The sequence below is a fragment of the Siphateles boraxobius genome, unplaced genomic scaffold (assembly GCF_051911475.1).
Source record: "Siphateles boraxobius isolate OS27281-9 unplaced genomic scaffold, OSU_SipBor_1 8, whole genome shotgun sequence".
Lineage (NCBI taxonomy): Eukaryota > Metazoa > Chordata > Actinopteri > Cypriniformes > Leuciscidae > Siphateles > Siphateles boraxobius.
In genome coordinates this window covers 8021936-8082883 of record NW_027509208.1, presented here as the reverse complement: position 1 = coordinate 8082883, position 60948 = coordinate 8021936, and the positions used below count along the sequence as shown (strand labels likewise).

General features: G+C 38.2%; 6 protein-coding genes across 12 annotated transcripts in view; 4 read left to right on the top strand and 2 right to left on the bottom strand.

Annotated features, from left to right (window-relative positions):
- Positions 1-643: 643 nt before the first annotated feature.
- Positions 644-18657, top strand: mthfd1a (methylenetetrahydrofolate dehydrogenase (NADP+ dependent) 1a, methenyltetrahydrofolate cyclohydrolase, formyltetrahydrofolate synthetase). Of its 7 annotated transcripts, none has more exons than XM_077221178.1 (27): positions 644-915; positions 1020-1133; positions 2145-2229; positions 3221-3280; positions 3360-3413; positions 3697-3833; positions 4356-4456; positions 5544-5680; positions 7701-7812; positions 7911-8038; positions 9299-9396; positions 9510-9683; positions 9898-10034; positions 10613-10659; positions 10746-10853; positions 10939-11013; positions 11115-11207; positions 11462-11596; positions 11672-11740; positions 11889-12000; positions 12715-12854; positions 13008-13049; positions 13290-13390; positions 13637-13814; positions 14344-14451; positions 15245-15397; positions 16570-16883. In XM_077221178.1, exons 2-27 carry the CDS (start codon positions 1033-1035, stop codon positions 16639-16641), a joined length of 2757 nt encoding a protein of 918 aa, XP_077077293.1. In that variant the 5' UTR covers positions 644-915; positions 1020-1032; the 3' UTR covers positions 16642-16883. The 7 variants fall into 7 exon arrangements, with proteins under 7 accessions (XP_077077293.1, XP_077077291.1, XP_077077292.1 ...); XM_077221176.1 differs by lacking the exon at positions 16570-16883 and adding an exon at positions 18233-18657 and having other exon boundaries at positions 647-915; XM_077221177.1 differs by lacking the exon at positions 16570-16883 and adding an exon at positions 18233-18657 and having other exon boundaries at positions 647-915; positions 1017-1133.
- A 548-nt stretch (positions 18658-19205) lies between these two features.
- Positions 19206-21482, top strand: LOC143728756 (uncharacterized). Its single transcript, XM_077219592.1, has 2 exons — positions 19206-19394; positions 19950-21482. The coding sequence occupies exon 2, from the start codon at positions 20067-20069 to the stop codon at positions 21480-21482; it is 1416 nt and encodes a 471-aa protein (XP_077075707.1). The 5' UTR covers positions 19206-19394; positions 19950-20066.
- Positions 21483-22781: 1299 nt separating this feature from the next.
- On the bottom strand, positions 22782-27870 carry zbtb25 (zinc finger and BTB domain containing 25). The gene is made up of 3 exons (XM_077219593.1): positions 27794-27870; positions 26305-26483; positions 22782-26014 (listed from the first exon to the last, which is right to left on the bottom strand). The coding sequence occupies exons 2-3, from the start codon at positions 26475-26477 to the stop codon at positions 24886-24888; spliced, it is 1302 nt and encodes a 433-aa protein (XP_077075708.1). The 5' UTR covers positions 26478-26483; positions 27794-27870; the 3' UTR covers positions 22782-24885.
- An 875-nt stretch (positions 27871-28745) lies between these two features.
- On the top strand, positions 28746-34428 carry zbtb1 (zinc finger and BTB domain containing 1). The gene is made up of 2 exons (XM_077221105.1): positions 28746-28988; positions 30259-34428. The coding sequence occupies exon 2, from the start codon at positions 30263-30265 to the stop codon at positions 32294-32296; it is 2034 nt and encodes a 677-aa protein (XP_077077220.1). The 5' UTR covers positions 28746-28988; positions 30259-30262; the 3' UTR covers positions 32297-34428.
- An 18275-nt stretch (positions 34429-52703) lies between these two features.
- On the bottom strand, positions 52704-55830 carry LOC143728704 (uncharacterized). The gene is made up of 2 exons (XM_077219550.1): positions 55689-55830; positions 52704-55513 (listed from the first exon to the last, which is right to left on the bottom strand). Exon 2 carries the CDS (start codon positions 55458-55460, stop codon positions 54642-54644), a length of 819 nt encoding a protein of 272 aa, XP_077075665.1. The 5' UTR covers positions 55461-55513; positions 55689-55830; the 3' UTR covers positions 52704-54641.
- A 5021-nt stretch (positions 55831-60851) lies between these two features.
- vrtn (vertebrae development associated) overlaps positions 60852-60948 on the top strand; it is a 4576-nt gene continuing 4479 nt past the window's right edge. The window contains exon 1 of the mRNA XM_077219551.1: positions 60852-60948. This exon is cut by the window's right edge and continues 90 nt beyond it. The gene's annotated coding sequence lies outside the window, so the exon portion shown is untranslated.

Sequence of the window (60948 nt, the reverse complement as noted above, 5' to 3'; positions counted from 1 at the left end):
ATGCTCATGGTTGAGTTTAAAATCTAAAAACAAAAAATAAGTGATTGTGGTCACAGAGCGAGCGTCTCAACGTTGTTATGCAACCGTTTCTCAGCAGTAGGCGCTAAAGTTAACAACAAACCAAGAAACGTTTCATGATTTTCTCAAGTTTTCTGTTGTTATTTTCGAACAACGTATGTGACATATGTGACATAATATGCATATGTTTTAAATCAATTTATTTTTTTCTTTGGTTGTGCCATAAATACATTTTATGCTACCCTTGAAATCCGTAGCACTTCAAACTTACTTAAGTAGCCTAAGTGAAAGTTTAAGACACACCTCATCTATATAATTTTCAGTATCGTGGCAGAAATGCCTTAAAACAAACAAATACGTAGCCTATACGAGTTTGCAGGCAGCACAAAAACACAAAAAGAAAGTGTTTAGACTTCTCTGCCCTCGACTCCTCCAAGACACGGTATGATTGACAGCTGTTTTGAAGCTTACGGAACCGTGAGAAGGGGGGACTTTCGCAGGCAAGAAAGAAGAGGAGGGGACAGAGCTCAGAGTCCCAAGAATGCTCCTCTCCCAGCTCAAAGGATCCCTGATTGGCTGCCTGGCTCTTTGCAATGAAACATCCCACTTCCTTTACAGCCCAGCAGTTGTATTTTAACCTCTTTGGCCCAGTGTAAGCTTTTCCCGCACACCATGTGATTTTTTGTTTGTTTGAGCTTGTCTAAGCTTTGCAGCCTTGACAGGGCTCCTTTATCAGCTTACTTCCCCACTCATACTGGAATAGTGTGGAATGCCGCAGCTGGACCCCGTGATAACACTCTGGTTTGGGAGCTGCGCACTGCACAGTTTCCCGTGACAGCAGAGGAGAAGCGCGCAGAAGTGGGTGTGCTGTGCAGGCTCCGTTTTCACACAGGACAGGTGTTGGTATCTGTAGAATATAACGATGCAGCTTGAGTTTTAGGTGCTTTTTTTCTCTTTATAGTGTTTTCCTACTAACCTTGCCTCTGTGTTTTGCTCAGTAGCAGCTGCCTGGATATGTTTGCCCTCACTGCCTCTGTGCTCCGGCGAGGAGCTTTGAGGTACCGTGACAGCCAATGCACCATGGCAACCATTGTGTCCGGAAACAAGACCTCGCAGTAAGTTTGAGTGTTTAAGGGGCCCTTCAGGTAGATCAGGGGTCTTTAATCATTTTCAGGCCAAAGTCCCCCTTTTTTGGATATAGAAAAGTTACATATTATATCAAATTGAATTGAATTTTAAGGCTGCCATATGCTCATAAAATAATACTGCATATTACATAGATTAATATTAAGTAATATATAGTAATTAATGTATTTATTTATTGTTATTTAGATATGCAAATATATATTGCATTTTAAGCCAGGCCATACGCTCATATATATATATATATATATACATATATATATATATATATATATATATATATACATATATATATAATTTTAAGCCAGGCCTTACGCTTATAAAATAATAATTGAATTATTACATGCAGATATTAATATTAAGTAATATAATAATTAATATATTTATTTATTGTTATTTATAGATGTATAGACATACAGTATTGCATTTTAAGCCTGGCCATACGCTCATAATATAATAATTGAATTACTTCATGCAGTTATTAATAATAAATAATATAAGAATAATATATTAATGTATTGTTATTTATAGATATACACAATCATTCAAAAATGTTGGGTCAGTAAGATTTATTTTGCAAGATTTAATGCATGGATGCATTAAATTGTTGAAATGTGATAAAACATTATTTCACAAAAATGTTGTTCTTTTGAAATTTATATTCACTAAAGTATCCTAAAAAAAATTAGGCCTATCACAGTTTTTACAACATTATTAAGCATCACAAAATGTATAATAATAAGAAATGTTTCTTGAGCTTCAAATCAGCACATTAGAATGATTTCTGAAGGATCATGAGACACAGAAGACTGGAGTAATGATGATGAAAATTTCCATCACAGGAATAAATGACATTTTAAAAATATAAAACAATATTAAAAATTATATTATTTGATCAATAATTTGATCAAACAATAAATGAAAAAATCCCCCCTTTAAGACCCTGGAGGTAGATCAAATGCCATTATTCTCTGTATGTTCAGACAGGTGAAGGAGCGACTGAAGAAGGAGTTAGCAGAGATGAAGACTCAGTTCCCAGGCTTCAGGCCCGGCCTGGTTGTGCTGCAGGTCATTCTGGATCTCTTGCTCATTATTTTGGTCCATATAATACACTTTGTGCTGATAGCTAGCTTTATGATTTCATCTCTCTTGATATTCTGACTCATCTTTCTTCTTTTTCTCTCACTCTACTCCAGATGGTCATTTGGTAATGTGCCATTTTCTTCTCTCTCACGGTTGTGGGTGTTTTGTTAAAATAGATAATCTCTCTATGGCTTCATGGTCATGCGTTGATAAATGCAAAAGTGTGCAACGTGAAATAAAGGTGTGTTAGTTTAAGGTCTTTGGGATAAGATAACATTGATATGGTGTGTGACTCATGTCTTGATTCATAATAACCTCACTGCTTGTTATGTGTTGTTTTGTTGTTCTTTTAAATATTTACGGTCTGTTTTGATAAATGCATTTGACCATTACATACAAATAACTATATTTAAAACAATAAATAAATAAAATGCATTTCATATCAGTATCAAGATGTAATGTACATGATACATATTTGTGTTTAAATATTCATATACAGTAATTTCACAAATATTCAATGTAATAAATGAAAAACGACATGCAAAATAGTTATACTTTATTTGAACATTTGTTCATTATATTTATATATTCTATTTATACTATATTTATACTATTATAGAATATTAAGCATAATCTATAAAAAAACTTTTTCTCAGAAATATCAAAATATTCAGATAATACAGCATTATTTAGCAACATTTTTAGCCTACCAGTATTGTGTGAGATCATAGATATATTAGACATATTAGATCAGTGTGTTTGCTAATTCTGTTTTTCAGGACGTCAACATGTTAAAAAATAAATAAATAAATAAATTATACACACACACACACACACACACACACACACACACACACACACACACACACACACACACACACACACACACACACACACACATATATATATATATATATATACAGAATATATATTACTATCCTCTTTACACTCTCATGTGGCCTATGGTGTGTTCTAGGTCGGTGACAGAGATGATTCAAACCTCTACATCAGCATGAAGCTCAAGGCAGCAGCTGAGGTTCAGTAAGCTGATTTAATAAACACAGATCATTTTTAACATAAACCTCTCGCTGACACTGTCTCTCTCCCTTACATAGATTGGAATCAATGCGAACCACATTAGGCTTCCCGAAACAGCCACAGAAGATGAAGTAAGAGAAACAGGCCTCAAACAATAACAAATGTGTGATTCACCTCATTTTCTTTCCTTTTTCCTTTCATATATACATGCGCCATTGCTCACAATTCATTATAATGAAAATTAGAGCTGTGGGAAATCGACTGTCCATATTAACTTTGAGCCATGCAGTTCAATCTCATCTTGTTTTGGTCAATCAACAGCATTCTGAACTATTAATAAAATGCAGCACACAGCAAATTAAACCTTGTTTTGTGAGAAGAAGTTTGAAGGCTGATCTCACTGATTTCCTTAAGGTCCTTCAGAGCATAGTTGCCGTGAATGAGAACCCTGCGGTTCATGGTCTCATCGTACAACTACCTCTTGACTCCATCGACCCAATAAACACAGAGAAAGTGACCAATGCTGTGGCCCCAGAGAAAGATGTTGATGGGTAGGTGAAGTCTTTTTTTTTTTCTTCAAGAAAGATACGGTGCAGACTGCAGAGTTGATCTATTAATCCACTGCAATAGTTTCCAGGTCTGATCACTTTGCTCTCGTATCTGTATTTATTTTCGCCCAAAGTCAGAGAGCGAATGTCCTCTTTGTAGATATCTGTGAATATTGGCCTTTTTCTTCTGATTTCAGCTGAGTTATCTCTGAGTAAAATTTGAGGGGCAGCTGAGTCTAAAATCTGCACAAATAAGCAATATCCACCTGCAGGATCTTTACACATCCTCATAGTTTCATCATCTGTGTTCAGTTGTGTTACCGTATGTGATTTATAATGGGTTCATCACAGTGTTTATTGTGATTACTGACAGGAGAACTGATCTATATTGAACTTTTTAAATATTCATGCCTGGTCGATATACATTTTTAGGAAAACTTCCTTAATGCATGGTATATTTAAAAAACAAACCCTCCACAGATGATTGTAACTGTATATTATTTGATTTGTCAAATATCCCCCAAGATTGACCAGTATAAATGCAGGGAAGCTGTCTCGTGGAGACCTGGGCGACTGTTTCATCCCTTGCACTCCTAATGGCTGCATGGAGCTAATCAGTCAGACCGGTGGGTGGATATCTTGTGAACCTTTACCCATGAGCTCTAGCTCTCATCAGTCAGAAACATAGCATGATTGTCGAAGGGGCCTTCATACTACAGCACAATCAGTGTGCAGTGTCATTGGATAGGTGTGAGATCTATATATACACACACACAGAGAGAGCAATGCCGACTGATGACTGGGTGGTGAAATGTGCTGTCACCCTAAGGAAAAGAACGAAGGATCCAGAACAATCTATTTTTGCATCACATCTAGATGAGTCAGAAAGTAGCTCTGATCCAAAACCTAGTGAGCTTCCTTATGATCTACTGTCTACATGGACAGCATCTCCATTGATAAGCTTAAAAATACACCAAACATATTTAGTTAAATATTCAATTTTAATTATACACTTCTTTTTTATTGGTGTTTTGCAGTCTTTAATAAAATATACACCACCGTTCTAAAGTTTAGGGTCTGTAATTTTTTTTAATGTTTTTAAAAGAAGAGTCTAATGCTCAACGAGGCTGGATTTACTTGATCATATATACAGTAAAAATAGTAATGTCTTGAAATGTTATTACAAATTAAAATAGCTGTTTTCTTTTTTAATGTATTTTGAAATGTAATTTATTCCTGTGATGGCAAGGAATTTTCAGCAGCCATTATCCCAGTCTTCAGTGTCACATGATCCTTCAGAAATCACTCTAATATGCTGATGTGCTGCTTAATAAGAAACATTTCTTATTAGTATCCATGTAGAAAACATTTGTGCAGCTTCATATTTTTGTGGAAACCATGATACATTTTTTCAGGATTTCTTGTAAGTTGAAAATGAACATCATTTATTCGAAATATAAATCATAATAAATGTCTTTACTGTCACTAAATTGCTGAAAAAAAACTAACTGACCTCAAGTGTACACTTTTATTCGCAACCAATATTTATTTTCTATAACCTTTTCGCCAATCTTATTGCAATGCATTCTGCCTTCTCACAAACATGTGTTTCTGCTTTATAATTTTACTCAAACAAAGCAGGACAATTAAGATAAGAGCTTTTAGAATTTTCAGAAAATGCTGCCTCTCTGCAAGTGTGATTCATGTGTGCAGGTGTGAGCGTGATGGGAAAGAATGCTGTCGTGATCGGCCGCAGTAAGATCGTTGGAGCTCCAATGCACGATCTGCTCTTATGGAACCACGCCACAGTGACCACCTGCCATTCAAAGACCCTCGACCTTGCTGAACATGTTGGTTTCATTTGCTTCTCTCACTCTCTTTTATATCCCTTTTCCCATTACAGTTTTGAAAATGAGCAATTCCTTTTCGAATGGGAACTCGCACAGCGTCCTCTAGAGGGCACGTGTTTAAACGCAACAATGTCATTGGCCGACGACAGTCCGTGAGGTCACTTCTGACGTCATCAGCTTTTTTGTCTTCTGGAGACTGTTTGTTTTGAAAGCGTTATTTGGCATCGGTGTATGCATGCTCTGACAATCATTTCAGGAAGTGTGTGCCACCATATCAGTGTTATCTGACACCAGACGATACACATGACTTGTGCGTCATTTGTCTTGGAGAGGATCATGCGCGTTTCGTTCTCGAGGGTGCAGAATGCACTGATTGCAAGGGCTTCTCTATGAAGAAGCCTCCGTTCACATCTGTACCCTTTTTTGAGGGAATAAGGACAGGCGTCTACACTCCGCAGTTCGGGACCTGCTGCAGCCGAGGTCCAGCAGAGACTCAGATCGTGGGGATCACAGGTTGAGCTGGTGGCTCAGAGAGTCTTTCTGCTGAGTCCTCAGCTCCACAGAGAACCCATCTCTGGGCCATGGTAAGAAGTGGTTATTGCCTGAGTTTTGCAACCCTTCTCACTGGTTGAGCACCCATAATTCAGGAGTGCTGGCTTTGCGAGATGCTGACTCTAGGTCAGACAGGGTAGAACATTTTTCAACTAAAATATGGTGTTTAGGGGTTGAACCAGATCCCCCTATATATATTCAAGGCATGCCTCCCCCTCTCATGGCGGGTTTCTAAGTAGGCATCTTCCTTATTTTTCATGAAGCACAGTTGCCTCCCAACAGGTAGGGTTTAAAAGCAGACGGGCGTGTCCGAATCCACTTTTGCTAGTTTAATGATGCTCGGCGTGCCCGGCGCATGGTCTAAAAGAGTTTTCCCTATTTTCTTAATGAGTAATGGGTGTGTTTTGGGCGTAACGTGCAATAAACCAATCAGAGTCTCATCTCCCATTCCCTTTGAAAGGCAGTTGCGCTCGCGCCATGGCAGATTTGCTATTTACATGGCGGAGTTTACAAGCGGAAAAACTGAACGCTTCAACGCTGAACGCAACAATGCACCCGAACACACCTCGTTTTCAGACCAGCACGCCCATGGGCGCAAATTAATTTTCTATTTAAACAACGTGGCGCAGGACGTGAAAATGATAACTGCATCTGGTTGAAACTAGCAAAAAACACTTTCGTCGCATTGTGCCGGGTGTATGATAGGGCACTATGTCTGGCATACAGGCTGCCATTACCAGACCTTGAGCTCTGCTCATTTTAGGGCTTGGAGCTTGGGTGGTGGCCATAAGGAATTGTGTAATTCACAGTTCCGAGGACCTGAGTGAGGGAATCTGACTCTGGCATCTAAGTCTGTTGAGTCCTTGCTTGTGCTTGTCACAGCCAATTAGGCAGTCATACCCTCAGCATGGCGGAGTGGGCATTGGTTCCCCAAAGAGTCCTCTAGAGGAGGAGTTCCCATTCGAAAGGGAACGTGTCAGGTTATGCATGTAACCATGGTTCCCTTAGAAGGGGAATGAGACACTGCGTCTCTCTGCCATGCGTCGGGCCAGCCTGTCTACGTCTCCTTAAGACAAAGAAGATTATGTCTATTACAGGTGTCCTTATATACTCACAGTTATACCAGTTGTGACATCACGGACTGTTGCCGGCCAATGTAATTGTCCCGTTTAAACGCATGCTTCAGACACCAGTCACGCCAGAGGCATTCCCCAAATTGTCCTCTAGAGGATGCAGTGTCTACTTCCCCTTCTCAGGGAACCATGGTTACATGCGTAACCTGAGACTTTCTTCATCTAGATTCTACAACAAAGAAGAGCTCATGACTCGGTTCTTTACAAAATAGTGAGATGTATTTATCGTTTGCTTTATCGTTGAGTACAGACCTTTACTTGTTGTGCAGTTTGGTGTAATGAAAGGAGTGCGGGAGTGAATGCTGGAGTAACTTTCAGTGTCATGTTTTTTATAGGTGGGCAGAGCAGATATCTTGGTTGTGGGTGCTGGCAGAGCTGAGATGGTGAAAGGAGAGTGGGTGAAGGAGGGGGCAGTGGTCATAGACTGCGGTATCAATCATATACCAGGTCTCTCTGCTTGACTGTATCTACTTGTCTAAAGCAGTTACGGAATATTAAATGGCTACTGGTTTTAGCTCACGTGTTTACATTTAACTCACACACAGACCGCAGTAAAGCCAGTGGGAAACGAGTGGTGGGGGATGTACACTACTCCTCAGCTAAAGAGCGAGCTGGATACATCACCCCAGTGCCTGGTGGAGTTGGACCCATGACTGTAGCTATGCTGATGAAGGTATCATTTCTGGAGCAAATGACTCTGTTTGACTTGTTTGTAAAGTGAACAGCAATTGTGCCAACAATTACTAGTACAGACAAATAAATGCAGTAAGATGTAGGCCTACTCTGCATTTTCCCAAACAAATGCAAAGACTATAGAGATTTTTGGAGAGAGGATTTACTGCAATCAGCTGAGTAATGTAACTGAAAAAGACTTTGAGTCTTGTTTATTTCATGCTCACTTGTTAAAATTAGTGGAAATTTGGACCTGCTTTCCTTGAACAAGCTTTCCGTAGAGTACTGAACAATATTATTTGTCACAAATTAAAAGTTTATGTTGGTCATAGTTGACGCTTCCGGAGCCCTTAACGGGACATGGTGGTGGAAAAAAATATGAGATGGGGGGGGAAAAACGAGAAGTCTCTGCTTTGGCGTTCTCTCTGAAATGTTTTGCGTTCCCCCAGAAACTTTGCATTTGCTTGCAAAACCTTTAGATTCCCTCAAAAAATGTAAAAACTTCGAAAAACTTTTTTTGTTCTTTGCGAGCTAACGCAAAGTTTCTCAGGAAACGCAGAAAATTTGTGAGAGAACGCAAAACCGTAGCCAAATAATTTTTTGCCTACCATTTCAAATTTTTTTATTTTATGGCTGATATTTAAATTCTTCTAAGTAAATAAAAAAATTAAAACCATTGACTAAAAATTAAAACCAAGGGAATTTAAGCATCAATACAATACTGTTCAAAATTTTAGCAGAATTAAATTGATCAAAAGTGTCAGTATAGACATTTATAATGTTAGAAAAGATTTCTACTATAAATTCTATCATTTTGAACATTCTATTCATCAAAGAATCCTGAAAATAAAAATGTGTTTCCGTTTAAAAAAAAAAAATCAAGCAGTACAACTGTTTTAAACATCAGCATTTTTTAGCACCAAATCAGCATTTTAGAATGATTTCTGTGGGTCATGTGACACTGAAGACAGGGGTAATGACTTCTTCCAAAAACATTCAATCTTAATGACCCCAAACTTTTGAACGGTAGTGTAAAGTATGAAAATGGATGTACATTTGCTAAAGATTACATTTTTAAAGTGGAGCTTTAAGTAAGCATTTGATGACAAAATGTCATCTACATTTAAAAATATGGGGAAGTGAGCTTGCTGAGTTAAATATTGACTAATGGAAATAAAAAGAATTAAAATAAAATATCGGCCGATAACTGATATTATTTGCTTTTACAAATGTTTGTTATTCTCATTTGGATTTGGATCAGAATACAGTTGAAAGTGCAAAGCGGTTTCTGCAGACATACACTCCAGGGAAGTGGAACATAGTGTTCACAAAGAAGAAACCCCAAGAGCCTCAGCCGAGGTACTGTCGTGGCTTGATTGCTATTATAAAGATTGTTTAATTTAAGCATATTCTGTGAAGTGCATCATGACTCTTGCTGACTCATGTAATGCCTATTACTGTACATTTCCTAGTGATGCTGCAATCTCACGTTCATGCCAAAGCAAACCAGTCAGTCAGCTTGCAAGAGAGGTGGGCCTGTTTTCTGAGGAAGTGGAGACATATAGCAGAAGTAGGGCAAGAGTACGACTGGATGTTCTGAAACGCATGAAGAAACAGCCTGATGGGAAATATGTGGTTGTCACTGGGTAAGATGCATCTTGAAATATAATTATGTACATTAGCATAATCTTATAGAGTAGTAACTTTCCACAGGCACCAAATGGGATCTTGGTGCCAGGCTCCATTAAGCCTGGGTCACACAATGCATTCACATCCAGCTTAAGCTCTGTCTCTGAGCAATTCGCCAAACTACCTAAATGCATTGCTTTCAAAGTCAATCCATTCTGTTACTGTGACCAGAATTACTTCTACTCCATTGGGCGAGGGAAAACGCACCACCGCTCTCGGACTGGCTCAGGCTTTCGGGGCCCTCCTGAATATCAACGCTTTTGCTTGTGTGCAAGAGCCTTCCCCAGGATCCTGTTTTGGTGCTAGGGGTGAGGGACAAGCATTTGTTTTTTTTCTCAAGTTTCCAAGATAATTACTGTAGAAGCTCATTTCCGCAACATAAGGAAAAAATCATTTGTAGATCAGTTTGGTACATCATAATTATGAGATAAAAAATGAAGATCAAAAAAATGATGTGAACAAAGTGAATAATAACAAAAAGATTGAATTATGAAATCAATTTATAATTATAATTACATCATTTTGCTTGTTTATGTTATGACTTCTCTAATAATTGTGACTTATGTCAGTTTAAATTGAGATAAAATGTTAGAATTATGACAAAAGCTAATAATTCATACAAAGTTGAAATTATGAAATCTAAAGTCAACTATGACTCTTCCTTATCCCTTAATATCTCACAATTGCAAATTGATTACAAACATTTGTAAACTTATATTTCTCATAATATCTTGCCATGCAACTTAATGTCTCACAGTGTGGCTTACTTCTTATTTTAATTTACGGAACTCATAATTATCCATTTTAATTTAGACTCTGAGACAAAAAAAACAGGCTTTTATAGCTTAAGTGGCTCAAAATATTTTTGGTTGCTTTTTGTTTACAGGGGTTGCTGTTGGAGGTGGATACTCTCAGATTATCCCATTGGAAGAGGTATGTTTGAGTTCCTCTTGTAGCGCAGATTCGATGGCAAATTTCATCAAATGGAACGTGAATATCTTCTAACACGTTGATCCCAGGTCAGCCTTCAGCCTTCAGGCCAGAATGAGCTCATCTCTGCTGCCAGTAGAGTTGTGATGGACACTATTAAAGCACATGCTCACTATGAGACCAAGCTTTCTGAGAAGGTCAGGTTTGTGTTTGATATGTGTGTGGTTATACTCATGAGTTTCAATGGCTTTTGGTATGATCTCATATGCTTGTACCTTACAGGCTTTGTTTGACTTATTGGTTCCTCTCAAAGAGGGTCAACGATCTGTCTCCCCAGCCCAGCTTAGCCGGCTAAAGGTAAGTCATAGAAAACACAATTTAGAGTCAAATATTAATTTCAAAACCACTGCAGAAGAGAAGTATGTTGACATGGTCACTGTGTCCTTTATGACCTGTAGAAACTGGGTATTGAGAAATCTGACCCCTTGACCTTCACAGGGACCGAGATCAGACGTTTTGTCCGATTGGACATTGACCTAGGAACTACAACAGTATGTATCAGTATCACAATGTCATTTTGTCACTACATTTGAACTATTGTGCCTTTCTTGATAATGTAATTCACATTGTATTATGTTGTGTGTATGTGTGTGTGTGTGTGTGTGTGTGTGTGTGTGTGTGTGTGTGTGTGTGTGTGTGTGTGTGTGTGTGTGTGTGTGTGTGTGTGTGTGTATATATATATATAAAGTGATTTGTATATATATACTTAAGTGATTTGTTTACTTTAAGTATCTGTGCTGTTCAGGATTCTGACTCTTTGGAAAACGAGATCATGGCTATACTGTCACTCAGCAGCAGTGAAGAGGAGATGCAGCAGAGGCTGGCCAGGATAGTAGTGGCTTCAAACAAATCTGGAGAACCTGTCACCTCAGAGGATTTAGTAAGTATGTGTATGTGTGTTTGTGTGTGTCTTTATTATGCGTGTGATCTAATGCACACAACTTTGTCATCACAGAATGTCAGTGGCCCATTGGCCATGCTATTGAAAGATGCCCTTAAACCTGTCTTGATGCAAACTGTAGAGGTAAGGTTTAATTGCGAAAAATGTTGCATGACCACTAACAATGTCATTGTCATTTTTCAGAATAAATATTTTAGAATCACTGCACACAGAATCATTCTTATTTATTTCAGCTCTGTCAGATTCTGTCTCAGCACATCTTTCTCTCTAGGGTACACCGGTGTTTCTTCACACCAGCCCATTAGTTGACATTGCCCAAGGCAGTCCTTCCATTCTGGCTGACAAAATGGCTTTAAAAATGGTCGGATCCAAAGGATTTGTAGGTGAAGAAGAAATACGCTTTATATTTTTTTATAAAAATGATTAATTAAAATTTTTACTTTTTAAATGCTGTGCACTCATGTTAGAAAAAAATACTCCACAAATACACTACCATTCAAACGTTTTGGTTAGTATTATTAAGTGTTTTAAAGAAATAAGAACAATTTTTTTCAATAAGGACACATTAAATGTATCAAAGAAGACATTTATAATGTTCAAAGGATTTCTATTTAAATGTTGTTAAATTTTCTATTCAACAAAGAATCCTGAAAAAAAACATCACTTTTGTTTTCCACAAAAATCCTAAGGAGCACAACTGTTTTCAACATTGATAACAATAATAAATGTTTCTTGAACACCAAGTCCTCATATAAGACTGAATTGTGAAGGATCACGTGACACTGAAGACTGTAATAATGGCTTCAAAATTCATCTTTGCCATCACCAGGATAAATTACATTTTAAAATATAATTAAATATATTTTTTAAAATTAGAAAACAGTTATTTTAAATTGTAATAATATTTCACAATATCACTGTTTTTACTGAATTTATCATCGTATAAATGCAGCCTTAGTGAGGATGAGACGTCTTTCAACGTTAAAGTACAATAATTCACGTGGTCTAGGTTTCTGGAAAATAAATGGCAAACACAAATAAAACTGTCACAATATTCAAACTCTGGCTAATCTGAAGCTACTTTCCTGTATTTTCAGTTACTGAGTCTGGTCATGGGGCTAACATTGGCTTGGAGACGTTCTTCAACATTAAATGCCGCTACTCTGGCCTGCAGCCAGATGTGGTTGTGATGGTGGCCACTGTTCGTACCTTGAAGATGCATGGCGGCGCCCCCCCTGTGAGTCAGATCCACAAATCTATAGATAGATTTCCATTATGGGTTCGATTGAACCAATAACACATCAACTGTTTATTAAATGATCAATCTTGTGCTTGTGACAGAGGCAATAGCTCACATTGTCTTTATGCTTCTATTCTTTCTTATTTATAGGTCCAAGCAGGTCTGCCCCTTCCAAAAGAGTATTCACAGGAGGTAGTGCAATCTTTCAGCTGCCACTTTTTGGCATATTTTTAATCTCTTAATATTTTAAATATGTTTATAACCTATAATTTACTGACAACCATTTAATGTTCAGTTCTAAATGTTGATGATCGTCAGTCAGGTGGAAGCCATATTACTGTAAAACAATTAGGGGACAATTCTAATTACATGCATGCCTATGAGTAGATGAGTTTATATACCACATGACTTGAGGTGTTTTCTCCAATGCAGAACCTTGAGCAGCTGGAGAGAGGCTGTTGCCACTTGAGGAGACAGGTGGAAAATGCACAAGCTTTTGGTTTGCCAGTGATCGTAGCTGTCAACAAATTCAGGTACGACATCAAGCAGCCAACAAAAAGTGTTGTCTGTGCCTCTTATCATCAAGTTATTTGCAACTATTCATACATTATAAATATGTACCATTTTATCGCTAATATCACTAATTATATTCAAATAGTCTCTTAGGTTTTTATACATTGTAGACTAATCATATGCTAACGAGCCAATCTGAACCACACACAGCCCTCCCACTCTGAGTGAATGTGTGTGAATATGGGCTCTGATTGTATTTGGCACAGCTCTGATACTGACGCTGAGCTGGAGCTGGTGTGTGGCCAGGCGAGGCAGGCTGGTGCCTTTGATGCCGTGAAGTGCACTAACTGGTCTAAGGGGGGCGCTGGAGCGTTGGCTCTGGCCGAAGCTGTTCAGAGAGCAGCAAAACTACCTGGACGGTTTAGGTTCCTGTACGACTCGCAGGTAAGAAGTGGCAGAGAGGGTAAAATTTGCTCTGATACATTTACATTTATGGATTAAGCAGGCGCTTTTATCCAAAGTGACTTACAAAAGAAGAACATAAAGTACAAATAAGGTAACCAAGGTTTAAATCCCACAAGGGAACATCCACTAATTTTACCACTGAAATGATATCTGTTAGCGGCATCATTAAATGCCTTATACAAGTATACAGTATTCAGGATTTTTTTTTTCATTACCCAAGGTCCTTGTACTGTTCTCTCCCACACATATTCTGAGATCAATTAACACTTTAAATATAGAGCTGTTTCATTACCAGCCAATTACTTTATCATGCATTAAATCTTTTTAATTGACAAGGTCTAAATATAACCAGTATAAAAACTGTTCATCACACATTACACCAATTAAGGCTAGAAAGATGCCTGTGTGTATTAAGTACGGAAAGATTCCACTGATGGAATAAATCCAAAATCAATTGCTCAAACTAATGCATTATTAAACACAAATAAATGTTGTTTTTTTCCTCCAGATTCCAGCTGCTGATAAGTTAAGGACTGTGGCACAGAATATGTATGGTGCGAAAGATATCGAGCTCTCTCCAAAAGCAAAGGAAAAGCTTGCTCTTTATACAAAACAGGTGAGCTTCCTTTACACAGTTCACACATAATGTGTTTTTCCATTCCAATGCGCTACTTTTCCATTGTTTTTCTATGTAAACGTGCTAGACGGACGTGTATAACCGTTGTGCTCGCGTCTTTTGCAGCGTCTCGCGCATGCGTTTTAAAAATGCGTCTCTCAAGTTAAAATCAGTTCAACTTTTTTTTTAAACGCGTCTCGAGACCTTGTGTGTTTTCCCCATTTCATTGCCTGAATCTCAAAATTTTCAGAGCAAAAAAGGCTGTTTAATTACATATGCATGCAGTGATTCACATCCATTTCTTAGATATTTGCTTAGTTATAGAATGAACTGGATAAATGAGAAGTTCTCCATCAAATGCAATATATACTATGACACAAATACTAATACTGTTGGTTAAATAATGTGGGTTGGTTATAATTAGTGGAAGCAGCTGTTGAAAGTTAATGAGATGTTTAAAAATATATGGTATGACATACAGTTTTGTGGATACTTTGGTGGAAAGTGGAAAATGTTGTGTACCAGATTGTTGAAGAGATAGGTTTGTCTGTTGTGAATTTGTGTGTGTTGTATTTTGTGTGTACAAAGAGAGGGGGAGGGGGGGGGGGGGGTTCTTGTTATTTTGGGAAATTATTGGACTTCTGGGAAATTTCAATGTGTTGTTTAACACATACTCATTCTGCTTCCAGAAGCTCTAAACTTGCACTACAGTATTTCTTGTATGTATCCCTTTCTGCCTGAGGGAGTGAAACATTTTCTCTTATTCGACTTCTCTCTTTAATCTCTCTTAAAGGGCTTTGGGAATTTGCCTATTTGCATAGCCAAAACACACCTGTCCTTGAGTAATGAACCTATGATGAAAGAAGAACCCCCCAACCTAATGCTGCCCATAACTGATATCAAGGCCAATGCTGGAGCAGGTTTCCTCTCTTGTCTGATTAACTCGGTGAGCTTTATTGTACTTTATCTATCCGCTGTAATATTATATATATATATATATATATATATATATATATATATATATATATATATATATATATATATATACATATATAACACTACCATTCAAAAGGTTGGGGTCAGCAAGGTTTTCTTTTTTTTTAAATAAATTAATACTTTTATTCAGCAAGGACACATTTCATTGCTCAAAAGTGACAGTAAAGACATGTAGAAATTATAATGTTACAAAAAATATATATATTTTGAACTAACTATTCATCAAAGATTCCTGTAAAAATATATCAGTTTTCTAAAATTTAAGTAGTAGTAATTAAGTAGGACAAATGTTTTCAACATTGATAATAAGAAATGTTTCTTGAGCACCAAATCAGCATATTAGAATGATTTCTGAAGGATCACGTGACACTGAAGACTGGAGTAAAAAAATCTTAACAATCCCCAACTTTTGAATGGTAATGTATGTACAGTAAAGGCTATATTTCTCACACCTTGGTGGTGTATATTAAAACACTACATCAAATGAGCCTTGTCACATTAAACTATATTTTCCCATGCCTGAAGAAGGAAAAAACACAACAGTAAAGTGATTGTTGTCGTCAACTGTGTTTATGATAACTGGCTGAACATACTAATGGAAGATTAAATGATGAGATTACATGAACACTAGGGTGGTTAACCTCTAGTCAGATGATGTCATTGACTCATTTCTGTCCCCTTAAGTCAGTCGCTCATTGGGTGAGTCTACATTGCAGAAAAGAAAGAGAGAATATTTGGTCACACTTGTTGTGGATATTTTTATCCAGACACGTTGCTAGGCTGCATGCTGTGCTGAACATGAGCTGTTCAACAAAATCCACTGGTGGTCCAAGTGACCTTATCCAACGTTTATGTTCATTACAGATTACAAATGCAAGTCAATTTGTTGAACTGCTCTTCAGCGTAGCTGGCATATCCATATCAATTTTTGGTTAACTTGGCTCAGGATGGTTTTCTTTAACTTGTCTGACAGTTTTAATTTTTTCTGTTCATTGCTTGAGCTAGCTTTTTTATTTTTTTTATTTTTTTCTCTTCCAAAACAAAACATAATGGGGTGTGTTATTAAGATAATCTCCTTCATGATAACACCAGATTGACTAATTTCTTCAAACTCTCCAACAGACAAATACAGAAATGGATGATCCCATGTGGCCCTGTTTCCATGGCAACAACCTTTACCATGACAGCAAGTAGCTCAATGGTTACTTGCTTAGTTGGGAAAGCTGAAATTGGTTTAATTAATGGTCAATCAAACTTTTAATAACTGGAAAGAGACACTTTTCTATTTAACATGGCTAAATGATTTTAAAAAACCTACAAAGACAGTCAAATCATTGCATCAAATCCGAGCACCAAATGGTCAAAATAGACCATTGTCATGTTTTACTGAATTTGCTATAAAACATCCTATGTAAAAGCAACAAAAAACAAAAAAACGCTATATCAATATCTTTGTCGCTATATTATTTGTAAACTGACGAATGATGTTGCTGTGCACATTATTTTAATTCACTCCAGATTTCACAGTTATTACGCTGGGCTCCTTTAACCATAAGATATTTTTAGCCATGACTGAGCTTTTGCAGCACAGTCTGTCAGTATTTTTCTTAGCACATTTATGCTGCAGTTTGCCAGTATTATTGAAAGTCCTATTTGATTTTATACTGTAGGTGACGCATTGATTTTATGAGATAGCTTCCATGTCTACACATTGTTATCTTATATGACTTAATTAAAGTCTTGGCTTGGCCTTTAATGAAGTTTCCCATTACTATATATGCTAAGCTGACAGCCTGATTGTAAACTATATATATTGTAAACTATACTATATATTATAAACTGTATATATACAGTATATATACAGTATAGATATATATATTATATTTGTCCAGCTTGTTAGTCCAGTTTATTTTTTAGCCTTTTCTTCAATACACATGTTACCCAACAGCCATTGCTGCTGTCCAGTAGTCAAGGATCACATATGTCTCCAGTTATCTGGTGCTGGCTAGCAAAGCATTCAGTTTTTATTGGATGGAACCATAGTGTACTGTTCAAAAGTCTGAGGTTGGTATTAAAATATTTTTGAAAAAAGTCTCTTATTCTCACCAAGGCTGCATTTATTTGATAAAAAAAAATACAGTAAAAACTCTAATATTGTGAAATATCTATCTATTTTTAACTACTTTATAATGTAATTTATTCCTGAAATGGTAAAGCTCATTAGTCCAGTCTTCAGTGTCACATGATCCTTCAGAAATCATTCCAACATGCTGATTTGGGGCTCAAGAAACAATATTATTATATTGTTTATTATCAAGAAATGATCAATGTTGAGAACAGTTCTGCTTCTTAATATTTTTGTGGAAACTGTAATACATTTTGATTCTTTAAAAAATAAAACGTTCAAAAGAAAAGCATTTATTTGAAATAGAAAGCTTTTGTAACTTTATCAATGGCTTTACTGTCACTTTTGATTAATTTAATTAGTCCTTTCTGAAAATAAGTATTAATTTCTGTCCAAAAAAATCTTACTGACCCCAAACATTTGAACGGTAGTGTGCTGGGTAGATTACAAATTGTAGTTTGTTACTGATTCCAAATTACATGACTTATGTGCCTGTGTATACAGTATATATTTACATTCCATGAGTTGTATCTGCCCATAACAGCCAAAAAAATGTTGCATTAATTGCTGTGTTGAAACTGTTGAATAAATGAGCTAATCAACCAAAGTTTTATGGGCTTATTTTAACAAATTGTTGCCTTCTTGTTTAAAATGTTATAGGTTTCATGGAAAACTGGCATACATTCACAGGCTTCCAAGGGCATATTTTCCTCGGACCTCTGGGACCTCAAGTCACTGTGTATTGGTGGCTTTGAGTCTGAGATAACATTTCATGAATGAGATATCAAGATTTGTGTCATATATCCTGAATAAAAGAGGTGATCCCTCTTCTGAACAAAGTTTAAAACATACCTGAATGATAAAAAATAAATTAAAAAAATGGAAATGTCTGCTACAAACATAACTATAAAGAATACCCTGTGGAAATGAGATAACAGGTCATATTTGCACATATGTCTTTTGCAAACATCAAGCAAGCTTCCAAATGATAATTAATTTCTGTGTGCCATCTGCTCATCATGGACGTTTCATTTAAATGCCAAATTAAAGATTTTTGTCTGTGATCATTTAAGGGTCACTAAACCAATAAAGTGAATATTGCCTATTTTTACCGGGTATATATAGTCCAAGGTGAGCCAAGGTCATTATTAACCTACAAATTTAGTTTAAACAAAAAAGCATGTATAAATCATAGCGAGAGAGACGGAGAGAGATTAAAACTGTCCCTCAGTTTTACAATCATCTCATCTAATCGAGACTAAAAATTGTGCCCATAAAGTAGCCTAAGTAGGCTACTCAAATCTTGGTACTTGTTTACCAAGGAGACAAAATTGATCAGATGAAACAAAGACAATGGATGTGAAATATTTATAATTTCCAGTGAAGTTGTCATTTTATCAGATATTCAAAAAGTGTTAAAACGATCCAATTAAACTAATGAGAGTGTGAAAAGTGTTTCAGGGGCCAAAAATAGTTGAATAAATTGACAGTTTAGTGTATTTTCGACGTTTAAGTGTGGACAAAAATGGCAATATAGTAATTGTTTCAGGAAATTGTGTATGTGGTCGGAATGATGGATATCAATCTTCACATAAGTCGAGCCTCCGCCGTGTTGTTTGGATGGATGACGGGCACCCTCACATAAATAAAGCGTCAATCAGTTGGTCGTTATGGAAACGATAGGCGTGTAACCTGCTGTGCTGAGTGTCAGCGCATGTCTCTGCGCGCGGCAGATCTGCAGACTAGCGAGTGGATTAATAAACGCTCATGAATCTCTTCGCCACTACAGTGACAAGTTTAAGTCGTGCTCTTCACTATACAGGTAGGTGTTTTAACTTAACATTAATGAGTACTTTGTTGTAGCCTACCACTTTTTAAATCTAAGTTAGCCCATGATGTTCTTCGCATGAGTTAACCTATATTGTCATCATCATAAAGATTAAGATGCAAAAGTTATGACCGTTTACATTTGTCACAAACGCCACAAAAAAAAAAAATACGTTTTTAATCGGAGTAACGTTAGCTGTTATTTTTTCATGTCGCCTCTAATTTAAAGAGACGAAGTTGTTATTTGCCATTAATGGTATTTTTATAGTTAACTTTTACTGTTAGAACTGGTAAGCAAAACGCCTAGCCTGAATTATTTAGGATGTCTTCATACAAAGAGACTTCGCATTGGTGTCACACACTGCAGTAATATGCGAGTTTGTTGTTTGTGCTGTTGCACCATGTGTCGTCTCTGAATAAAAAAAATATTTACTTAAAGATACACATTTTAAATGCCTGATATATAAAAAGACAGGTAAGTCACTTAATATGATTCAACCAACAAGTGAAATACAGCCTAACTTCAGTATGTTTTTGTGTTGGTTTGCAGAATTTCCACATCTTTAAGCAGACAATATGCTAATAAGTGGAGAAAACACCCGCTCATATAATTGATCCAATATTGCCAGTGAGAACTATTATTGACTGTAGTACTGTTTGATTAACCATGTCCACACATGAGACTGAATTTCCAGACTGTTCGGAGAAGGTGGGCTTGAAGAGAAAACTCACGGGTCCACCCAGGCTTTTGCTGGGGAAGTCAAAATCAAAGGAGAGATTGGAAGGTAAATCACAGAGGAGGCAAAGACAAGTGAAATGTGATGGCACAGTGGAGAATAATGATCAAGAGAACAGTAATGGCAAAGACAATGAACCCTCACTTATTACCCACCACAGCCCTCAAAAAGCCTCAGGGGAGAGGGAAACCAGCACAGATTCTCCAGGAGATACCTCAGGGATTCTTGTAACACTGGAGGAGAGTGAAAGCAAAGGCGAAAATATTGAAAGTAAAATGGAAATGACCAGAAAAACTTCAAAAATATCCATTAAGAGGACATTTTCCTCACTCTTCAGGTGTGGCAAGAGGAAGGAATCAGACAGAACAGTAAACAAAAACAATTCTCAACACAACATGTGCAACTCTGTGTGTGAGAATAAATTGAGTAATGCAAACAATAAGGAAGTTCCTAATGGGAAACGTAAAAAGAAAGTTTTCTTCACAGTGTGGCCCATTTCTAAGAAATCAGCCACATCCAATGTCAGTCTAGGAAGGGGGTGTAAAGAGCAAGGCGGTGGCATGGTTTTTCAGGAGATAACGGCACCAAAAGATTTGACATTTAAAAAGATCTATTGCATCTTTCCAAGAAGGAAGAAAGCACATCCTATTGATCAGTTTGAGTGTAGTGCTCACAATCCAACACAAAAAGAAGTAGCTGATCAACTGAATCAATCCCCTGCAGCTGTTATGGACATTCCCTGTATCAAGACAGAAGATAACCAAAAGGAAGAACAAGAAATACAAGCAGAAAGTATTCCAGAGACATTTACATTCAGTGCAGATGTGAGCATTACCATGGAGTCTGACATGGATAAAGAGAAGCTAATGTGTCCTGACCAAGATGTGAGTTTGAATGAAGAAGAAGATCAGGTGTTACAAACTAGTGGTATTTTGGATTCTGCGGTTCCTCAGTCATGTTGCAGTGGCTGTAGTTTCGACTCTGAGTTTCCGGCCACATCACCAGGTAGTGATCTGCTAGTGTTAAATAAGGAGACTATAGAGAATGATACAAAATGCAGGCCAGTGATTACTATAGAGCATGCATACTTATCAGAGGAAGAGAACATGTATGAGGCACCACAGTTTGATGATCTTATAATGAATGGGTCCTGGCAACATTTAAAAATAACAAACACACTACATCCTTCTGACCTAAATGTGCCTACTGAATATGACCATGGCCGATGTAATGAGACCTTACTGATTCAGACGGCAATTTCAATGGTGCGAGCAGCCATCCGTGGTGCTGTGGAACAGCTCACTGTCGAGCAGCAGCACAATCAGATAAGTTTGGACCACGCGTAACCTCACATATTCACATTCTTTATTTAGCGAGTGAATTTCATATTTCTCTGAGATGGTATAAATAAGCTGCATAAAAGAGAAGAGGAATTTCATTAAATGTAATATGACGCATGTATAAACACATTGGAAATGTGATTGATGTCAGATTGTGGAAAAGTTTGTATTCACTGTGTGATTTAAATGCTGTAAATTTGTTTGCATGATTAACCTCTTTTTATTATTATTTACACTTTGTATTTAATGTTGCCTTTTATTGTTCATATTTTTTATACTGCAATATTATTTCCGCTGTTACTGCAGTCTAGTTTCTATAGCAATGAATATCTCACATGATTGCAAGAAGGCACTGAGCCACATGCTTATGTTGTGTAAAAGTTGAGGCAACGTTTTTATGATAATAATTGGTCTAAGAACCCAGGTGTGTGTATCGGTTGCTCAATTCATATTTAAATGAAGCCCTGACTGAAGCTTACAGACAGTGAAGTTGTTAGATGTTATGTTAAGTGACTGTATACATGACAAACTTGGGATTAATGCTTGAAGATAAGGATGACAGAGTTGGCAGCAGGGAAGATGTTTGCTTTTGTAACTACATGCTACTCTCTTGTGGCACTAAGATGCTACTACAAGATGGTCAGTTTCAGGATAGTTCACCTGAAAATTTTAATTATGTCATCATTCACTCACCCTCATGTTGTTGCACACCTGAGTGACTTTCTTTCATCTGCAAAACACAAAAGAAAATATTTTGAAGAACTGTTTTGGGGTCCAAATTGACTTTCATTGTATAGAATGTTTTAGCCGCATTTCCACCGCAGGAACTTTCCCCGTGGGAACTATAGGGACTTTGGGGTGGTACTCAGTGTGTTTAGACCGCAGGGACTAGGGTCTAAATTAAGTTGTGGGTAAAACTTTCCCACTCAGAAAGTCCCTGCTCGATAGGTAGTAGCCTACTTTTTCAAATTTCAGGAACTTTCAGGGGTGGGACTTGGGTGATGAATCCAGCAGGAACTGGAAAGTCGCCCGCAGGCCTACTACGTCACCAGACTAATTTTCTAATCTTAACAGTACTGAAATGCAGACAGCAACAGGTCTGGGGGAAAAAGTTCCTGGGATGAATTGTTCCGGGTAATTTCACTGGAAACGCGCTTTTGTGTTAAAAGTAATAGAATAAAGTCATGCAGTTTATTATAATAGGGTTTGAGGATGAGTAAGTGATGATAGAATCTTCATTTTAGGGGTGAACCATTAAAACCAGTGACAAGTATGCAAACAAAGCAGATGCATTATAAATCACAGTTTATTCAATGTGCCATTTATTTAAAAAAATAAATAAATAAATAACCAAACACATTATCACACAACGGCACTGAGTGCTGATGATGAATAAAACTAAATGGGACTGTTTAAATGCACTACACAAGTCACACAAATAACACAAACGCAAGTTTTGCTGATTTAAAATACTCATCACAGTACACCAGCCTCAATTTGAGTATTCAATTAATATAGCTGCAAAAAGTGGTGATTTGACAGTTCAAAACAGCACAAAGAAACCATGTCTACCATCAGTGATGTCTTAAAGTTGATCCGTAATTCTAAATAAAACGTTTTGTCATGTGTCAGTGTTTGAAACATGACAGGAAACTATGTGCCATTGCTGTTTTTGTCCAGAATTGTTATGTTTGCCATTTACAGTGGCATTGTCCCATCTTAGTTATGCACTGCCCCAGTTTATGTAGCAAGATTGTTAGCAAACTTGGATTATACTCTTGTTTCATACACAATATAATCATGAAAGTCCTTCAGCATCAAAAAGCTTTTAGAAAAGCACCAGTTGCTCACATTCATTTGTATAGATTATACTGATTGTGTAGAAGTCTTGGACAACTTTGCACAAATAGGCACTGTTCACTGTTAACTTGAAAATGAAAAACAACTGGATTTGGTACAACAGGCTGAGCAATAGTTTAAGTGCTTTTCTTTACAGAGATGTTTGGCAAAATATATTCTAAGGCACTGAACCCGTTTTGTAGGAAATTCGATTTAGGGAAGAAATCATTTAGACTCTTTGCACAGTCAGTTTCACTCATTAGGCCACAACCCAAAAATAAACAAGAAATAATAACATTTTATATTAGCTTAAATTGGCCTCTAAAAACAAATATTACGATTGCGGTCATTTGTCAAATGTGCCACTTTATAATAGTATTTGAGTTTTCTGTGAATGTGCTTGTCGATGTAATACTTTCTTTGAATATATAATTGATCCAACAGTGTTCAGTCATCCAAGAGTCAGCAACATCATTATATATCAACACTACAATCATCAACACTAAGTTTTAAAAGAAATTATTTTATGTTTAACACTGACAGAGACTTTTGGGACAGGACAGAAGTGCTGAGTCAGAAAAAAAAATTCAGTTAAGGAATATTCTGTGTACAAGTTAAACTCAATCGACAGCATTTATGGCATTTTGCACAAGACATTTCGACTTGCCCATGTTTAAAAAAGCAAAAATCGACATTATGGTAAGGCACTTGGAATGAAACTTAAAAGTTGTATGAAAGTTTTAGGGTTTACAGCATTAAGCACAAAGTAGCCTAGTGAAAAGTAAATATACCAAACCGGATTTTTGCTAAGTATACTACAAATACATTTACATATATATAAATACCCTGCAATTGTACTGTTGGTCTACTAAATTGATATACTTATGGTCTGCAAAATTGGAACAACTAATTTTGTACTTAATACACTTCAGTTATCAGGAAACAGGTCCAACTAAAAATTTTCTTAAGAATATTTGATTGTGCTAAAGTGGAACTATTGCAAGTATACTTTAAGTGCACTTTAAATATTAGTACATACTATCCTTACTATTAGTGATATCAAAAACATATTAGGCTTAGTATTAAGAAATGTGCATTGTTCAATAAAGAAGTACTCCAAATAAAGTTTAATTAGTGTGTCTTCTTTCCATAAGTTATGGCCGCTAAAATTTTGTAATTTGGGTTGCAGGTATTTCTTAACCCCACACAAGCGCTCGTCAACATGTGCGCCTGTTGTTGTCGACTTTAAAATAAATGGCCTGGATATATAACTTTACACAGAAAAGGAAAGTGATTTTATTTTCAAACTAAAATCGTTGTAACATTTTTTTTTTTTACGTCTTGTGGCTGTACTATTGAAAGAGTGCTTATTTAAATATTTTAGGGATTTACCACATTCACTTCCAAAGTGTCTCACTCTAACCCAGATTTTTGCTCTTGTTTTTGCGAAATGTATTTTTGTGGTCATCAAAATTATGCCACAAATGCTGTCAACTAAGCTTAACGTACTGAACCCAGAACGTTCCTTTACCTTACATTGTGTGTTCACATGAATATGTCAAACACGACGTCATTCCACAGTCACTGCGTCCACGCTCTCCTGAGAGACCTCAGAGTCCAGTGAGTAGCAGGAGCTGCCATTATCCTGAGTGTCTTTGGCTGCGTCCTCTCCTGTGGCTGTGGTAATATCAGGCTGGCCCTCGCAGCCATGGAGCAGCTGCCCGCAGAAGCGGCTGTAGCGATGGTATCGCAGGGGCTTGCCCACATGGGAGAACATGTGCTCCTGCAGCTGGCTCTTCTGCGAGAAACGAAGATTGCAGACGGCACAGGCCATCTTGCGCTTTCGCGTGAAGGCTGCCAATGGGCTGCTGCTCCGTCCGGTCCCGCCGCCTCGCTTGAGTTCCACAGCCAGCTCATCTGCCAGGGCCTGGCTCTGCCGTAGGGCCTCCTCCAGACTACCAGAGTCTATGCGCTCCTTGTGAAGCCGCCTCTCCTCCAGGGATTTGTGCTCCCCAGTTCTGTCCCCTGAAGGGCCTTCCATCAGACTGCTAGGCTCGAGGGCACAGGCTGTATGGGTAAAAAGGTGCTCTTGTAGGCCTTCGGGTGACAGACATCGTTCACCACATCGGGGGCACAAAAGCGCTAGAGGGCCATCTTTGAATAGACTGGCTTGACAGGGGCTCACCTGGGCTGGGGAGAGAGAGCAAAGCTCCTTGTCGCCTTCCTGTTGTTCTTCCTCCTCTACCCGTTCCTGTTTGATCCGTGCTGAAATGTCAGATTCATCCCCCGAGGCCACCGAGGACGTGGCACGGAAGCTTTGAGGCTGTCGCTCAGATGCGATGCCCTCCAGCCCTACAGCGAGAGCTAAACGACCATGTGTACGATCAGCCCTAGTGCTGGAGCAGCTGTCCTCAGGGTCCCGTGAACCACCAGCCTTCAGGCCAGAGTTCTCTTTACTGGCCAGCTGTGAAGAGATTTGGATGCCATACAGATTGGACATGCGGATGGGGTCAGAGGATGCATCGGGGCCACCCTCGCCTGTTTTACGGCAGAGCTGGTATGCATGGAGGAACTTGATGCCTTCCTGAAGTCTGCCCTGGTCTACAGGTTGTTTGGGACCCATGCCTGTGTACATGATGTGTAACAGGTAGCTGAAGACATCTGGTTGAATATCTGTGGGCTGGATCTTGATGCACTCACTGAAAAAAGCCAACAGTCAATTAAAAACACAATAAGCAATGTATTAATTTTCTACTAATTGTGTTTAATAATTGTCATTTGGTCTATATTTAATATTATTATTAACATGCAACAGCTTTTATTGTTTATCAATCAAGTTATCTTAACTTCCTCCACAATCTTATTTGATTATCAGACTATTAAGCATGATGGGTGACCCTTCAATTCAGTACTGTTATGTTGGTACAGTTCAAGATAAAGTCAACAGGTGGTAGTTTTAAAAACTGGTAGTTTTAGAGCTTTAGTTAACCTGGACTGGTGGATAAAGATCATTTTGAAGTAGTTTGAGAAGGCAGCGAGGACTGCACGATGAGCCTTGAAGTATACATTGCCAATGGCAACAGTGCAGTCACACAGAAAGCCAAACTCCCTTTGGACGTTCAGCTGCTGCAGGAGGAACAGACTATGACCAGACACGTCCATCTCAACCTGTTACATAGAACATACATAGGTAGAAGACAGATTTCAACCAAATAAATCCCTATGCATAACTTGAATAGCCTACTGTTATGATGGTATCAATCAGTAATAATGGCTATTACCTATATTAAAGTGTAGTGTATTTAGTCAACATTTCTAGCAACATAAATTTTGTATCTTTTGTATTTACTGAGTTATTCAAAAACCATCCTCTCTATGTGATAAACATATTTTACATCTCTTTTCTGTCTCATGTCTTTACATATATATATCTTTTTTTTAAATCCACTTATTTAAAATTTTTATGAAAAGCTGGGTTTTTTCATGTCAAATACAGCGACCTTGAGAAAACTTTCTTTTTTATATTAACGAATATCATAAAAAATACTCGAAAAATGTAAAGAAATATTTAAAATATTCTTAAAAAATGCATGAAAAATGTTTTTAAAATGCATGACTCCAACAGAAATACAAAGAATCGTGTGAAATGACTTAGCACATACTTTCAACCTATATTTCTCTTTTTTTTAATCCTCTCGGATATACAATGTTTTCCTTGTCCAGCAGATGCATAGTTATACATGATAGCCAACCAATGAAGAGTCTCTCAGAAGAGCCTGAGTTTACTGAGTAACTGGCGACCTCTATCGATCAAAGTTGACATATTATTTTAACAAATTTTGAGACATACCAGATGTTTACATCTGGAGAGGATTGGATTTTTAGTTTTTTACATCGAAACGCATGTGTAAATTACATTCTTACATTATTTATAGGTAGGCTACTATTTGGGGATTTTATAGGAAGATTTTTTTTCTGAAGCGGCACGTTTTTCTTAATATAGGCTACTCTATAACTTCGAAGAATAACATCTTGAATCATTGTATCAAGTATAGCCTACGTAATACCGACGGATAAGAAGCAACGACTGGATTGTATTTAATGGTTACAGACTAGTGCAACATTTTAACATATTTGCATGCAGACCTGATCAGACAATACCTGACAGTGATTCTTATATTGCATTACACAAAAGGACATTTACCAACAGCAAACATCGCATAGTAAAATGTCAATGAATGGATATTACACAAAATATCATGTAGGAGCTATTTAGTTCATGCTTCTGTAACATGCATGGTCTGACTCCCAGCAGATTTGCCCGCGACAGAATCATAATAATTTTTACACGTCTATGCTACACCGACCAAGTGTTGTCGAAGAAAAGGTGTCTGTTTTCATGCACCTTGGCCAACAAAACATGCATTAACCAAAGCACAGACAAAATGCATTCACGCGGTCAAAAAATGCAATCTTACCAACTATAGAGAACGGATAATAATTTCGTGTTTGTTGCAGCAGGAAAATTCTCTTCTGGTCTCGCGGTTCTTCATGCGATTGACGGCTTAGCTTGTTATCCGTCACGTGACCGTACTGTACATTAGGTGATCCAGACGCAGGCATACTGAAAACATAAAGCAGACGCTATGCTTTCATTTAAATAATCGTTCGTTACATTTTTGTTCTTTTATGTCGAAAGATCACTCAGACCCGGTATAGACAATGCTAGTCTAGTGTGGTAAACTCGCTAAACGAACATGTGTAAAGAATAAAACATTTGTAACCTTCCATGGACGAGCGAGCAAAACCAGGTTTGCAAAAGAGTCTGAAAGACCACCCGAGGCGCTCGTGAAATTGTTTTAGTTTAACACGCATAGCCTACATAGGGACACTTAACTAACAACTTAAATAGCCTACTTTAAAAAAATGATAGCCTAAACTCATCTGAGTAAAAAAGCCTATCACACATCTTAGATTATAGATTTAACAACATAATAGCTATAACAGTCAATTGACTGAATGTTTACAAATATTTTTTTTAGCCTATATTTTTAATTTTTCAGAATTGTAATTATATCAAATATAAAAATGTAAACAACATGTTTATTTATTAATGACCTAAAAGGCTATGTGATGTAAAATTAATGTAGGCCTATAAAAATAGTTATATTACTAATTTCAATTATAATCAATTACAAACTTATTTGGGAGAAATTCAGTTCCCCAAAATGCTTGGCAAGGTGGTAGCGATTTTTATTAGTTGTATAAAAAATACATTATATAAAACTACTACCAAATAAGTAGGCTAGTTCTTGCTGAAAAAATGAAAAATGTAAGATACATTTCTATTTCGTTTTCAACACAAGTGTTGCCGCATTCGTCCTGAAGAGCATATTTTCATACATGGTTTGGTTGCATTTTCACTGTGCTGCGCGTGCTGGGGCGGGCTGGATTTGCGTGAGCGGGGCCGGATCTCAGTGCGGTGATAGAGCTCGCAGAGCGGCTGTGCGGAAGTTCTTTCATCCGCGCTGCACAGAAGGGGCTTCGCCCTCGAGATTAGCTATTCTCGTCCCAAGTTTTCGCTTGGACGAAGGCAAAAGAGGTGGAACTTCTTCGCTCTGTGTTTTAACTCGAATTCTGTCGTTCGCTACAAGTTAGCGTCCATTACCGTCGGTGAGTATTTTCCGTGTGTTTTGCGTGTAAACACGAGCTGCAATAATGTGAAGCTCATAGCGTATGTGCGGGAAGCTGCGCGGGGGTGGCACTGCATGCTTGCGTGAGAGATCTCCCTACGACAACGGTCAGATATATTCTTTTCTGCTGTCTCTTGAGTAACAGATCCTTTTAAAACTTAATGTTGACAGTATGGGCAATCGTATGGTCAGATCTTTTGTGTGTTGGCCAAGTAGTTTGATTTTACTTTTAAGTGCGGTGTATGATTGACAGCCACAACGCCCGCATGATTCTGTCTCTGAAATGGGCCAATGAGAACGCGGGGGCGGGATGTAAACCTCTCTGTTGGCTTTATGATGAAGCTGAACGACGGAAACGAGCTAAATTTGAAGCTAATTAATTATACTGTATTTTCCATTAATTATTATAGCCACATCAATTGAGTTTATTGACCAATTTGCTCCTTTTAGGGAATTTTTACCTGGTGAATTGCTCATTTGGTTACAATATAGTGCAAATATTTGTTTAATGTAGCCAAATGACAATTACTTTAGTTTTATATATCTAGGTGTGAGTGACTAATATCGACTAGGTGTTCAATACTGACTATGTATCTAGTTGATTAGTGAGTTGGACTATTTTATCTTTATTTTTCTTATATACACTAGTCTACTGTTCAAAGGTTAGGGGGCAGTATACCAAATCAGTATATTAGAATAATTTCTAAAAGATCATGCGACACTAAATAGTAATGATGCTGAAAATTCGGCAAAAACTGCAATAATTATTTACAATTTAAAATGTTTTACTCTGTTCTTGATCAAATCAAATTAGCAAGAGACTTCTTTCCAAACCATTAAAAAGCTTTTTTACTGTCGGTGCTTGAATTAGTGTGCTGTTCCTCAGCTGAAGATTTGCATAATAAAACCCTCTCATAGAAGTTGTTTTCTATTTTTCATCCTGTTTTTAAGCAGGCATACGCATTCACTTGTCTTTGTCTTTTTTTGGGTGTCTTGTCATGATGAGTGTTATTATTTTTTGACAGCATGACAGTTCAAGTTAAAAATAGTTAAACTTTTAAAAACATATCTAGAGACACCTGAACTCCATGTTTATATTCCATTTCAAAGGTATGTTTTGTACATCCACAATTAGTTTGCAAATCAATACATTATCATGATGGTCATGGCCAAAGGGCACCTGTGAAAAAGAAGATTCCTCAAACTTGTGTCTTACTAATTACTATGTATTTCTTTATGATTGTTTACAGGGTAATGGCAAGGCCAAGCCACAGTGAGCATGTCCTGCAGCAGCTCAACAACCAAAGGGAATGGGGTTTCCTCTGTGACTGCTGCATTGCCATAGGGGACATTTATTTCAGGGCCCACAAGGCCGTGCTGGCAGCCTGCAGCTCTTACTTCAGAATGATGTTCATCCGGGATCAGCAGGGGACTGCGCGGTTTGATCTCAGCAACATGCAGATCAGCGCAGAGTGCTTCGATCTCATCCTGCAGCTCATGTACCTTGGCCGAATCGTTGTGGATCACTATGAGTTTGAGGAGCTGAAATCATCTATGACCTACCTACAAATGTACTACATCCCAGACTCTCTCGAGGACCTCCGAGACATCCGAACGTCCAATTTGACACCCTCGTCATCTGCGTCGTCCTCTTCATCGTCCAGTTCCTCGTCCTCATCCAGCGTGGTTGGAGGCAAGATGATGTTTGGCGTTCGAATGTTTGAGCAGCAGCGGCCAAGCCCTTCTGAGAATGAACGCACAGCAAAAGCCTCAACCACAACTGCTCGTCAAACCATTAACATCTCAACTGTCAGGCCTTCTGAAGATGTGGTCATTCCACACCCTCAGCCAAACTCAGAGACTGTTGTAGACCAGCCGTGTGACTTGAGGAAGAGAACTTCAGGCCGAAGCTCTGCCATGAAAGAACGTCCTCGGTTTGGACGCACATACACATGCGACGATTGTGGCTTTGTGTTCAGCTGTGAAAAGCTGCTCATCGAACACATCCTCACATGCACCAATCGCAAAGCTTTCCAGACACCCAAAGTCGGCAAAGAGGGTAATGGTGATGTTGGCAAAGCCGAGAGTTTGAACTCGGAGGGTACAGATGAACACAGAGCAGTTTGCAAGGGCGAAGAGGACTGGTCAGACCACAAGCTGGATGCAGAGACCGTGATCAGGTCCGTCGCCACCGGCATGGACAGCGAAGCTGCCTTCTCCAAGAATATAACCATTAAAGTGGAACGAGACAATGACTCCGAGAGCGAATTGGAAACTATAAAAGTCGTGAAGGTAGGGAACCATAACGTAGGGAGCTGCAAATTTCGTACCAGGGCATACACAGACAATCTTGCTGACCAGATAAAGTTTGAGAGCGAGGAAGAGGCTGGAGTATCCGCCATGGATGCTTTGGAAGGCCAAAGCACAGGGTTAGAGACGGATCCAAAGCTGCACCGGATCAAAGAGGAAAAGCAAGATGGTGCGTGCATTCCATGTGAGTTGTGCGGAACCCTGTTGACGGAGGAGAATCAGTCTGCTCATTATATCTCCAGCCACATGGGACATATCTGTGCCTGCGGAAGGTGCGGCCAAGTGCTCATTAAAGGCAGGCAGCTGCAGGAGCACGCAGAGCGCTGTGGTGAACCCCAAGGAGCCGAGACGGACTCCCCAGGTGAGGATTCGCTTCTACTTGAAGATGCCGAGGCTATGGATGAAAGCTTGCTGGAAGGAGCCGACCTGGGCTTTCGGTGTCCGCTCTGTGGGTTGATATTTGAAAGTGAAAGTCTTGCAGTGGAGCATACGTTGTCTTGTCCAGAACAGGAGCCCTTCCGACCCGTACTGTTGGAAGACAGCGGCGAGCCAGACCATCGGCGCAAGCATTTCTGTGCAATTTGTGGCAAAGGCTTTTACCAAAGGTGTCACCTACGAGAGCACTACACCGTGCACACCAAGGAAAAGCAGTTCACCTGTCAGACCTGCGGGAAACAGTTTCTGCGCGAACGACAGCTTCGGTTGCACACTGACATGCACAAGGGAATGGCGCGGTACGTCTGCCCTGTGTGCGATCAAGGTACGTTCCTTAAACATGATCATGTGCGACACATGATCTCTCACCTATCTGCCGGAGAGACTATCTGCCAGGTGTGTTTTCAGATTTTCCCCAGCGCCGAGCATCTGGAGAAGCACATGGATGTGCATCTGTACATCTGTGGCGTTTGCGGAGAGAAGTTCCGCCTCCGGAAAGACATGCGAAGCCACTACAACTCCAAGCACACCAAGAGACAATGAGAGGCCTCTCTCTGCAACCTTTGAATCTTTGAAATAAGCCATACTGTAAATGTGAGAACAAATCTATGCACTTAGACACCAATTGTAACCTTTACAACTGCACTTTCTATGTGTATGCAAATTCTGGATGTCTTGCTCAATGTTTTTGGTGGGATATGGTGCCTCAAACTTTTGTTTTCATTTTCTTATACATAAAGATGGATACCCAGACACAAGTCTAGATATCGTCTAAATCACACTATCAGTGGTGTTTCAGTTGAAAATGCTATATAGGTTTGTAGTTATGAGACTGACCCATGGCTATTAGTTTTACATCCAATTAATAATATCTGTTCATAAAGCTTTAATGATGGTGCACATTGGCTTGATAAAGTTTAAAGTTTACCAACATTTTAACTTTAGTATTTAAGATAACTTTTGTCAAAGGGGTCATTTGTTTTTTATGTTATTGGTGGTGCTCTTTCTTTTTTTGTGAACGCATAGATTCAAGCACATACTGCTACCATTTCATCATTATTTCAAATAGCTCTGGTGCCATTACCTGTCATAATGCTCCATATACAATAGTTTAGGCAAGTGCAAATTCTGTCATCATTTACTCACCCTCATGTCATTACAAACCTATGTGACTTTCTTTTTTCTGTGGACTGGTATCACAACTTTTTTTTGAAAAATGACTGCTTTTTATAGACGGCTTTTGTCAACAGGGTCTAATCTATAGTTTTGGACCCCATTGACTTTCACTGTGAGAATGAAAACATTGTTAAGAATATCTTCTGTGTTCTGCAAAAGAAAGAAAGTCACACATGTTTGGAACAACACAATGGTGAGTAAATGATCACAGAATTTTAATTTTAGGCTAACTGTCCCTTTAAAGCACAGATATAATAAGGAGAATAGATTTCTAATAGTATGCGGGCACTTTTCCTTCCTTGCACCAGAACACTAAAAATACTGTACAAAGCAAAGAAAAACACTCTTGTTGATGCCTTTCAGCTAGCTGTCCATGCTTAATCGTCACTCATACAAAACCCAGGAATCTATGCAGACTGTTGTAAATTCAACCCTAATTTATTGTGCATTCAGAGTTGATGTGAGCGGAATTTAATGGAGTAAAGCAACATTTATTGTGTGTAGTTATTTCAGTATCCCAAAGATGTTCATGTAATATTCGTATAAACAGATTTATAAAGTCTCCCAGTTTTTACGCAAACTACAGTATCCGTTTCTAATAAGGACTATGTGACTATTGTTCAGAGCAATTGAGCTATGTGGTTTTGTTTAGGGTCCAGATAAAGCTTAAATCGGCTTATAAGAGGTCTTAACATTTCAAATATTTCACACCTTTTAGAGTTATTGTGGCTTGATGTGAAGTATGTGAAAATGCAATATAATGCTTGCACAAGGGTGTAGGGTAAATTATTACATGTTTGTATTAATAAACAAGCACTTCTGCAATCGTTATCTTGTCTGAAATATCCTGTGAAATAACCAGGTTGGTTTGTTTTTGTGTTTTTAAAAGTTGAATTGCATTGCGGCCACTATAATTTCATACAGGGCACTGAGCAGATTTTTGGAGCTGCGATCAATGAGAACCATCAACGTGGCAATGAGACCATACAGATTAATCTAGATGTTGTAAATGATTGGATTAAGAGCAGGCACTCTGGCTAAACCTTGGACAGTTGGTGCTCCATGCTTCCGTTTGAAATAAGTTGTCACATTCAAGTCAACTGACCTATTCAGGCTAAGGTAACTTAATGACGTAATGTATTGATATTGTAAAAGTATATCAAGACTGTTACAGTAGGGTTCATGCAGATCACATCTATTCTTCATAAGTAGTCACATTTGTCAAGGGTTATCAAACAAATATAAGGACCCAAACAAGCAAGTAATATAAATTTACAGACAAACAGCTCAAACATTTGCACAGGCTTTTCAGCTGTGTATTTGAGTTGTGTTGTGATCTAAACCTATTGTGAAAAAATGTGGTAGAAATATTAAAAGGAATATATGCAAATACTGTTTTTTGTTCATATTTTAAAATGTTCCTTCAGTGTTTCATACTTTCTTGGATTTAAAAAGAATGGATTTAAAAACAATGGATTTAAATAAAAGTTTAAAAATTGGTGATTTGTTTGATGTAATTGACATGGAATTCTAGCAAACAGGAATGCAAAACATTGTATTGGATGTATTTACTGTTTTATTACACAATGATTAATTTATCATATTAAGTATTTTCTGTAGTCAGATACAGGCTGACTGCTGAATTATTATAGCCATCTGACTGTTGGACAATGGCAGTGTAATATTTGCCATGCAAATGATCACTCCAAACCCATCCGGGATATTTTATCCCTTTATTTAACCAACCATATCAAACACAATAACTTGCAAAGATAAATCCCCAAAATTATAAGGGCTTGTATTATAATTTGGTGCATTGTTTGCTGTGAAATTAACTTTGTTTACAACTGCAAGCTTAATTTAACATACAAGATCAACAACATGCATTTTAGGTTACATGTCACTTTTCTGGATTGTTTATGCCAATGGCTTGCTTTGCTGATTTCTTTTGGCTGCATTGTCTGCAGTGGCAATGGAATATATCAGTTGTGTATTGGCTCATGTGCATTAGCATTAATACCAATCATCCTACCTGTGCCCTCTAAAAGTGTGTCCAAAAGAAAAGTAGAAAGCCACGACTCTTATTTGTAATTAAGGTGCAAAGTTGGAACAAGGAGTGATCTGTATAGGCCTGTAGGAAAGTAAAAACATTGTGAACTAATCAAACACACGGGTCAAATTGAACCAGCGTGTTTGTTTGTTTCCAAGGTAGTGCCATCACTAACCTCTAGATGGTGACATTTCTGTCATAATATTCGGTCTGAAGTTCTGGAGGTGCATATACCTCAATCTACAGGTTAGGTTTAGGGGAGATTATGTTAGGGATTTATACATCTGAATTACAGTCTTTGTTGGCAGTCTAGAGATGGTTTCCAAAACCACAAGCTCATTGGCTGCAAAGGCAGTCGAGCTGTTAGAATATGTAGGCATTAAAAGGCTTTTAAATTATCTTTTAAAATCATCTTAGACATTTCCTTTTGGATCGTATCCCTCACTGTCATTAGGCCACTTCTATCCCATACTCTAGATATTAGCACAAAACCAGCCCTCGCATACATAGCCTGTATTTTGCTATAATTATCTGCATAAAAACAGGGGCTTTCAAATGAGTTTATGTCTGTTTAAAAGCCTTTTAATGTCAACATGTTCCCCCAGCATGACTGCCTTTGCAGCCAATGAGCTTGTGGTTTTGGAAACCATTTCTAGATGCCTTGCGGTGCTCACTGTGACGCATACAAACTCTGTATTTGTCCAACCAAATTAGTTTAGCATGGAAAGGAACTTTTCGTTCTCTTTGGGGAAATACCTGACTAAGATGGCAGAATGTGTTTAATAAAAAGACCCTTGAGTAGAGATGTGGAATTCTTCTATATTTCAGACCAAACAAATTTGAAGGATTCAAAGTAGCGGTATTGCCTTTCGTATTTAATGTACAATAAATGTAATGTGTTAGCTCACTTTTCTATTAACTCTACTCTTTGTATTATAGGCTTACCTTGAAATTCTTAATTAAGAGACATTTTTGGCAAGTGGCAAGTGAACCTAATGTCTTGTCATCATGTAGCTCAGCTTGTATTTCCTCAGCATGTTTGTTTAGTGGAAGCACAAAGCACAAGCTGCCTGCTTTTGTTTATGTGTTTTCACGTTATTCTTTTATTATCCACTTGATGGCACTGTTTTATTTTTATCAATGCGTTTGTAACTTTTATACTACGTTATGAGCAGGTTTTGTACTCATGCCCCATGAGTGCATGAAGTTTATTGTGTCTGCTTGGCTGACAAAATTCATATACTACTAAATAAGTAATATATTACAGGTCTTGGCTTTGTGTTTGGCATTGAGCTTGGCTCAGATTACATACATTATACATTGTGAGTGAGTTGAAGTCTCAGAAGCATTTCTAGCCTTTCAACAGTAGGTCTACAGTCTAGGGCAGTCCTTTTTTTAATTAAATGCGCAGTTAAGAGCTGCTTCATCGTTGACAAACATGTTTGTTTCCTACATGGTTTCACCTCGTTCAATGTTATTTTTGTTCTGTCAAAGAAACCCGTAACTATTTCGGAGTGCCGCTGCAAACGATTCAGTGCGTGAGTGAATGAATCAATAATTCTGATTCTGAACAGCTACTAGAAATCAAAGAATCATTGCTGAAATATAATTTTCTATTTAAATATATAAACGATTTTCAGGATTGGTTTACTATAATCTCTTTATTGGCCGACCAAAAATTATCTGTAATATTTTACCGGGTCACAGCGGTAGGCTATTCACTGTTACATGTAGCCTACAAAATATGTAAACGAGTCATTCTACGAAACGGGTGCCATTTCCACGTTGCGATTTTCCCAATTTTCATTAAGAACTAACTTTTTTTTTTTTTTACTTACAACTTTAAGGATATATTAATCTTCCAAAAAAACATATTTTCCCACCTCAGGCACAAAATCCTTAGTAATATTATGCTTTTTATTAAGGCAAGGGAGTCTTTCTTGTACCACCCCGTCACGGACAAAATGTGTGCCAGTAGAGTTGTAAAACAAGAAATTTATTTTTTAAATATAATGTTTTCCTAATAGTAAAATGTCCCTTTTATGTACACCATCAATAGAAAGTCTGAAATGTAATCAATTTTTTGTATTCTTAGTTTTTTTATCTTGAAATATGAATTCGACATTTCAATGGCCTCATTGTTTGAACTGAAAAAACAAATACACTTAAAAAAATTAAAATAAAGTTTCATTAATTTTATTAGTTCACACAACACGAACATTATTAAACATTAATTTATGTAAAATTGTATTTATTTTACAAACATTTTTAACAACATTACCCCGTGACGGGGTGGTAACTGATGTGACGGAGTGGTTCACTGTGACAGGGTGGTATGGACACACTGTTTCTCTGTTTCTCTGTTTCTGATTTGCTTGTTTTAAACTTTATACAACTGGGGGAGGGCAATTATTCAAATAGGAGATTTAATGGAAAACATTGGTCATGCTCTGAAAAACAAAAAACAGAGCATCATATCAGTGACAGGGAGAGTCGCATCCACACATCCCTCTGTATTTCCATGTGGCGGGATGTCACAGGCTGTGGTGCTTGAATGATTTCGAGCACATCATCGAAGAGATACCACAGGAAGTCATCTCTTGGAGGCCAGAAGAACCTGTTGGCACCAACACGGTGCATACACTTTACAAGGGCATGTGTTTCATCTGTTTCCATGATGATCCCAGGATAAAGGTCACTGTCATATTTAAGAACGCACCACTTCCCAATGAGATCTCCACTTCCCCAAGCAATTGCTTCTGTTGGCACCTTCTGGGCTGTTTTGTTAAAAGTGAAATGCAGTGTGTTGAAGCACTGACATCTCAGTTGCTTTTGCGTGGAGCACATGCAACTAACTTCCCGGTAAAGGATTTCTCCTGGAGTGAATGTGACCACTTGGTGGGTTTTCATTGTGGATGGCACTGGTGGAATCTGGCCTGGCATCTTTTCCATTGCCTGCTCCACTGCTTCAGATGCTACATAAAACAACTTAACAGTTGTAGATGTTTCAGAGAGGGCCTTATATAGCTCATGGGCATCGGGTATGTCGCGGCCGTTGGTCACCAGCTTGTCCGCTGTTCTTTTCAGGGTTCCCCCAACACCGTCAGGGGCCCCCTTGCCAATGAGCTATGCTTTCTTAGCGTTGCCTCAAGGGGAGCTATAGAGTGACTTTTTTCTTTTACAGCGGCTGCGTCAGAAATTGCAAACTAGTTGGTACATATTTTAATAAGTAAATATGGTGTGTTCAAGTCATTTCATAAAGATTGTATTTACGAGTAATGCACATGAACAATGTCAATACGCACAATGTCGTAAATACGAGTGGGAAGCTCTGGATTTTCTTTTTAAAGCTACAATATATTTTTTTCCTGCTAGGGGAAACCTCTTACAATAACAAAGGCACAGGTTTATTGATGCATAAGCGGAATTATGGAACTTGTCGTCATGCCGATAGATCTAATAATGTTTATGGATGAGTGAATACATTGATGTTTTTTAACATGACTGTGGTATGAAGCAGGGTGCGATTGCTAATAATAGACAGATATCAGCACCACACTTGAGTCCCCTGGATATAAAGGAATAAGGACATTTCATTCTACCGAACTACCCGCAAGTGCCGAATTACTACTCACACAGGTCAGTACATTTAACTTGTGAGGTAACGCAGCGCTGTTTCACTTGGTCTACACTATCATACTAAACTGCATTTGAGTGTGTTGAAAGTTATAATGTTATTCTATGTAAGTTTATTGGCTGTATGAGACTAGCAGTTAGCTAGATCAACATTAGAATAACATACTGATCATATTCTAACATTTCATCATGTTGATTGATTTCACATTAACATTGATTTGTTTTATGTACTCACCTGTTTAACAAAGCACATGCAAGAGCGGCGTCTCTGTCAAGTCGTGACTCGTGAAGCTCTGTCAAGTCCAAGTTAGTCGCTGACGTGGAGCTCTCTGCATCTCGAAAACTCCACGCAGATATTGATCCTCGTTTTATTTCTCCTTTTGTCCCAAAGTCTACTTGCCTTGGTCCATAATGTTTGAACAGAACAACAACAGTGTAAGTGTGCCGCTAGACATAACACAATTGTCCACGTCTATTGCCATGGTTACTATGGCAGTACAAGCGGAAACCACGGATAATGCGGATATTACGTCATTGCCAAGCGAAAATGACCAGGGACGAGCCATTATTTAAAATTGGAACTTCTCTGAAATTAAAAATCTTTGGGAACTTTTGGGATATTGTAAGTACACAACTGCAGGAAATCTTACATATTGTACCTTTAAGCCCCGATCTTTATGAGTTGGGGGCGTGTCAGAGAGAAACATGGCGGATGGTATTTAGCTGTGATATTGTCAGGCTTTTCTATTTACAGCGAAGTAAGCTAATTGCCTGCACAGAATATGATAGCATTATAATATAACAATGTAATATGTAATGATAAAGTAAAAAATTAATTAAAAAATAAAAAACGCAAAGATCAGCTGATGCACATTTCTTTGTTCTTCATTTTCTAGAATAAGAGTTTAAAAACCTTGCTATATTTTTGTGTAATTAATTAAGAGAAAGTACACCGCCATCTTACTCTGACAAAAGTGATTTGAATGCACCTGCCGTCGTAAACATGACTTCCCACCTCATAAGTACTATCTTCCCAGGAGGACTTGAACGCACCATTATTTCACGACTGCTAAAAAAGTACATTCTTTAGAATGTAGTATGACCGTAATCTGGACATACTAAATTCGCCATGTTGTCATTATCATGTGACCTACCAGTCGTGTTGGGGAAAGTTTAAAAGTAGGCTAAGGCATTATATTACTCCCCAAAAAAGTAACTAAATGCGTTACTTACTTACGTTTTATGAAAAGTAATGCGTTACGTTACTTTTGCGTTACTGTTTCTCACCTGGGCTGGGCTTGCTTGTTTGTTTTTTTAATAACAACAAAAAAATTGGCTGCAGGTGACGGTCTGGTCCAGGATGGGTGCTGAGGGGACACAGTTCTTCCTTCTTCTCCTTATGTCCTCCATACTGGCCCTGTGGGTATCTTCAAAGAGGAGGTGGCCTGATGGACTGTGGGCCACCAGGAGTTGCAGTCATCTGCTTCTGTTGCCCACTGATGGTGATCGATACAGCAAGCAGTGAGGAGCTTCTTCAGGGAGTTTTTGTACCGCTTTCGTGGTGCCCCGATGTTGTGGTAGCCAGAGGACAGTTCCCCGTACAGCACGATCTTAGGTAGGCGGTGGTTCTCTATCCTGGAGACGTGCCCTGTCTGGCAAAGTCGTAACTTGAGGACCATGGCCTCGATGCTAGTAACCTCCGCTGACTCGAGGACTACAACGAATGTTGAGAATTGTGCGGAGGCAGCGCTGATGGAAACGCTCAAGGAGTCTCAGGTGATGACGGTACGTGACCCAGGACTCCGCGCCATACAGGAGAGTGGTCAGCACAACAGCTTTGTATACACTGACCTTCGTGTCTTTTTTGAGGTTGTTGTTGTTCCAGACACGTCCGTATAGTCTGCTGAATGCTCTGCTTGCCTTGGCCAGCCTGTTGTCAACTTCTTTGTCGATCTTGGCGTCGAAATGGTGGACAGCCTTCAGTTCTGTTTGTTCAATGGAGATGCTTGGTGGATGGTACTCTTTTTGTGGTGTGGGCTGATGCAGAACTTAAGTCTTCAAGCTGACTTCAAGATCTGAGCAGTTTTTGAGAAACAGGGCGTGATTCGCTACATAGCTGCCTCTGTGTGAGCAAGGAGGGCGGCATCGTCAGCAAACAGCAGCTGCCGGATCAGTAGCTCTATGGTCTTTGTGTGGGCTTGCAGCGTGTGGTATCTAGTATCAGGTGGCGTACTATAGGGTTTCGGTCAGGGCCTTCGGTAACAATCTCCACTACCCAACAGCTAGTTTTGATGAAAAAAAAGAAAAAGAAAAACTATACGAGTGTGGATTAGAACCCAAAACCTTTGATAGGCTTAGCAAAAGTTCTGCTACTGGACCATTAAAGTACACAAATATTAGTTACTGATACATGCATTTTTTCACATGAAAATTCTCGCCACTAACAATATATATTATTAGTAGATCTCATTAAATGACAAATGTACCCAAAATGACCCAATGTATATTGAAATTGATTTCTGGACATCGTAATGTTATTTTTCCTGAAAATTGTTATTGTACACATGTATTGTATCTGATTTAGCTTTGTATAGCAACCTCCCCCCACCCATGTTGATGACATCAGCGTGCGTGGGCTAGCGTCGACACATCGTTGGGCCCCTGGACGTTCTGTCACTATGCATCAAAATCTGATTGGCTGATAACACGCGTCAGCCAAAGTTATGATTAAATGGTAGATGGCAGCTTCAAGGCAAGGCTAGCTACTACTAGTGCTGGTCCACGGAGTTGTGTTTAGATGACATATGGAAAATCCCGCTTAGCCGGATAATAACCATATTCTTTCTGGAAATCTAATCGTAACGTACTTAAGTAGACTGTAATTGAATTTAGACACGTTCAGACACATATTCATATAATTTAATTAAGAATAGGTTGAAGAGAACCTTGCTGATAAAGTTAGGTACAGTATGTTTCTTGCAACCTACCTAAGAAAATACATCCAGATTAATGACAGAATGACAAATAAATTATTAATGGTTTTTATTCACCTTCTTGCGTAAAGTATATTTCAACCCTTATAACATGAAGAATTTCTTCAGAAAACTTTCTTTAGAATTGCTTAAACCAGAAATGACTTAAACCACATATTTATTTTTCTCAAAAAATTGTCTTATCTTTGACGCCGCAGTCTGTTTCCGTTACACCCAGCTAATTGAATTTCTGCTCCATTATCCATAATTATATGTTCCAAAACAGCATAGTTCTGCCTTAGATCACAGACCCAGAGAGCGACCGTCTCTCATTTCGTGCCCCTCTGATTTAGTCTGGTTTTCATGATGTCCTTTTAGGGCAGGTCTGTTTGTCATGACTGTGGGTGTCTGGTCCTCATGGGAGCTGGTCACTCCGACTTCAGTAATGGAGAGTTTCCATAATACATCATCCACCCACTCCAGTCATATGTTAACAGGCTTGGTCCTCTTGAAGGTGTACTTTACAGCACTTCACGGCCACCTGGTCCTTTTGTAGTTGCTTCATTACTTGTCATTTAGCACAGACAGTGGCTGTCAGTCCTCTTTACCGAATTAATCTTTCATGAGTATTATAGGCTCAGATAAACCAAAGGACACTTCTAGTTAGCAATTTTGTAAGGCATTCAACAGATGCCTCTGTCCAGAGTGACTTGAGATTGAACTTTGATGAGTTCATCGACTATGGTTTGTTCGTTCGATCTGGGCTGACCGTATAAAATCTTTAGTTCCTTTTCAGTCGCTCACGTTCGACCTAGTCGACGTGTCGACTGATTGGGATCTCGCTTAGGGAGCCTGTGATCTTCAAGTAAAGTTAAAACGAGCCAATGCACATTGGCGTGCGAGATCTGCATCTCACACTCCGCTCCGAGGCGCGGGTATAAATACGGAACACGCACAAGTTGTCTTTCGTTTCGGAGGCGATCAGTGTCGATGTCTCTGAAGAGTGTTTGAAGTTCAAACATCTTTTTCAAGATGTCATTCCATCGGTGCATCTCATAGTGCGGATGTCGTTCCCTGTCCCCCTCTGACGGTTAAATTAGGTGTTAAAAAATAATAATAATAATAAATAAATTATATATATATATATATATATATGTGTGTGTGTGTGTGTGTGTGTGTGTGTGTGTGTGTGTGTGTGTGTGTGTGTGTGTGTGTGTGTGTGTGTGTGTGTGTGTGTGTGTGTGTGTGTGTGTGTGTGTGTGTGTGTGCGTGTGTGTGTGCATTGGCTCCTTTTAGCAGTACTCGAAGATGACAGCCTCCCTAACCGTGATCTCAATCAGTCGACACTTTGACTATGTCTCCGTTCCCTCCTTCTGGGAACGAGGGTTACATACATAACCGAGACGTTTTCTTGCTAATTTCTTATTTCAGTCCACCCACACTCTAATGTGTCATGTGTGGATATATTTAATACTGGCACCCAGGTCATCATGTCTAATGCCTAAAGAAAAACACAACTTTTTATTTATTTACACCAATTGCATGTGATGCTAGAAAACCCCAAAATAGGTTCACGCTTTTTATTTGGCTTTTTCCACTTACTCCTTATCTGTTACACCCACAGTCTGTCCTTTCACACAAGAGGCAGCTGTGACTGGACTCATGTAGCTGAGTCATGTACTCAGTAGCCTTTAGATAAAATAAAATAAATATGTAGCCTACTGTATGTCGAGTTAAATTGTCTTTTTTTTTCTTGACCCACTTTTTGGGTGTGAATGTTTACAGATAGCTTCTGTGCTACTGTATTTGTGAGATATAGCTTTTAGTGTCTCATGCCTTAAAAGGACATAAACAATTCTTGAAATATTTCAAAATGACAGTTGACCCATCTGTCTATGGCTTAACACAAAGCTCCTTAAATCTGCATGGGTTAAAAATGTGGCTGACATTATTTGCCAAGAACCTCAGCTGCTGGGGAAACAATATACATGAAAAAAAAATGTGGGCTATAAATTTCTTCTGTAATGTAGGGAAAAAGACAGCACATGTTGGCTGTGTATTTTTTTAATGATATCTTCACAATAATCCACAGAGGAAAGTGTCAAAACTGTATTTTGGCCTGCTTGACGAGTGTAGAAATTAATCAAGGTTGGCTCTTGATGGTATTTGATGAGATTAAATGTGTGCGTCACCAAATCAATTTCTCCCTTTTGTGAATAACCTTGACTAAAAATTGTTAACACAATTACTTTTGATCACCAAATGCAGGTTGGATCCTGCAAATCCTGGTTATGTGACGTGCACAGTTCTGTCTCTATATTTCTCTGTATAATTTAAGGTCAGATTGGGACACTAGTTTCAAAACCTTTCAATGGTAAGTTGGATGTATTTGTTTTTTGAAAGATTGTCAGGTGTGGGGGTGGTGAAAGGAGTGAGGACTTATGGCGCTTTTCCACTGCATGGTACGGTGCGGCTCGGCTCGGCTCACTTTGTGGCGCTTTTCCACTGCATGGTACGGTACGGTACGGTACAGCTCGCTTCAAATGGTACCACTTCTGTTGAGGTTCCAAGCCTACCGTACCGATACTAAAATGATATGTGAAAACACTGCAGATCACTGATTGGTCAGACAGAATCGTCACTACCAGCATCATTATATTTGCAAGACATCAAACCCGCTAGATTTAAACAGCCAGTAACAGCCACCGCAGTAGCACTAGTTTTAAAACTAATTTCTTGACTTGCTTGAAGAAAAAAAAAAACTTCCAAAAATGAAATGGCTGAATCGTGGTCAGTGGACGAAGTGCAGACGTTCCTCTCGTTGGTTGCCGAGGAGCGGATAAACTATAACAATCAATCTATAATCCCACCCACTTTGAAGCAGTACTAACTGCAGTGGAAAAGCAAACCCAGCTAAAGCAAACCGAGCCGTGCTGTGTCGTACCACACAGTGGAAAAGCGAAGTGAGCCAAACCGTGCCGCGCCGAGCCAAACCGTACTGAGCCGTACCATGCAGTGGAAAAGCGCCATTAGGTGCAGAATTGATGGGCTTTATTTTAATAAAAATAAACTAAAACAAAAACTACTCCGAGGGGGAAAGCAAGACAGATTTGGACTTGACAGCAGGGAAACACACGGCGTAGATACGAAAAAAGAACCAGCACAAGACTGCAAACACAGGGAGAATAAATAGGGAGAGCAAACAAAGGGGGTAACGAGGGATGAAAGGTGGGGCAAATTAATCAGTAATCATGTAAAAAGATGGGAGGGGCTAGACAATCGACTGGAGAGCATATGGCACAAGGAAACATACATGACAAGCCATGTGCTCACACCAAACATGGCAAAAACACAAGCACATGGCCAGTAAAGCAAATGACAAGCCATGTGCTCACATAAAACGAGACATGAACAGGAAGCTAATGAAAACTCATAAACCACGTGTTCACAAAACATGACAACACAAAACATGACAACACAGCACAAGACAAAACATGACATGAAAGCACATGAAACAAGGCACACAGGAGTGTTAGGGCTCTGTAACAAAACCAAGAAATAGACTAGACAGAAGTGACAGAACCCTGACAGATATATACATATAGAGAGACGAAACCAATCGCAAAATGGGTTCCCTGCTACCTTTTGCCCTCATTTCCTTTTCTGTTATTCAAATAATAATTATTAATATTAATTATGAAGAGGTGAGATATGTCAGTTATTCTAGCCCTATGGCTGATATACAAATATTTTCATCTGAGGGCACCTGGGGTGTATTCCAGAAAGCAGGTTATGTGACATACCCGGGTATGTTTAAGAGTAAGAAAGCGGATAACCTCAACTTTCGGTTCCAAAAACGGAGGTAACTTTCAGGGTATGTTAGTAGTCATAGCAACTCACTCTCTGAATTTAACCTGCTCCGGAGCAGGTTATGTTCCAGAGTCAGTTTGTTTCAGAGTGGTGACGGAGCATGGCGTGCCCTTTTGAAGACGATCCAGTGGATGTGGAAGCACAGATAATACGAAATCTTTTCCGCCGTGAGAGGATGATACGACCACGTATCGATGTGTTTTCGTATCCAAATGAATATTTGCTGGAGCGTTACCGTTCTTCAAAAGAATCGTTAATTTATTTAACGAAGATTTTGAAACCATACATAGCAAACGTGACACATCGCGGATTAGCGCTTAACACGGAGCACATTTTGTGCATTGCCCTTCGCTTTTTTGCGACGGGGAGTTTTTTGTATACAGTAGGCGATGCAGAGCATGTGGGAAAGGCAACTGTGTGTAGGGCTGTTTGGAGAGTATGCATTGCACTCAAACGGTTCCTTCACACTTTTGTACAGTTCCCTGGCCATAAACCACCGAGGGCCATTAAAGAGGAATTCCAAAGAGTGGCGGGTTTGTCCGTTCTATGATATTCTATGACAGATCATTTATCGTAAGTATTAATATGGTACACCTACATTTTACTAAGTCTTGGTAGCTGAGTCTGACGAACTGCCCCCTGGAATCCCATCGACCACAGGTCGCCCTTTATTAAGGGACAGTGCCAGCTCCTCAGCTGAGGTGAGGGGAGGTGGAGGTGGACCCCCACCTGTTTTATGGGCCTCAGCCTTCTTTCTTTTGGCTACATAGAAAACTAAATTACATTAAATACTAAATTACATGGCGTCAGTAACAAGTTTAGTAAGTTTAGAAAACATTACCTTGCTGGAGAATATTTTTGTGTTTCATTTTGACTTGACTCACTTCTTCTGGCTCCAGAAGGATTACACCTTATAAGAAGAAGAAGCTAACATATAACAAGCCAATTATGTGCATTTACTGTAATATTAAGAAATGTATGGAGGCCAACAAGTAAATAGGCTACTTGTCTATTTTTACATGCGCCAAAGAATTTTTGCCTAATGAAAGGGGAAAATAGCCCATTTATAATTTTCTAAACTCACGCATTTACTCTGTCCGTTATTTTTTGCCAAGCCAACTCTCTTTCTTTTGCTGATGCAGCAGTATTACTTTTTTTTAGTTATAACGGGCTTATAGTCTTCATAAGCAAGCATTAAAACCTCCAACTCAGTTTCACTGAAGTATGTAGCTCGCTTTTTTTCTCCCTTGGTTTCCATGGTGACTCCTGAAATCGTCGATCCATTGAAAATGTCTTTATACTCGCCGTGCGCGCGCATTAACTCTAGGTTACCAATAGGAGGTTGATTAATCTAATTCCTCACAGGTGTTTTGGAACCGACGTACCCAGAGTAAGCAAGTTTGGGGTTAATCAACCAAGAGTTCAAGGTTTATCTGATGGTAAGTTAACCTCGCTTTCTGGAAAACACCCCTGTCCTGCTCCCCTAGTGTTTTTAAATCCCACGGGGTTTGTGTGGTTTGCCCTGTGAAATGTCAGATAGAAACCACAGACAGAGTATCATCAGGAATCAATCAGGATCCACAAAAGGTAAAAGAGGCCAATCAAGGTGAACTAATGCTTTCATACAAACTCTTGGAACATATACCATAATAGAATTATGTCTCAAAGAACAAATCATTTTAATCTTTGAGATTAAAAGGTCTTTAATCTTTAATCGATAGACATAATTTTGCTGCAGGTGAAATTACTCACTGTTCACAGTGACATTGATCAACATGATTGATGCCACAGAGATTTCATACACATTGTCCCCCTGATACACTATACATGCCTTATAGGAGAATAAATTAAATTGGAAACTCAATTTCATGACAGTTCAAAAGTTTGGAGTTGATATTATTTTGTAATGTTTTTGAAATAAGTCTCTTATACTCAAAAGGCATAATTGATTTGATTGTAAATACAGTAAAACAGTAATGTGTATATTATTTCCATTTAAAATAACTCTTTCTATTTTAATATATTTTAAAATGTAATTTATTCCTGTAATGACAAAGCTGACTTTTCAGCACCCATTACTCCAGTATCACGGGATCCTCCAGAAAATTTAAAAGAACTGCATTTATTTGAAATAGAAATCTTTTGTAGCATCATAAATATCTTGTTTGATCAATTTAAGGCATTCTTTTTTACCTTCTTTAAAAAAGAAAAAGACCCCAAACATTTGAATGGTCAACTTTGTGCATCTTCTGTACATTATATCTGTTTGGCATGTTGATATCTGTATGTTTCTTTTCAAAAACAAAAGTTTATACAGTACCTATCATGTTTACTGCCCCTAGTGGTTACACTTTACACTTTTAAATATACACTGATGAGCCAAAACATTATGACCACCTGCCTAATATGTTGTTGATCCTCTGCGTGCTACCGACTCATCTCAGGCATGGACTCTACAAGACCCCTGAAGGTGTCCTCTGGTATCTGCCATCAAGACGTTAGCAGCAGATCCTTCAAGTTCTGTAGGGTGTGAGGTGGAGCCGCCATGGATCGAACTTGTAGGTCCAGGACATCCCACAGATGCTCAATTGGATTTAGATCTGGGGAATTTGGAGGCCAGATCAACACCTTGAACTCTTTATTTTCCTCAAACCATTCCAGAACAATGTGTGCAGTGTGCAGTGTGCATTATCCTGCTGAAAGAGGCAACTTCCACACCAATGTCATGAAGGGGTGTACTTGGTCTGCAACAATGTTTAGGAAGGTGGCACTTGGAACACTTTTCTTTTTTTTTTTTTGTACAATTTGTTTTACACACCACTCTATAGGCCTGTATGTATGCTTGGGCTGTTGACCAAAATTAAAAAAATTACACAAACGAAAATGATAAATAAAAATAGGCCTGCAATATACTAGGCCTATAACAGTCAGCTTAAGGTAGCTACAAGTATTATGTGGTTTAATGTCAAAATAACTCTAATATAATACACTAGATTGAGTGGGGTGGGGTCGGGGAAAATTAAGTACCATCTGCTGTGACATCACAATCATGTTGCATGGTCTATGGATCTACCTGAAGCCCAATTTATACTTCTGCGCAATGTTCCCTCTAATTTTTTTTTTCTTGCTGAGCAAAACATTTTTCTATTGGGCGGACATATTACGCCACCTGAGCAAAAATATTCTTTATAGCTGACCTGTACAGCATACGTAGAAACACAATGGTTTCAACATTCATTTGTAACTTTTATCTTGAATGTGGCATTTCTATTTTATTTGACCCTTGATGTAACTTATTGGTATTAAATCATATTTTTGAAAAACAAGCAGTTAATTAAGAAGTCACTAAATGAAGCCCATTTTAGGTTACCTGATATTTTTTTCACAGTGCTGTTAACTGTACAGTCTTTACCAAGAAATCCTATGAAAAATAATTTACAAAATCTTCTGCAGGACAGTTCAATTCTTTACAATAATAGAATATAGTATGAAAGAAAAGTAAGCTGTTACACTGAGATGGCTTGGGAAAAACATAAAGTGTTTTTGTACAGTCAATTAATTGTGTACAGGAAGCATTAAACCATCAAAGTTAAATGATTGTTTATTTCTTGTGAATTTCCAATATTTTCTTTAGCAGGGGGTTTCAAAGTTTTTAATGGCAATGAGCCCGTGAGATTCTTTATTTAGGCTTATAATATAATAAAATATAGGCCTAATATAATATATTATTAAAAAAGAATTAAAGTATTTGAAGTGATATAACATATCAGTTTAGATGCTTCAATTTGTTTACATATTATATTATTATAATATATAACAAACTGAAGCATTTAAATAGATCGAATAGCTAAATATTTTCAAGAAAAGTGAATATGTGAACTCTTTTATAGTAATCTAACCATGCCTGAACCCAAACACACACACACACACACACAAAAACATAGATTTAAACTAATGATAGCCTATTTTATAGCCTAATGATAGCCTATTACCGTTCTGTGTCCATCAACAGTTATTTCTACCACTTTAATCAAACCACTCTTCTTTAAAACATTATGATGTGATTTTATTTCACATGTCTGCGTTTCTTGTTGCCTCTCGTATTGAGCTATTTGGTCCGCACGCAAGACTCACTGCCAATCACACGTGCTCACATCATTCTCTTTCTATGAAACCTGTAAACTGCATTCACCAGTTTTCACTCTACAGGTCCTTCTCAAACAATTAGCATATTGTGATAAAGTTCATTATTTTCGATATTGCAATGATACAAATTAAACTTTCATATATTTTAGATTCATTGCACACCAACTGTAATATTTCAGGTCTTTTATTGTTTTAATACTGATGATTTTGGCATACAGCTCATGAAAACCCAAAATTCCTATCTCAAAAAATTAGCATATCATGAAAAGGGTCTCTAAACAGCTATTAACCTAATCATCTGAATCAACTAATTAACTATAAACACCTGCAAAAGATTCCTGAGGCTTTTAAAAACTCCCAGCCTGTTTCATTACTCAAAACCGCAATCATGGGTAAGACTGCCGACCTGACTGCTGTCCAGAAGGCCATCATTGACACCCTCAAGCAAGAGGGTAAGACAGAAAGAAATTTCTGAACAAATGGGCTGTTCCCAGAGTGCTGTATCAAGGCACCTCAGTGGGAAGTCTGTGGGAAGGAAAAAGTGTGGCAAAAAACGCTGAACAACGAGAAGAGGTGACCGGACCCTGAGGAAGATTGTGGAGAAGGACCTATTCCAGACCTTGGGGGACCTGCGGAAGCAGTGGACTGAGTCTGGAGTAGAAACATCCAGAGCCACCGTGCACAGGCGTGTGCAGGAAATGGGCTACAGGTGCCGCATTCCCCAGGTCAAGCCACTTTTGAACCAGAAACAGCGGCAGAAGCGCCTGACCTGGGCTACAGAGAAGCAGCACTGGACTGTTGCTCAGTGGTCCAAAGTACTTTTTTCGGATGAAAGCAAATTTTGCATGTCATTCGGAAATCAAGGGGCCAGAGTCTGGAGGAAGACTGGGGAGACGGAAATGCCAAAATGCCTGAAGTCCAGTGTCAAGTACCCACAGTCAGTGATGGTCTGGGGTGCCCTGTCAGCTGGTGTTGGTCCACTGTGTTTTATCAAGGGCAGGGTTAATGCAGCTAGCTATCAGGAGATTTTGGAGCACTTCATGCTTCCATCTGCTGAAAAGCTTTATGAAGATGAAGATTTCATTTTTCAGCACGACCTGGCACCTGCTCACAGTGCCAAAACCACTGGTAAATGGTTTACTGACCATGGTATTACTGTGCTCAATTGGCCTGCCAACTCTCCTGACCTGAACCCCATAGAGAATCTGTGGGATATTGTGAAGAGAAAGTTGATAGACGCAAGACCCAACACTCTGGATGAGCTTAAGGCCGCTATCGAAGCATCCTGGGCCTCCATAACACCTCAGCAGTGCCACAGGCTGATTGCCTCCATGCCACACCACATTGAAGCAGTCATTTCTGCAAAAGGATTCCCGACCAAGTATTGAGTGCATAACTGAACATAATTATTTGAAGGTTGACTTTTTTGTATTAAAAACACTTCTTTTATTGGTCGGATGAAATATGCTAATTTTTTGAGATAGGAATTTTGGGTTTTCATGAGCTGTATGCAAAAATCATCAGTATTAAAACAATAAAAGACCTGAAATATTTCAGTTGGTGTGCAATGAATCTAAAATATATGAAAGTTTAATTTGTATCATTACATTATGTTAAATAATGAACTTTATCACAATATGCTTATGTCTTAACCACTGCCAGGTAGTTAGATGATCTTTGTTCAGTTGCTAAGTCTATTTAAAAACACCATATGCTATTTAGCTTTGGATAGTGGTAGATATCCTCCACTTATATTTTTGATAAAGACAAAGACGAGTCAAAATCCACCATAAACTTTTGAAATAATTTTCTCTTAAGTGTTCCATTAATGGTTTCAGTGTATGTTGTATTAAGTGTTACCCACAGAACCATCTGCAGGGAATTTCAAGTTCCATGTGTTTTAAATGGGCCAAAAGGTGAAAAAATAAATAGTGAGGTCCCATTTTAAGTTGATATTGCTATGGTGTGAACACTCTTTGCTCATCTAAAGCTAATGGGAATCTTCTGAGAGGCAGTGCTATTTGTTTGGTCGACTGGAGGCTTAATGTGATGAAGAAGTCCCTATGGAGAACTGATGGCTGGAGTCGAGAGATACTTCAGGTCACTTTAAAAACAGCAGCAACTCATACAAATTTGTAATATCCTTATGGCTTGTCCAACAGGAGTTCAAGAATTTGTTTCTAGAACTGTTTCTAGATTTTTGTTTATTGGACTACTTTAGTTTAATGCCAAGTAGTTGAAAGAGTATACTGTTAAAGTCTGTGTTAATTAGGCAAACGATTCCCTTTAGACAGAACTGCACTGATTAAATGCATCATGTCCCTAATGCACTATCCCTTGATCCATTCATTTCCAGTAACAAACGTGCATTCCCCTTTTACAATATGACATCTTTCTATGAACTTATTTGTATTTGTAGACTAAGCATAATTATCTGAGACTCCTCTGTGGGGTTTGGTTTACATTTCATGCATTCTCAGAGAGATTGATGATTCAGAGATGGCAATAAGCTTCACTTTTGAGCATTATTTGTGCACACATCTGGTTACTGTCACTGTGAGTGTCCTGCTGCTATCTTCAAGTGCTTTAAACAGAATGGTTCGACACTTAAATCTGACTGAGTCTGACCTATTTCAAAGTTAGAGTTATCTGGGTTAAATCTAGCCAAAATTATTAAATACATATAATCTAAATAATAATAATATAATTATAAGCTAAGAGTCTAATCAAGAGAAATAAAACCTGACTAGTTGGTCTTATTTTTAATATAAAATATAAATACAAAAATATTGGTATAAAACATGACCAAAAAGTACTAGTACTAGATTTAAATTTAATGTCTTTTATTCAATAAGGATGACTTTGCACATTTTTAAAATTTAATCATGTTATTAAATAAAAAATTATAAAATTACAGGAAAAGCTTAATTCCCAAATATGTGCCAGTTTAAAACAAGGGCCTCATAACTCCACTTTTAAAAAACTGCTTTATATTTAAACAGTGTAACTGATATATAGCCTACATGTTATCTGGTGTTTAAGAAGGACCATTATAGTCCCTAAGGTGAGTACATTATAATCAAGTTGAATAACAGTGCACTGAAGGAAAATATTTGTTTATTCATACATCATATTTTGCATCTTATATATCTTGTTCAACCCACGCTGATTTATAAAACACCCTTTTTAAAATGGGTGAGTTTGCACAGTGTATTCTTCCTACTAGCCAGGTATTTTGCATTCAGATTTTTCATTCCTGAGCATTCCTGAGCTCTATTGGCAAAGTGTTTTAACCTGCTTTAACAGTGATGCTCACAATTACTACACAATGAAATAGATGCTACTGAAGGATGTGTGTCCAATGTTGGTGATGTGAATGACTCATTTTCCTGTTCCTGTTTCCAAAGGACATCATCACGTTCTTCCAAATTACATCATCATGTTGTTCCAAAGGACATCATCATGTTGTACCAAAGGAAACATAATCCTGTCGTTCTTTGTATGTAAAGGCTGTTATTATAATTTATAATCCACTATACAACAGTTCTTGTTCTCAAATTATTTAACTTAATTTGTCTATGTTAGGAAAACCTGAAGTGAATGTGGAGCGGGGCTAGGAAATCTCTTTAGCTTTGCTTCGCTCCATTTAACTCTGCTCTAGACCGGCGTTTATTCTGTACTGCTTCATGACATGTGTAACCGGTCCTACTCGACCCGCTCCAAGCGGAATTCGAACCGGGGTCGCTAACAAGAACCCTAAAGACCACAATCTCTTGAGGTCAGGGGAGTGCGGTTTACATGCTCAACTCTTACTGGCCTACGTCCATTACACTCATCCCCCTCGACCAAATGTAACTGCTCCCACTCGACCCGCTCTGAGCGGGATTTAAACCAGGGTCTCCGGCGTGGGAGGCGGGCGCACTAAGGACGCTAAAGACTGCCAGTCACTGGCATGCCTCTTGTGGCAAAAGGAGTGAGGTTTACAAACACACCTCTTGCTGGCCTACGTCTGTTGCACATGCAAAGATTTGATGCTTTGACTTGGAACTATTATCATTGGAAAGAAATATACAAACTAACTGGTCAATTGTTATCTAACATGTAGGGATATTCATTTCCATGTTTATAGATCTGTTGTATAAAAGCAATCCTTCCATTGTTCTGAATATCAGCGTTGCTGTGATTACCTGCAAAAGAATTAGAGTGCAGCAGTGCCCGACCACTTTTGCAACGGCCTGGATGGATGTATTTTTGTAATACATAAAAATAAACTCCATTAAATAGTTGTAAGCCATGAACCAAACAAGGTATGAGATAATCACATTACAAACTTTGATTTGAAGCTAAATATTATTTGAAAATCAGGAAAAAAAAGATCAAGGTACATGACTGTGTACTTAATGGCTTTTAGAACTACAATCTCATGAAACACTACAAATTACATCATTGAATTAAAAATGATGGATAGGCCTAATTTATTTAAGGGTGTTGATTGAGTATATAGAAATATACACATATTTAAGTAATTTTAGAATGTAAGTAAACTACACATCATTCACAGTGCTCAAGAGTGGAGTGGAGGTTTCTCTGCAGAATCTTTTCTAATTTGCAGGAATTTTTGTACAGGAATTCTGCCGTTAAACACAAGTATTTAAAATATATATATAATGTGCGATGAGCAATGCGGGCTGGTAGCTTCAATAACAACACATACCATTATTTAACAACCTCATAGCTCACAGTATGTCTGTCTTTATAGCCTATGTTTATAAGTTACGTTACCATTCAAAATGAATTCCCCTTTGGAGAAAATAAATACGATTTTTACTTCTGAAACCTGACTGTTGCACTCTATAATGTGACAACCTTTAAAAGAGCTTTCCGAAACAGGTAGGTCAACACAGTTTCTGTCCTTGAAAAAGAAAAAAAATTTATAGAAACTGTATGATGTTCACAGTTGTTGTTTCTCTCACTGCACAGTCATCGCCGATAATGTCATATAATTACATCCCAGTGATGCCACACAAACATTCTGGTGTCACACTCCAATAGCTGCATTCTCAGTGTCCTTGGTAACCAACTCCTCTTGCAAAGGTGACGAACCCTCCATTAATTCTAGACCATGTTCTGTCAAAGATGAGACGTCAGGTCTTGCACTGTAGCTTGTCCAAGATGCTTGGTCAGTTGTGGGAGAGGCTGAATCCCAAATATTTGGTTGATTCTCAGGGGTGCCGAACATAGAACTGCCATGGACGTTTTGTTTAGTCGAAGATGTGGCTTCAAGCGACAAAGGAAGTTCAATTGATGCACCTGCTACTAGATTACTAGTTTTCGACTCATCGCTAACTTCTGCTGTACTGAAACGTCCTGGTTTTTCGTGAAGGTGTACTGGGTCAAATGTTCCTATTTGATCAGTTTTCTCTGTTTTTGTTGTGGGGATATTTGAAAGGCCTTCATGACCTTTGTTGTCAACCAAGTGCGGTTGTCCCTGTGGGGATGTAGAGTGGGTGTAGGTGGGAGTCTGTGTTGATCTCAAGCTCACTGGTGGTGTATTATTCATCTTGTTAATGGTTGGTATATCACTTGTTGTGACATTACTTATGTTTATGGGCATCATTGCGGCCGTCACCAACACATCTGACCGTCCAGACACAGAGGCAGACGTCGGTTTCCATATCAAACTGTAATAAATCGCCAGTATTATAGCAGCCAAAGACACTGACAAAACATATGCGAATACAGTAGCCAGTCTCACCCACTTTTTATTGGTTTTAGCAGCCATTTTAGCTTTTTTATCTCCCGTGTATGTAGCCGGTTTGCCCCGTTCCATGTTGGGCATAAAGTCCCGTTCCCTCATGTTCGCGCGAATTCTCCCTCGGTGCTCCAGTACGCCGTCCGTCTTGAACGCTTGTTATTAGGCTTGTTCGACTTGAACCGGCGCTGCGCAGACCGATCGGTTGATGACATCAAAGTACCGCGAGAGCGATTCAAAAGCATAAGGAGCCGTCTGCTCTCTAATCGCTCTCGCGGTACTTTGATGTCATCAACCGATCGGTCTGTGCAGCGCCGGTTCAAGTCGAACAAGCCTATTGACGACTAATTCAAGAGAACTGCTGACGGTTTAAAACACAGCGCTTGTCGATTATCCACGTCGCTGTTTTTTATTCATTCATCATTCCTCCAATCTTGCAAATCCGATCCAATATCGATCCAATGGCGAGATGTTTCCAGCATGACAGTAGCGTGTGGTCGTTATTCCATGCAGAGATGACCGGTAGCTAAATCTAAACCAGAGCACGGCAGAGATGGGATTCATCTGCTAAATGACATGAGAAATGACATGCAGACAGCCTCTGTGTTTGTGCAGTGAGGGAACCTTGTGCTACAGCTAAAATGAACGGAGGTGGGTCTTACTAGTGCGCAATAGCAAGTCGCTGCCCACAGCTAAACGTCATCCTGTCAGAATCCCCTTGACTGTTTGGGTAGCTGACAAATAACACAGGACATGGTTACATTTAAAGTGAAACTGTATTTGGCCTATTTGGCCACAAATACATTTGAACAGTATTGCATTTATCAATTCGCTTATAAATAATTATAAAATAGGTATAGGAAAGTCTGTTATTTTGCAGGACACTGTCTCTGCTAGAAACTTAATGTCAAACACACATTTCTAGCAAACTAAGTAAACCATTAAACAACTGTACACAAATTGACATTTTTATAAATTTCAGTTCTTTGTCACCTGTCTTGATTCGATTAATAGTTTTCTATCCTGTTTTAGAAACCCTGACGCAGGACAGTTGGTTTCATATTGGCTATATTTATAGGCTATTAAATATATTATGTATTGAATAGTTTAATTTGGAGTTTTTTTTTTAGAAACTAGTCAAAGATTTTACCAGATCTGTCTAAATACAATTTTTGGTGTAAACAAAGTGCCTTTGTTTTGACACATTATTCATGGATATTCATCAATGAACTGATGCCACCAGCTGGGCAAACAGCTACACTGCACTATTACTGATTTAAAAAAAATTCAGCAGATTACAAGTCAATATTCGATTTATTGGTCAAACAAGGTACTCTATTGCTGTTAGTTATCGTGATGATACAATATATCTGATTGTCTGAAGAGACATATTTGAAGATGTTTGGAGAGAAGATGTCTCATTCTTTGTACTCCCAATACCAACTTGTCGTTTTTACTTACTGTCCGTTTGACACCTCTCAACATGTTTTTCACACAGCGGATTTTCTTTCTCTTTTTCGTTTTTTTCAGTAACCAGACAATAGAGAAAACACTGAGGATAAGTGTTGCAACTAGATGGCTTGACTTTTAGCAATGCAGGCCAATAACAGACTATTTTTTGAGTTAGAGTTACAAGTATTCAGGACTTTATAAAAATGAATCTGGATGCCAGTAGGCAAATGCCAGATGGCGACAAGCACTGTCGATAAGCTGGCATGTGATTCTCTACTGTATACATTTACATGCTACAACAGTTGTAACAGAATACAATTTTTAAAATAATTTATTGGGGTAGTTCACCCAAAAAACGTTGTCATCATGTATTCACCATCAAGTTGTTCCAAACACAAAAGAAGACATGTTAAAGAATGTTGGTAATTAAAAAGTTGACGGAAGCCATTGCCTTCCATAGTAGGAAAAAAAAAATACTATGGAAGTCAATGGCTAGGTCAACTCTTGTTTTTTTCTATTTTCCATCACAATTATTTTTCTATTTTTTTGTTTCTTTATTCTTTTAGCTTCTCTTTATTTGCTTTATTAAACAATTTTTGGCCTCATTCTTGACTTTTAAATCACAATCCAACAAATGGGACTAGGCAAATGATTCAAATAGTGTTTTTTCAGCACATTATAGGCTATCTTTATCATTTAAATCTCTTTAGGTGTGCATTTAATGAGTAACTCTAACTGTTTTGTTAGAATTTGTTTATTAAAAGAAATGTTTTATGAAGCATATACATTGATGAATCTTTTTTTATTTAATTCTGATTTAGTTTTTTGTTTTATGTAAAATATGTAATGTTCACAAAATTAGATGTCTGAAGATAAACTGGGAACAGAAACCAATACAGTCATGTGCATGGACACTAAAATAGGAACTGAAAAACAAATCAGTGGAATAAAAGGTATACGAGAATAAGCGTCACAGATAGAAACACAATACATGATGTTGTTACATGTGGCATGTCATTATATTGATGGCAAAAACCTTAAATGCTTAGTTGCAAGCCACTATGTGTTGGATCAAATCTGAAGATGGAGAAATATGTCACATTACCCATTTTTCCGTTTGCTAGAAGCTGCACCCTTCTGACCACAACCATAAAACTTTTCATAACAGCAGTGTGCGTCATACCTCCCAATAGAGCCATTCAGTCATGATGTCAAATTGCAGGCTAACCCAAAAGAGCAACAATTTGGGTTCCTTCCTAATTTTCCTATGGGAACTTTTTTTGGGGGGGAAGGTGAATTTTGAAGCTGTTATTTTTTAAATGTAAGTTGTTAACAAGTTGCTATATAAGGACTAAAGCGGTTATATTCCTCGAGCATGAACTCACCTCGGTGATCTTGATGTAGGCTATTCCTTATTTAGCAAGCATGCCTTTCTTTCATTATTAGCACAAGGGTACATTTATTTTCTTTAGTGTGTTTTCTCTTATTTTATCAAATAACTTAATTATTATTAATTATATTTAAGTGATATTAAGTCACTTAAAATGAAAATTCTGTCATCATTTATTTCCATAGTATTTTTCATCCAATAGGGTCCATCATCTGTTTGGTTACCATTATTCTTCAAAATATCTTCTTGTTTGTTCAACAGAAGAAAGAAACTCATACAGGTTTGGAACAACTTGAGGGTGAGTAAATGATGACAGAATTTTCATTTTTGTGTGAACTATCCCTTTAATTGCCGTTTTCAATAGAAATTAATCATAACCATAGTTGCTAAAAAAAAGTAAAGAAAATGCAGATACATTTTCATAAAAGAAAAGAAATTCTTAATAGTTTATTTCCTTGAAAAAAATCACATTGAAATGCAAATAAATAAATAAATTGTATTATTGCCAGAGCGAACTTAAGTTCTTAACCAGATAGTTTGAAAACAAGGAAAAATGGCATCTAAAAATGTGTTTCCTTATCTCTACACACCTTTAGTTTGTATTTGTCAGTTAATGAGGTGAAAGAAACAATGTTTAGAAGCAAACTCTGACGGACTGCATGTGCTTTCACGAAAGCAGAACCCATGTTGAGATGCCCCAATAGGTGTCAAGGGCCTGCTCTTGACTCTGCCTGAGTCCACATGGCCAAGCTCAAGAACAAAGGGTTGCAAGACTCTCCTTTTCTGTGTCCCACAGATCTTTGACGACCCCCCTCAAACCCCCAACATACACAAGCACGGCCCATACCCCAGCACATACATACAACCTCAGCATGTGGCAGACTACCGGAGCCGACCCAATGTTGCCACATTTGCATTTTAAGCACAGGATGGAAAGAGAACACTTGAGGTGTTGTAGCACACAACTGTTCATCAAGATTTCAGCATTTCAGTGAGTTTTTACATTACAGCTCCTCACAGGTACAATTTACCCATATATACCATAACAGCATGATGCTTGACTTAGAGTTCAAGTTTGTTTGACTTGCAACTTTCGGACTGGCCGTTTAAGACAACTGAACCAAAAATTAAGTCAATTTTGGCATTAGAATAGATATATAAACGCTACATGGATCTTCCGCATTGTTTTAAGCCTGGCACCAAGCTCTCTCCCCTCAAAAAACTGAACTGGAGAGGATAAATTCAGGGGGAGAGATGTAGGTTAGTGGGTAGATGAGGTCAGGCTGATGTGGAGGGGGTGTGTGGCTGAAGGAGTGGAAACAAAAGGTTCTGTGAAAGGGTGCAAAAGGTGGGCAGGCAGAAGTGTTAAAAGTTATACCCTGAAGAAACAAGAGGCAGATATACACCTTCCCAGATCTCTCTCTCTCTCTCTCTCTCTCTCTCTCTCTCTCTCTCTCTGCCATTTGCACATACTGTCTGCTCTAGCACAACTCCAATCAACAAATTTGTGAGCTTGACCTTGTGTGTCCTGCTGGTCTGACTCGTCTTTTAGTGAGATAACTGGAGCATGAGCAGCACTATGACTAAAAGGTAAATGGTTTTAGAAAAATGCATACCTGCTGAATTTATGTGTAACAAGGTCTTTCTAATCCATTAAAAGAGAGCACTACACTAAACACATCCCCGGGTATACAGAAAAATCTATCTACATCTGATTGAAACTGGACCCCAGGCTTTTGGCATGGAAAGAAAACACTTCAAAGCCATTGTCTGAGGGAGTTCACTTTGAGCTATGGAAATGGAAATTTCCAGCATTCCTCAATGATAATTGGCTAACACCAAAAGCGCAGTGAAGCTTAACTTTAATTGCTAAGGAAGCAATAGACCCTGTTCAAACTTTGTTGTCCATTTAAATCTTTCATTTTTTTAAGTGTTATTGCTAATATAAAAATGCAAACATATAAGTCTGAACTTTGCAACAAACTTTTCATTCAAACTTTGTGTAGAGAGACTGTTCATTTTTAGTATAGGCCTTTTCTAAAGTAACATTTCTTAACAGATTAAAGTAACAATGAATACAGTTAACACGTGTGACAGCATTTATTTTAAGCTATGCAGCTTTACCATAAATTATCCATATTTTTTAAATATAATTCAAAATTAAATTAAACTCAACAAATGATCTAATTTAAAATGCAGCACTTTCACATCATTTGCATGTCTTCGTGGTACTGATAGCCATATAAAAAAGTTGGCTTTTGTTTACACTTCCCATTGGAAATTTACTTCCAGGGGCCTATGTGTGGTTTGTCTATATCAGTAAGAGCAAAATTATTTGGAAAACATCCTCACATATATAGTGAAGTATGTCGAAATGTGTGGACTTTTTGTAAGGCCACTAAATGAATCAAATTGTGTTTCACTTTACATCTGCTAACCGTTTTGTGAAGTTTATATAGGATATAGCCCAATAAACATTAGTATAAAAACCATTGTGTCAGAGAGAAGTCCTTATTATATTATATGTGTGTGTGTGTGTGTGTGTGTGTGTGTGTGTGTGTGTGTGTGTGTGTGTGTGTGTGTGTGTGTGTGTGTGTGTGTGTGTGTGTGTACAACGCAACTCAGTGATTGACAATTTCCTGGAGGGAGGTCCCTCCCTTATCATGTGAAATTTCCACTGCGTGGGTTCAGATTGCGCTCGTTGTCACCTATGATGAGCACGTTGTCTACCTCACACAATGGATTAAACTT

Excerpts from the sequence above, each read along its gene's own strand:
- mthfd1a (XM_077221179.1), top strand. The coding sequence starts at position 1,033 with ATGTTTGCCCTCACTGCCTCTGTGCTCCGGCGAGGAGCTTTGAGGTAC. Across the intron at positions 5,681-7,700 it reads CCCTCGACCTTGCTGAACAT|GTGGGCAGAGCAGATATCTT; the intron begins GTTGGTTTCATT and ends TGTTTTTTATAG. Across the intron at positions 10,035-10,612 it reads ATCCTGTTTTGGTGCTAGGG|GGGTTGCTGTTGGAGGTGGA; the intron begins GTGAGGGACAAG and ends TTTTGTTTACAG.
- LOC143728756 (XM_077219592.1), top strand. The coding sequence starts at position 20,067 with ATGTCCACACATGAGACTGAATTTCCAGACTGTTCGGAGAAGGTGGGC.
- zbtb25 (XM_077219593.1), bottom strand. The coding sequence starts at position 26,477 with ATGGACGTGTCTGGTCATAGTCTGTTCCTCCTGCAGCAGCTGAACGTC. Across the intron at positions 26,015-26,304 it reads ATCTTTATCCACCAGTCCAG|TGAGTGCATCAAGATCCAGC; the intron begins GTTAACTAAAGC and ends GGCTTTTTTCAG.
- zbtb1 (XM_077221105.1), top strand. The coding sequence starts at position 30,263 with ATGGCAAGGCCAAGCCACAGTGAGCATGTCCTGCAGCAGCTCAACAAC.
- LOC143728704 (XM_077219550.1), bottom strand. The coding sequence starts at position 55,460 with ATGAGGGAACGGGACTTTATGCCCAACATGGAACGGGGCAAACCGGCT.